The 72089-nt window shown below is 37.8% G+C and overlaps 3 protein-coding genes and 2 long non-coding RNA genes across 8 annotated transcripts; 4 read left to right on the top strand and 1 right to left on the bottom strand.

Moving 5' to 3' along the window:
- Positions 1-24587: 24587 nt before the first annotated feature.
- Positions 24588-35551, top strand: LOC107813371 (protein ROS1-like). Of its 4 annotated transcripts, none has more exons than XM_016638633.2 (21): positions 24588-24722; positions 25182-25232; positions 25383-25831; positions 26520-28142; positions 28222-28614; positions 29304-29394; positions 29505-30858; positions 30980-31059; positions 31145-31229; positions 31318-31409; positions 31475-31543; positions 31832-31868; positions 31952-32034; positions 32479-32943; positions 33096-33132; positions 33231-33288; positions 33562-33701; positions 33789-33854; positions 33941-34055; positions 34140-34178; positions 35142-35530. In XM_016638633.2, exons 3-21 carry the CDS (start codon positions 25384-25386, stop codon positions 35258-35260), a joined length of 5394 nt encoding a protein of 1797 aa, XP_016494119.2. In that variant the 5' UTR covers positions 24588-24722; positions 25182-25232; position 25383; the 3' UTR covers positions 35261-35530.
- LOC142164588 (uncharacterized) lies at positions 34409-36790 on the bottom strand. Its single transcript, XR_012695338.1, has 3 exons — positions 36656-36790; positions 36048-36142; positions 34409-34541 (listed from the first exon to the last, which is right to left on the bottom strand). It is a non-coding gene; the product is annotated as an uncharacterized LOC142164588 (long non-coding RNA).
- A 3944-nt stretch (positions 36791-40734) lies between these two features.
- Positions 40735-43694, top strand: LOC142164587 (uncharacterized). The gene is made up of 2 exons (XR_012695337.1): positions 40735-41449; positions 43034-43694. It is a non-coding gene; the product is annotated as an uncharacterized LOC142164587 (long non-coding RNA).
- A 17226-nt stretch (positions 43695-60920) lies between these two features.
- On the top strand, positions 60921-61475 carry LOC107813370 (uncharacterized). The gene has a single exon (XM_016638630.1). The coding sequence runs from the start codon at positions 60921-60923 to the stop codon at positions 61473-61475; it is 555 nt and encodes a 184-aa protein (XP_016494116.1).
- Positions 61476-61526: 51 nt separating this feature from the next.
- On the top strand, positions 61527-65446 carry LOC142164957 (uncharacterized). Its single transcript, XM_075223624.1, has 7 exons — positions 61527-62285; positions 62391-62446; positions 62555-62609; positions 62690-63074; positions 63535-63899; positions 64019-64850; positions 64938-65446. The coding sequence occupies exons 1-7, from the start codon at positions 61527-61529 to the stop codon at positions 65444-65446; spliced, it is 2961 nt and encodes a 986-aa protein (XP_075079725.1).
- Positions 65447-72089: the final 6643 nt, after the last annotated feature.

Below are 72089 nucleotides of genomic sequence, written 5' to 3'. Positions count from 1 at the left end.
TGATACTGTGCCCGAGGGGAGAACTTCTATGTGTTACTTTAGCATAACTGTCTGTCAATTACCTGTTTAATTGTTGTAGAAGTACTTTATTTTGTTTTTCATTGGTTTACTGCTTACAAATTACCTATTTAATTGCTTCATTATAGAATACCTTGTGTATACGTGTATTCTTACCTTCAGTCATTATTTATCTTTATTACTCACTGGGTCGGATTACTCACATTACTCCATGCACCTTGCGTGCATATCTAGGTGCCCCAGAGGCCAAGTGAGAGCTTTTCGGTTGTTCAGCATTTGCGGGGGATTTCGAGGTAGCTGCATGGCATCCGCAACCCTGATTTCTCCCTTCTATCTTATTACTTTTCCGCATTCCTAGACTATCTATGTAGTAGGTTGTTCAGACTTGTATTAGAGGCTCTAGACTTGTGACACCATATCAATGTGGGATGTGTAGTTTTTATGTCTTGTTGACTTCCGCATATCTAACTTGCTGATTTACATACTTATTATGATAACTAGTAATTTAACTTTGTTAGCAAATGATTTATTAAGAATGAAAATGGTTTGTGGTTTGATAGTTGGTCCGGCTTGCCTAGTAATGTGATAGGCGCCATCACGATCGGTATTTGGGGTCGTGACAAGTTGGTATCAGAGCCTAGGTTACATAGGTCTCGCGAGTCATGAGCCGGTTTAGTAGAGTCTCGCGGATCGGTACAGAGACGTCTGTATTTATCCTCGAGAGGCTGCAGAACCTTTAGGAAAAACTTCATATTCTTGAAATTCCTATCGTGCGAACTTGTTGATCCGAGAACTGAACTTCCGTTATTCTATTCTCTCACAGATGGTGAGGACACAAGCTATCGTACGGGGTGGACGACCACCAGTGCCACCAGAGGCCGTGGATGCAGTCGTGGTCGTGGCAGAGGCAGAGCAGCAAGGGCAGCACCTATAGACCCACCAGCCACCCTAGCTCAGGATCAGGCTCCAGCTATGGATGCTCCAGCAGCACCAGTTCAGACACCAGTTGTGCCCATCGTGATTCTGGGTCTTCAGGAGGCCTTGGCACAGATCTTATCAATTTGCACTGGCCTGGCTCAGGCAGTTTCAGCCACTACAGCAGCAACTACTTCATAGGCTGGGGGAGGCAATCAGACTCCCGCTACTCGCACACCTAAGCAGGTAGTGCAAGGACTTCAGACGCCGGGGGCACCTCCAGCCCAACTGGTTGCATCAGCTCAGGAGTTTGTACTACCAGTTATGTCGGATGATGAGCAGCATCGACTTGAGAAGTTTGGTAGACTCCAGCCTCCGACTTTTAGCGGAGCAGAGGGCGAGGATGCCCAGGGTTTCTTGGATAAGTGCCAGCGGATGCTTCGTACAGCAGGGATTCTTGAGTCTAGTGGTATGGAATTTATCACCTTTCAGTTCTCGGGGGCTGCCTTCACTTGGTGGGAGGCGTATGAGAGGCGTAGGCCTATTAGTGCAGCGCCACTTACTTGGCAGCAGTTCTCCATTATCTTTCTAGAGAAGTATGTACCACAGTCCCGCAGAGAGGAGCTATGTAGACAGTTTGATTGGTGGCGACAGGGGGATATGACTGTGTCACAATATGAGTCGAGGTTTTCTGAGTTGGCTCATCATGCCATCTGGATGGTTCTGACAGATCGAGAGAGGATCGGGAGGTTTGTTGATGGTCTTACTTATCAGCTCCGTATTCTTATGACCAGAGAGAGAGAGTGATGGGTGTTACCTTCGAGGAGGTTGTTGATATTGCCCGGGAGATTGAGACTGTTCGCCATCAGGAGCGAGAGGAGAGGGAGGCCAAGAGGCCTCGAGAATCGGGCAGTTATAGTGGTGCTCCTTCGAGGGGCCAGTTTCAGCATGGTAGAGGTCGTTCATTCAGGCCTGCTCAGTCATCCCGCCTAGGTTATCGTGGGTCATCTTCAGGTCATGGTCATCATGGATCTCAGCAGGGCCAGTCATCACTCAGCGCCCTCCCAACTCAGAGTTCATCTCGTGCCCTATCGGCTCAGGGTTCTTCTATGTCGAACGCATCTGCTAGTCACTCCAGTGCGAGAGGTTCCCTTCAGTCCCCTTCTACAGCACCTGGGAGTTGTTATGAGTGTGGAGAGATAGGCCACATGTGGAGGCAGTGTCCTCGTCGTGTTGCTAGTTCATCCCATCAGAGGGGTCAGTCTTCGGCTTCAGCGCCAGTTTCTTCACCACCACCTGCTCAGCCAGCTAGGGGTGGAGGTCAGTCAGCCAGGGGTTGCCCCAGAGGGGGAGATCGATCAGAGGACGGTCAGCTCCATTTCTATGCACTCCAGGAAGACCTGATACTATTGCTTTAGATGCTGTTATCACAGGTATTGTTTCAGTCTGCCACAGAGATGCCTCTGTATTATTTGATCCCGGTTCCACCTTTTCTTATGTGTCATCATATTTTGCTCGTTATTTGGGCATGCCCCGTGAGTTTCTTGCTTTACCTGTTCATGTATATACCCTGGTGGGCGATACTGTCATTGTAGACCGTGTGTACCGGTTATGTGTGGTGACTATTGGGGGTTTGGAGACCCAAGTGGATCTATATCTATTGAGCATGGTGGATTTTGATGTCATTTTGGGCATAGATTGGCTATCTTCGTGTCATGCTATTCTGGACGGTCATACTAAGACAGTCACTTTGGTTATGCCAGGTGTACCGCGGATCGAGTGGCGTGGTATGACTGATTATGTCCCTAGTAGAGTGATCTCCTTCTTGAGAGCCCAGCATATGGTTGGGAAGGGTTGTCTTTCATACCTAGCATTTGTGAGGGATGTCGGGGTTGAGACTCCCAGTATTGATTTTGTTCCAGTTGTGAGGGATTTTCCCGATATATTTCCTGCAGACCTGTCGGGCATGCCACCGGACAGGAATATTGATTTTGGTATTGACCTGATGTCGGGCACTCAGCCCATTTCTATTTCGTCGTATCGTATGGCACCAGCGGAGTTGAAGGAGCAACTTTAGGAGCTCCTAGATAAGGGGTTCATTCGGCCTAGTGTGTCACCTTGGGGTGCGCCGATTCTGTTTGTGAAGAAGAAGGATGACACAATGAGAATGTGTATTGATTATAGGCAATTGAACAAGGTAACAATTAAGAACAAGTATCCTTTGTCTCGCATTGATGATTTATTTGACCAGCTTCAGGGAGCGAGGGTGTTCTCCAAGATTGATCTCCGTTCAGGTTATAACCAATTGAAGATCATGGACTCGGATATTCGTAAGACAGCTTTCAGGACCCGATATGGTCATTATGAGTTCTTGGTGATGTCTTTTGGGCTGACCACTGCCCCAGCAACGTTCATGCATTTGATGAACAGCGTGTGTAAGCACGTGATTTTTGCTCTATATGAGAAATACTCCCAAAAACTGCAAAATAAAATGATTTTTCTTGGTGTGCAATTTTGTGAGATTTTGTGATATTTTTGGATAATTATTTATATTTGTCCGTGCTTGCTTATTTGTTAAATTAATAAAAAATACAAAAATATGTCGCATTTTGCATGTAGGATTTAATTCTACAATTGTTAGTAATTAAATTAGTTTTACAAAAATTAAAAATTACAAAAATAGGCATCTTTTGCATTTTTAGCATTTAATGTCCAAATGAATAATTTTATGCTTAATTATTACTTAATTGTGCGTTAATTGTTATTGGGAGTTAATTTGCGCTTTTATAACTTAATTTAGTTCTTAATAATAATTTAAGTATTTTTATAATTTAGTTTTAGAAAATAAAAGAAGAAAAAATAACAAAAATACAAAGAAAAATCGGATTGGGCCATTTCTTCAAATTTCAACCTCAGGCCCAAATAGTTGCTCAATCTTCCCCACGACCCAGTCCACTTCAGACCGGGTCGACCCGGTCCGCCCATTAACCCAAATACCCAACACCCTTCTTCATTTTTCAAAACACAAAACAAAAACAAAACAAAACAAAAACCCTAAAAACCTAAAACTAACCCATCCGCCCCTTCCCTATCTTCTTCTTCCCCAAACTCAAAAAACTCCTCCAAAGCTCCAAGCAAGCATCCATGGCTACCTCCCCATACACAACAAAACACGCACACACACAGCAGCCCATCCATGGCTGCTGCTTCTTCGTCTTCCTCGTCGCACAAGTCGCCATGGCCAGTCGACGCTCGTCGAGGCTCGTCGACGCTGCTCTTCCTCCTAGCTCCATAAACCAGTCGTAAAACCAGCTCCAGTTGCACGAAAATGGTGGCTCAAACCCGTCGCGCTTCATCTTCCTCACCATCGTCAAGCAGCAGCTGCTGCGTTATCCAAACAACCCTCCGACGCCGCTGCTTCTCCTCCTTCCTCCGAGTTGCGGCTTCATCGTCCAAACCCCACCGTCGCCGCTGCTTCTCCTCCTTCCTCCGAGCTGATGGCTGCTCGTTTCTGCTTTGAGCTGCTTGCATGACTGCTGCGGTCAGCCATAGATCGACGTCACAGCTGCTGTAACTTCATCGCATTGCTGCCCACGAGCAGCTTAATTCGTTTCAGTTGTTTGCTGCCACCATTTCGTTCGGTTAAGTTTTAGTCGAGGTCGTCGAGCATCGTTTCGAGTTCGTCAAGTTTACAAGGAAGGTGAGTTCGTCGTTGAGTTAGTCGTTGAGTCCGGACAGATTTATTCCCATTTGAGGTTCGTCGAAACAGTCCATACAATCGAATTCATCGTTATTCATCTCCGGTTAGTAATTTTTGAGTTTTATTTTGTCCGTATTTTGTTTTGATATTTTCGAACCTAAAATCGGCAAATGTTTGTTTTGTTCATGTAAAATCGGTAGATATTTGATTTTTGGTTTTGTTCATGTTCATGTGTTCTTGTTAAATTAATTTTTCAGATTTCAAATGAAAGATTAATTAATTGTTTTCATGTTATTTCATGTTTGTATTATTGTTTATGTAAATATTTGCTAGTCTAATGTTTGTTGGATTCAAATTGAAATTTAATTAATTATTTCTTCAATTTGTTTCATGTTGTTATGTATTTTCCAGAAATTAGTAATGTTGTTTGAATCATGTGAATCCGTCATGTTTTGTTGCTTAAAAATAGATTTAATTCATGTTCATCTTTGTTTGAAGTTCATGTTTAAATCCAGTGATTTAATGTGAGATTATGTTTGTTTTTGGTTTTTGATTCGTTGATGAATCATGGATTGTGTCGTTTGTATTGTTGTATCCTTGCTCATACATTCATGGTCTAAATTAACCAGGATTGATTCCCAATATGGTTAATTCATTCCGTTAATTTTGAGTTGTGTTGTTCATCGTGTTCATGTGAGTTGTTGTTGAAGATTGTTGAGAAATTGGTCATCTGGACTATATTTTGGTTAAGTTATGATTAATTGATTGTTTAGAGCTGAGGGGGTAGTTTGGTAAATTGCATTGCATTCAGGGGTAGAATGGTAATTGCAATAAGGTCGGAGGGGTAGTTTGGTAATTGAACATTATTTTGATTCTTTATGTTAAGCATGGGGGACAAATATAATGGGGTGGGGTTTTTGATGTACTTGTTTAATATAATGAGGGACAAGACAAAACATAATGGGGAGGAATCTTGTACTTGTTTAATGTAGGCATGGGGGACATATTGTAATGAGTTGGGAATGTGGTATTTATTTAATGTAGGCATGGGGGACAAAGTTTAAAATAAAGAAGACATTTAATAGTGGGACAAAGCATGCCATTGGGGGAATAATTTGGGGTTAGGAATTGAAGACTTGTCTTGCTATATATATAGGGTCATTTGACACATTTTGGGGAGGATTTTTGGAGAGTTTGAGAACTTGAACATTAAGAGGGAGACTTAGAGATTATTGGGAGAATATTTTTGAGAGTAATACATTCTGGAAAATTTCAAGAGTGTTAGAGAGTAAAAGAGAAATGCAATTTGAACTTTCACTCGAATAAGTTCCGTTTGCTTTTCTCGAGTGTTATTCAAAAATCATTAAACTACTGCATCTTGGTCCATCGCTCTTCTGCTTTGACTGTGATTGCACTTTGGTATTGTTGGGTTTTCAATCTGTTACTGGGATATTCTACTGGTTGTTGCTGGTTTTGCGGTGTTGCTGAATCTGCTGTTGTTGTAGTATTATCGCTGCTGACTCCTACTTCTTTTGTTCATGTACTGCTGTTTCCAGGTACACATTTGTACAATCTCGGCTTGAAGCAAAAATGAAATATTAATCAGGCTTTGTTCCTGTTGAATTCCTCCTGTTTAGATTTGTGGTTGAAAATAATTTTTCTTTCTTCATATAAAGATGTAGTTGAATGATTAATGAATAATGAGGTTGCATATGTATACTTTCTTCATCTAATAATGTTAGTTTAAATTAATCGGAGAATAATTAATCTGTTTTGATATTATGGTCAATCTCATGTTCTAGTATTATTAAATAACAGAATATAAAAATGAAAGCAGTTTTTCTTTGCACAAACTCGATCGCAATTTTCCATTCGCATTAGCCGTAAACTAATAACTAATAAGTTACGTTTTTCAGCATGTAAATAATTAAGAGACTTTCTTTTATTTTAGAGACGAACTTAATAGAAAATATAGTCATTATAGGTTTATCCTTTAAAATAAAAATGAGACGAGTCTCGCCAAATAAAACATATAGATTGCGGGGCCCTCACAAAATGTATGGTTTAATTAGAATTCGGAAGGACCGTTTAGCGAATTTCACGGTCTTCCCAAAATAATAACGCGATAGTCTCTTTAGGCGCGTGTTTAATATTTTACTTTATTAAGCCTGGGTGTGCATTTCATGCGACCCGAATCCAAATCCCAAAACATCACATAAAACGTGTTCCGGATTGTGGGTGCATTTCATGTGACGCAGTCCAAAGACGTGTTTTAAGCGATGTTCACATTTCTTTTAAAAACAATAATAATAAAGCGGTTAAAAGATAAAATTTACACATAAGTTCATATTTGTATAAAATCAGATAATCAAGCCGAATATAACAGTTGAGCGACCGTGCTAGAACCACGGAACTCGGGAATGCCTAACACCTTCTCCCAGGTTAACAGAATTCCTTATCCGGATTTCTGGTACGCAGACTATAATATAGAGTCATTCTTTTCCTCGATTCGGGATTAAAATTGGTGACTTGAGACACCCTAAATCTCCCAAGTGGCGACTCTGAAATAATTAAACAAATCCCGTTTCGATTGTCCTTTAATTGGGAAAACTCCCTTGCATCCTCGCGGGGGCGGAAAAAGGAGGTGTGACAGCGTGTTCCGGCCGTATCTCGTTTCATTCGTCATAGTCTTCATTGATGATATTCTGGTGTATTTGCGTAGTTAGGAGGAGCACGCTGAGCATTTGAGAGTTGTATTACAGAGATTTAGGGAAGAGAAGCTTTATGCAAAATTCTCTAAGTGTGAGTTTTGGCTCAGTTCAGTGGCTTTCTTGGGGCATATGGTGTCCAGCGAGGGTATTCAGGTTGATCCGAACAAGATAGAGGCAGTTAAGAGTTGGCCAAGACCGTCCTCAACCACAGAGATTCGCAGTTTTCTTGGTTTGGCAGGCTATTATCGTCGGTTTGTTCCGGGATTCTCATCTATCACATTGCCCTTGACTAAGTTGACTTAGAAGGGTATTACATTTGTATGGTTGGACGAGTGTGAGGAGAGCTTTCGGAAGCTCAAGACAACTTTGACCACAGCTCCAGTGTTGGTTTTGCCATCAGTTTCAGGTTCATATACCGTGTATTGTGATGCTTCGAGAGTTGGGATTGGTTGTGTGTTGATGCAGGAGGGTAGAGTTATAGCTTATGCTTCTCGTCAGTTGAAGCCCTATGAGAAGAATTACCCCGTTCATGATTTGGAGTTGGCTGCCATAGTTCATGCATTGAAGATTTAGAGGCATTACCTGTATGGCGTATCATGTGAGGTGTTCACTGATCATCGCAGTCTTCAGCATTTGTTCAAGCAAAATGATCTTAATTTGAGGCAGCGGAGATGATTGGAGTTGCTTAAGGATTATGATATCACTATATTGTACCATCCGGGAAAGGCCAATGTGGTGGCCGATGCTTTGAGCCGAAAGGCAGTGAGTATGGGGAGTTTGGCATGTATTCCAGTTGGGGAGAAACCTCTTGCAGTTGATGTTCAGGCCTTGGCCAATCGATTTGTGAGATTAGACATTTCGGAGCCCAGTCGGGTATTGGCGTGTGTGGTTTCTCAGTCTTCATTATATGATCGCATCAGAGAGCGTCAACATGATTATACGCATTTGCTTGTCCTTAAGGACAGATTTCAGCATGATGATGGTAGAGATGTGACCATCGGTGATGATGGGGTGTTAAGGATGCAGGGCCGGATTTGTGTGCCCAATATGGATGGGCTTCGGGAGTTGATTCTGGAGGAGGCCCATAGCTCGCGGTATTCTATTCATCCGGGTGCCGCAAAGATATATCAGGATTTGAAGCAACACTATTGGTGGAGAAGAATGAAGAAAGATATTGTGGGATTTGTAGCTCGGTGTCTCAATTATCAGCAGGTGAAATATGAGCATCAGAGACTGGGTGGCTTGCTACAACAGATGGATATTCCTGAGTGGAAGTGGGAGAGAATCACTATGGACTTTGTTGTTGGACTTCCACGGACTTTGAGGAAATTCAGTGCTATTTGGGTAATTGTGGATCGGCTAACCAAGTTCGTGCACTTCATTCCTGTGTGTACTACCTATTCTTCAGAGCGGTTGGCAGGGATTTATATTCGGGAGATTGTTCGTTTGCATGGTGTTCCGGTTTCCATCATTTCAGATAGAGGTACTCAGTTTACTTCACAGTTTTGGAGAGCCATGCAGAGAGAGTTGGGTACTCAAGTTGAGTTGAGCACAACTTTTCATCCTCAAACGGACAGGCAGTCCGAGCGTACTATTCAGATATTGGAGGACATGTTGCGTGCTTGTGTTATTTATTTTGGAGGGTCATGGGATGAGTTCCTACCGCTTGCAGAGTTTGCTTATAACAACAGCTACCAGTCGAGTATTCAAATGGCTCCATATGAGGCTTTGTATGGGAGGCGGTGCAGATCTCCAGTTGGTTGGTTCGAGCCCGGTGAGGTCAAGCTATTGGGGACTGATTTGGTACAGGATGCTTTAGAGAAGGTGAAGGTGATTCAGGAGAGGCTTCGTACAACGCAGTCAAAGCAAAAAAGTTATGCTGATATGAAGGTTCGAGATGTGTCCTACAAGGTTGGCGAGAAGGTTTTGTTGAAGGTTTCACCCATGAAGGGTGTTATGAGATTTGGGAAGAAAGGGAAATTGAGTCCTCGGTTCATTGGGCCTTTTGAGGTGCTTCAGAGGATTGGGGAGGTGGCTTATGAGCTTCTTTGCCACCCAGCTTGTCGAGTGTGCATCCGGTATTTCATGTTTCTATGCTCCGGAAGTATATCGGGGATCCGTCTCATGTTTGGACTTCAGCACGATTCAGTTGGATGATGATTTGACCTTTGATATGGATCCAGTAGCTATTTTGGGTCGTCAGTTTCGGAAGTTGAGGTCAAAGGATATAGCTTCAGTGAAAATGCAGTGGAGAGGTCGGCCCATGGAGGAGGCTACCTGGGAGACCGAGCGGGAGATGCGGAGCAAATATCCTCACCTGTTTGAGGCTTCAGGTATGTTTCTTGACTCATGCGAGGATGAATGTTTGTTTAAGTTGGGAAGGATGTCACGACCCAGCCAGTCGTCTCATGAGTTACCGCTCTGTTTCATCCATTCAGCTTCTTTATGCTTTGTTATCCGTGTTTTTGTGGTGTTGGGTTGGTCGAATCGAGTCCGGAATGAGTTTGATGAAGTTTGAGACACTTAGTCTCTTTTAAGAAGGCTTAAGTTGGAAAAGTCAACCGGATGTTGACTTATGTGTTAGAAGGCTCGGAAGTGAGTTCTGATGGTTCGGCTAGCTTCGGGAGATGATTCGTGACTTAGGAGCGTGATCAGAATGGGTTTTTGAGTTGTAGAGAAGATTTGGGCTTAAATTGGCGAAGTTGATATTTTGGCGGTTCCGATTGATAGGCGAAATTTTGATATAGGGGTCGGACTAGAATTCCGAGAGTGACAGTAGCTTCGTTGTGTCATTTGGGATGTGTGTGCAAAATTTTAGGTCATTCGGACGAGATTTGATAGACCTTTTGATCGAAAGCATAATTTAAGAGTTCTTGGAGTTCTTAGGCTTGAATCCCATGTTAAATTGGTGATTGATATTGTTGTGAGCATTCCGAAGTTTTGAACAAGTTTGAACGATGTCATGGGATGTGTTGGTACAATTGGTTTGAAGTTCCGAGAGTTCCGGGTAGGTTCCGGGATGTTTTAGGCCGAAAATCATAGCTGTAGCAGGTCCAAAAGGGTTGCAGGCCTCAGAACCCACCCGCGCGGTCCGCACAGAAAGAAGTGCGGTCGCGGTATGTGTTGTGCGGACCGCACAAAATGAAGTGCGGCCGCGGTAGGTGTTGTGCGAACCGCACAAAATGCTGTGCGGCCGCGGTGGGGAAATATTTCACTGGTCCTATGTCGGAAGCTCATATCTTTTGATCTACAAGAAATTGTGAGATGATTCAAAAACGAAAGTTGTAGCTCTTCGTGTCTAGTTTTCAGAAAGGTAAAGATATCCCAATTTGGACTTCTGTAGCGAATGTTATGGCCAAAATACTAAAGCCTATCACTGTAGATGAAAGTTGTGCGGCCGCGGTCGTTTTTGTGCGGACCGCACTGGTTTTGTGTGGACCGCGGTCGATTTTATGCGATCTGCGAAGGTGGAAATCTGTGGGGTACTCTATAAATGCGAGGTTTTGGATTTTTATTTGATATTTTGACCTAGAAAGCTCGGATTTTGGCGATTTTTTGAAGGTTTTTCAAGAAATTCATCGGGGTAAGTAATTCTAACTCAGATTTGGCTAGAGTACATGAATCTATCATTGAATTCATCATTTAATTCGTGATTTAGGATGGAATTTGGGAAGAAAATTGTGAAATTTTTCAAAAATGTAAAATGATGATTTGAAGAACCAAATGGTATCGGAATTGGATAATTTTCATATGGTTAGACTCGTGAGAGTATAAGGATTCTAGTTTTGTGAATTTTGTCAAATTTCGAGATGTGGGACCGGGGGCCGGGTTTGACCAATTCCTAGAATATTGTGGTAATTCAATTGTTTTCGCTTGGGCTCTATTCCCTTAGAATATTGTGACGTATTCATTCTGATTTTGGATAAATTTGACGCGCGTGGAGGCCGATTCGAGGGGCAAAGGTCTCGCGAGTTAGAGATTTAGCCGGTTCGAGGTGAGTAATGATTGTAAATGATGCTCTGAGTGTTTGAAACCCCAGATTGCACATCGTAGTGCTATATTGAGGTGAGACACACGCTTGATGACGAGCGTGGGGTCGTGCACTATTGGAGATTGTGATTTGGTCCGTCCCGATTGATGATTTTACCGCGTATTTGACTGAAACTTATATGTTATCATCATGATTTGGGTTGATTGCCATATTTGAGCTTCGTGCCAACTATTTGAACCCTTTGGGGATTTTTATTACTATTTCCTTACTGTTTTAACTTATTACTTGAACTCAGTTATATTATTTTCCACTGTTTTATTACTCACACATTTTTACTCAATTTTGAGGCTTAAATGATATTTTTAAATGATGTTTTAGGCTGAAAAATACTGTTTTACTATTGCCCGAGAGATTTGTGATGATTTTTGGACTGAGTAAGGCCGAGGGCCTAGTTGTGAGGATACATTGATACTGATATGAGGCTGAGGGCCTAAGATACATAAATATGCCACGAGGTGGCTTGATTGATATGAGGCCGAGGGCCTAGATTTGATGCCACGAGATGGCTTGATATTGCGCTTGGGCCGTAAGGGGCCCCTCCCGTAGTCTGCACACCCCTAGTGAGTGCGGGTACCGATTGTGATGTGAGATTGAGACCGAGGGGCAGAAATTGTTGATACTGTGCCCGAGGGGAGAACTTCTATGTGTTACTTTAGCATAACTGTCTGTCAATTACCTGTTTAATTGTTGTAGAAGTACTTTATTTTGTTTTTCATTGGTTTACTGCTTACAAATTACCTATTTAATTGCTTCATTATAGAATACCTTGTGTATACGTGTGTTCTTACCTTCAGTCATCATTTATCTTTATTACTCACTGGGTCGGAGTACTCACATTACTCCCTGCACCTTGCGTGCATATCCAGGTGCCCTAGAGGCCGAGTGAGAGCTTTTCGGTCGTTCAGCATTTGCCGGGGATTTCGAGGTAGTTCCATGGCGTCCGCAGCCCTGATTTCTCCCCCGCATTCCTAGACTACCTATGTAGTAGGTTGTTCAGACTTGTATTAGAGGCTCTAGACTTGTGACACCAGATCAATGTGGGCTGTGTAGTTTTTATGTCTTGTTGACTTCCGCATATCTAACTTGCTGATTTACACACTTATTATGATAACTAGTAATTTAACTGTGTTAGCAAATGATTTATTAACAATGAAAATGGGTTGTGGTTTGATAGTTGGTCCGGCTCTCCTAGTAATGTGATAGGCGTCATCACGATCGGTATTTGGGGTCGTGACATGGAGCCGTTGCCCAACGGCAGATTTGCACAAATAGCCTATTTTTGGGATTTTTTAAAAAAAAATACTTTTTGTAATTACCTAATTAGCCATTTGAAAAACTAAAAATACACCCCTCCCCCTCTTCTTCATTTCTTCACTTATCTCTCATTTCTCAAACTTATATTCTCAATTATCATTCTCTCATTCTTCACCTAAAGTGCAATTAAGTATTTGGTTCTCATCTTTTTGGAATTTCATTTATCGTATTATTTAATATTTGAAGTTTGAACAATTGACATTTCTCCGTGATAATATTGGAGTTGCGAAATCATCAAGTGTTCAATTTATTGCCGAATTCGGTGCACTCCCTCCAACTCTTTCTCTTATTTACTATTTTATTTGCATATTTAATTTTTGCTAGTAGTTAAATTTTCACAATATGTGTAATGTGGCAAAAATAGTTTGTAATAAGGTTACTATTGCAGAATATCGTGGGTTAACTAGCACACAATCTCACACAAAACAAATAGAGAAGAAAAATCAACACAAGGATTTAACGAGGTTCGGCTAAGACTAATCCTCGGGGCAAAATAAGGGAGAGTTTCCCCCGATGAATGAGAAGAAAAACACCATACAATCTCTAGAATTCCCAACTACAACCCCTATATATAGATCCTAAAAGGTCTCAAACATATATGAGAAAGGTTTTCCAATTTGACAAGGACTATAGGTTTTCATTTCCCAAATCTATTAGGACAATGGGTTTTCCTAAAACTATAGGGACTATGGGTTTCCTAAAAATACAAGGAAATAATTCAAGCCACAAATAACAAATCTTCCCTTTGGCTTGAATTCTCTTCATCAACAGGAACAACGTCTCTCTACCTTGCCCTCAGCCCTCGCAAGGGCTCTATTGAGTACTGCACACACCAATCAAGTCTAGGCAATGCCTAAAATTGTTGGCCGGGACTGCCTTGGTCATCATATCAGCTGGATTATCATGCGTAGACATTTTCTCCACTTTAACAATCCCCTTTGATATAATGTCTCGAATAAAGTGATGTCTGACTTCAATATGCTTCGTTCGCTCACGAAACATCTGATTCTTAGTAAGATGAATGGCATTTTGACTGTCACAAAAAACTTGTGTCTTCTTCTACCAAGCCTTGTATCCAAATAGCCTCTTTAACTGCTTCTGTAATTGCCATATACTCAGCTTCTGTGGTAGACAAAGCAACGATAGACTGCAAAGTCGCCTTCCAACTGATGACACTACCAAAAAGAGTAAAAACACAGCCTGTCAGAGATCTTCTCTTATCCAAGTCCCCTACATAATCTAAATCGACAGAGCCAACTAAGGATTCACTCAACTTGTCTTTGTAAAAAGTCAAGCCTACATCTGCAGTACCCTTCAAGTATCTCAAGATCCACTTCACCGCCTGCCAATGTTCTTTACCAGGACACACCATGTATCTACTCACAACACTAACGGCATGTGAAATGTCAGAGCGAGTGCAAACCATAGCATACATAATGCTACCTACAACACTCGAATATGGAACACTAGACATCTATTCCATCTCCTCGTCTGTTTTTGGTGACACATCTGCAGACAACTTGAAATGGGAAGCAAAAGGAATGGACACAGATTTAGCACCTATCATATTAAATCTCTTGAGGACCTTCTCAATATAGGACCGTTGGGACAACATCAGCTTTCTATCCCTTCTATCTCAAGTAATCTCCATCCCCAATATCTTCTTTGCAGCACCTAAATCCTTCTTCTCAAACTCCTCACCTAGTTGCTTCTTCAATCGGGTAATATGTGACATGCTTTTAGCAGCAATAAGCATGTCATCCACATATAGCAACAAATATGCACTAGAACCGTCTTCAAGTTTTTTGTAATACACACAACTATCATATGCACTTCGAGAAAATGCATTTTGAATCATGAATGTATCAAATCTTTTATACCACTGCCTAGGCGATTGTTTCAGACCATATAAAGATTTCTTAAGTAAACATGATTTTTCTTATCCTGAGTAATGAATTCCTCGGGTTGACTTATATAAATCTGCTCATCCAACTCACCATGCAAAAATGTAGTTTTCACATCTAACTGCTCTAGTTCTAAGTCATGAAGAGCCACCAAAACTAGTAAGACCCTGATAGAGCTATGCTTTGCCACTTAAGAGAACACTTCATTGTAATCTATCCCCTTCCTCTGTGAAAAACCTTTAGCTACTAATCTTGCCTTGTACCTTGATGCTTCAACCCCTGGATTTCCCTCTTTTCTTTTGAAAATCCATTTGCGGCCTAGTACCTTTTGTCCCTTTGGCAATGGAACAAGCTTCCATGTCTGATTCTTATGAAGAGACTTAATCTCTTCACTCATAGCACCAACCCACTGATCTTCTTCTGGACTAGAAATAGCTTCTTTATAGCTATTAGGCTCAAGCACATCAATGGTCTCTGCAACAGACAAAGCGAACTCCACAAAATTAGCATATCCAAGAAAATTACCATCAGCTACGTTTGCAAACCTTTGTGGTGGATTGATCACTCTCTTCTCTCTGCATGTTGCAATGATATAGGGTTGTTGCGCAGGTGCATCAACATTATCGTCTTGATCAATATTTTGCACTTCCTCTATTTTAGAACTACTGGGCTGAGCTAGTGGAGATTCAATTTCTAGCTCTATGCGGTCACTAACACCACGATCTATTTCTGCTATTGCTTTCTCCCTCTGACTGTCCAGTGAGGCAGATTCATTGAATGTTACATCCCTACTGATAATTAGCCATGCAGTCTTTTGATCTGTGCACCACAACTTATAACCTTTCACTCCAGTTGCATACCCTAGAAATATACACTTATTTGTCCTCGGCTCAATTTTTCCATCCCTCACATGAGCATAAGCAGGACAACCAAATATCCTTAAATTTGAATAATCAGCAGGCGAACCGGACCATACCTCAAAAGGAGTTTTGAACTTAATAGCTGTGGATGGAGATCTATTGACCAAATAACAAGCTGTATTGATTGCTTCAGCCCAAAAATCTGTGCTAACACAGGAGTGTGAAAGCATGTTTCGTGCCCTATCACAAAGCGTTCTATTCATACGTTCTGCAACACCATTTTATTGTGGTGTTCCGACACAAGTACGGTGTCTCACTATGCCCTCCATGCTGCAGAAATTATAGAACTCAGAATTGCAAAATTCCAACCCATTGTCAGTTCGAAGACGCTTAACTTTTCTTTCCGTCTGCCTCTCAACCATCGTCTTCCATTTAACAAATGTCGAAAATGCCTCATCTTTTGTTTTCAGAAAATACACCCACACCATCCTTGAGTAATCATCAATCAAAGTCATAAAATACCTGGCACCACTCTTGGAGGGAACTCTGTTTGGACCCCACAAGTCAGAGTGTATATAATCTAACTTGTCTCTGGTCTTGTACTCGGCCTTCTTGATGAACTTTACCCTTGTCTGTTTACCAAACACACAATGCTCACAAAAATTCAAAACTTGATTTTTGTACCTATTCAGCAAATTCTGCTTACTCAACAAAGACAATCCATTATCACTCATATGGCCAAGTCGCAAGTGCCACAACTGAGACTGATTCAGATCACTTTTCCCAGAAGCTACAACAGCTTCCCCTTCAACTACACTGACCTGAAGATGATACAATTTAGAATGTAGTTTACCCTTCATGAGTACCATGGAGCCTTTACACACTTTAAGTATTCCATTCTCGGAGTGAAATTTATACCCTTAATCATCCAAAGTCAAAAGTGAAATCAAATTTCTCTTTATCCGAGGAACATGCCAACACTCAATATTTCTGATAATTCCATCGAACATTCTTAATTTGATGTTACCAACCCCCTCTACTGGTAATGGATTATCATCTCCCATATAGACAGTCCCACTCATTTATTTGTAAGTTTCAAACCAATTCTTGTGTGGACACATATGGAAAGTAGCACCAGAATAAAGAACCCAAGAATTTTTCCTATGACTAGAATTCACAGCACAAACTTCCCCTACATAATCACTATCATCAGAATTATTACCAGTGTCAATAATATTTGCCGAATTATCTATTTTTTGCTTCCCTCTTTTCTCCTTCAGCTTAGGACAATCTCTCTTGTAGTGACCTTGCTCCCCACACTCATAACAGTTTTGCTTCCTTGCTCTAGACTTTGACCTTGCGGTTGACTTTTTCCTGTTAAAGTCCTTTTGTTGTGTTCTTCCTCTAATCACAAGACCCTCGCCCTCAATTCTGTTGTCTGGAAAGCTCTTTTTCAACTCTTTAGATTTTAGTGCATTACTAACATCTTCTAGTGAAATGCTAGCTTTCCCATATAGCAGTGTATCGGCAAAAGTATCATAAGACTGTGGTAAGAACATAACACAATCAAGGCCTGATCCTCACTCTCAATTTTGATATCCACATTCTTTAGGTCCATTATAATTGAATTAAACTCATCAATTTTGAGTTTTAACAGGTGTATCTTCGTTTATACGGAGATTGTATAACATCTTTTTCAAGTAGAGGCGGTTTGTCAGCGATTTCTTAGAATACAGATCTTCCAGCTTCTTCCATGTTGTTGCTGCAGAAGTTTCTTCAGCAATTTCCCGAAGAACGCTATCTGTAATGCTCATAAAGATCGCACTCAAAGCCCTCTCCTTCAGGTCTTCCTTCTTTGTCTTTTTCATATCTTCAGGAAAATCCTCATCAATTGCTTTTCATAATCCTTGTAACACCAGAGACGATTTCATCCTAATCTTTCATAGACTGAAACTAGAACCTCCGTCAAATTTCTCTACTTCGTACTTTGTTGAAGATGATGAAGACATCTTAACCCTAAATTATGTGTAGAAACCCGAACCTTGCTCTGATACCAATTATTGCGGAATATCGTGGGTTAACTAGCACACAATCTCACACAAAGCAAATAGAGAAGAAAAATCAACACAAGGATTTAACGAGGTTCGGCTAAGCCTAATCCTCGGGGCAAAATAAGAGAGAGTTTTCCACTATGAATGAGAAGAAAAACATCATACAATCTCTAGAATCCCCAACTACAACCCCTATATATAGATCCCAAAAGGTCCCAAACATATATGAGAAAGGTTTCCCAATTTGACAAGGACTATAGGTTTTTCTTTCTCAAATCTATTAGGATAATGGGTTTTCCTAAACCTATAGGGACTATGGGTTTCCTAAAAATACAAGGAAATAATTCAAGCCACAAATAAGAGTTACTAATCACGGAAATAAAAAAAGAGGTAGTGCTTCAATAACACATGGTAACCCATATGAATTTAACACTCCAGAAGAAGGTCAATCAGTTCATATTGATTATAAAGAACTTACTAAGGTAATACAAAACCTTTGAATTTACTCTTTTTCGTTAATTTACTTATTGTTAAATGTAAACCTTTCAATTTGTAAGTTTGAATTTTGAAATAAATGTAGCACTTGCAATTTATAAGTATAATTTTTTTCCATCTTCATTGTATTATTTATATTTTTACTTTATATTAATATAACTTACAATAGTTATATAAAATACAAAAAAAAAATTACACTAACCCGGCCCGACCCCATGTACCCGTAATCCGTATGGTTTATTGTTTACCCGGATGAACCCAAACCCGTTAAATCTGATAAGCCCTAACCCGTAACCGGCCCAGTTCCCAACCCGTCCGGTTCCAAAATTTGCCTATCCAACCCGGCCCGGCCCACCTATTAGACACCCTTAGCTTAAAGGTTATTGCTGCACTTCGCCCAATATGATTATAATTTTAATAAACTAAAAATATTCACATCTAATATATATATATACATAACAAAATAATTAATTATATATATATATATATATATATATATATATATATATATATATATATATATATATATATATATAATATAATTTTAATTTTTTGGCAAATGAGGTTCAAATGAACACCCTTTCATCCCATAACCATGTCCCTGGTTGATTATATGTGATGCTTATTTACTAGTGAACCCTCGTCATCTTTAAGGGAGTCTTCGACTTTCATGGAAATGATAGTTGCGGATAGAGTTATTCGATATTTGTATTAATAGAAGATAGTAAGTGTTTGATAAAATAATTAATGTGCACATAAATTGACCTAGACATTATTAATTACTAAAAAGAATTAAATGCTATGTAGTTTGAGAAGAATCTTTCTTAAGCGTGAAAAGTAACTAAGAGCCCGTTTGGCTTAGCTGATTTAGAATATCTGATAAGCATTAGGTGCGGAAAAGCACTTTTAAGTGTTGAAGCTAATTTAAAAAACAAGCAGTTACGTGTTGGGATAAAAGTGCTGAAATTAATAATAAGTAGCTGAAGAACTGGGTATACAAAGAGTTTTGTTTTTAAAAAAAAGTATTTTAGGGATAAAATAGTAAATATTTTGGTTAAATTTAAAGTGCTTATAAGCTGAAATTTGATAAGTTGGGGAAGACCAACTTATGGCTTTTGGCTTATTTTTGGCTTATAAGCACTTTTAATTTTACCAAACGTGTAGATAAGCCAAAAAGTGCTTATAAGTCAGTTTGACCAGCTTATAAGCTTAGCCAAACACCCTCTAAGTCAAATCAAAATATTACTTCATCCAGTCCACAATAAGTGACTAATTTGCTTTGGACACGCCTATTAAGAAAATACTAAAATCTAAACAAAAATAGTTAGTGTGACTAAACTACCCTTAATAAATTATCATTTTTATAATGAACTACAAGATACACTATCAGATGACCGAGAGGACGAAGCAACATTGTTACAAAATAATAAATAATAAGCTCTTTTATAAAATATAAAAGTTTGGGGCAATTTTTTAAAAAAATGTAGAACCCGTTTGGTTATGAGTTTTGCCAAAATAAATTTGGGATTTATTTTCAAAACTCATGTTTGGCCACAGGTTATAGCCAGTTTTCGAATTGGTCATTCAAAAATAGTCAGCGTTTAGGAAGTCAATGAAAAATAGCCACTATTTTGCTGCAATAGAGACCGATCCAGCATAATATACTGGAGTTCGGTGCACCTGTGTATAAACTCCAGCATATTATGCTGGATCGGTATACCTTGCTGACTCCAGTATAATATACTGGAGACTGGAGCACTGGTGCTCCAAACTCCAGTATAGTATACTGGACAATTATAGTTGTTGGAACTCCAGTATATTATGCTAGAGTTCTAGTGTACTTATGCTGGAACTCCATCACATTATACTGGAGTTCCAGCATACTTATCCTAGAACTCCAGTATAATATGCTGGAATTCAAGCATACTTATGTTGGACCTTCAGTATAATATACTGGCATATTTTCCGAGTTTTGAACAGTGTTTTCGCTCAGATTTATCTTTACATGAAAAGTGGCTAAATTTCGATTAATTTTGAAACTGGACTATTTTTGAACGACCAGTTGTAAATGTGGCTTGGCAAAATCACAAATTCTAAAATCACCCCAATTGTTGATTTTGGGCCAAAATCCCAAAACTTGGGAATTATATACATGTTTTTCCAAAATAAGTTGGGAAATATGTTTTTGAAAACATATATCCAAACACATTTTCATTTTCAAATCAAACTTCACCCAAATCAAATTTTTCAAAATAAATTTGGAATCTATGGTCAAACGCTAGCGTAGTAATAGTGATATTTTATCCCAAAACTAGCTATTGAGCTAATTTTGGGATTTTGCCAAAATGTAAGCAAATCTATGGCCAAACATGTGTTTACCAAATAAAATCCAAATTTATTTTGGCAAAATCTATGGCCAAACGGGTTCTTAATCTTTGTTTCCTTAACTTGTACCTTCCATGTCAAGCTCATTTTGAGTGTGTACGCAATTTAGCCTGAGCTGTACGAATTTATGTGTTAATAGAAAATTTTATAGTCTTTTCGGTTCACAATAAGTGATCAATTTACTTTTTTATTTTGGTCCAAAATAAATGTTCATTTATTAATTGAATAAACACTCAAAATGAGCTTGACATGGAAGGTACAAGTTAAGGAAACAAAGATTAAACTTCAGTCTATCATTGGGAATCGTTGGATTCAAGTAATTGTTTTGACCACATATCATTCGAGGAACAAAACACAAATGCTTTTCCAAACCAATTTACTACGGTTTCTAAATCCTCTTTATCCGCCATCTAAGCAAAAAAGATGACTAAATTTTAAGTCAAGATGATTTCATCAACGTCAAATCAGAAATGTATACAAGGAATAAGTCCGTACAATCAATCATTTAAAATAATTAAGTAAAAGTATATTAAATTAATTATATTATATTATATGCATCTCTTTACGTTACTCTAATTCTTATTCATGAATCAAACACATAACATATTTTTTTTTATTTCAGAGTGACAATAAGACTCAAATAAAAAATTTCTTGTTAACTCTAACGTTATAACTAAATTATATGATTATTTTCATCAAAACATTTAAGTTGTTAGAAAAATCATACTTTTAATTACATAATTATAGATTTAAGGTACACTTGTACCCTAAGACTTGATTCTTTTTTATGAGCTAAATAAGTAAAAGCTCATTTTGGATATAAGTGACATTAGTCTCGAACTCAAGACCTTTCTCTACTCTAATACCATATTAAATGAATTTATACATTCGAATCAAAACTTTTTTTTTGGGTCTTACACTTAGTGTCTAGTATCCGCATTGAGGCCCGATTAAGTCTGAATTTGCACTGGAAAACTCCACATTTGAAAGTAAAGCACTTCCTAACAAAGACGACTCATACCCAAGAATTAAATTCAAGACCTCTACTTAAGAAAGAAGGATTACTTATCATTCCACCACATCTTTATTGGTCGGATTCAAAACATAAAATAATAATTAAAGTAGTTCAAAATTATCTATTGAAACCCCTTATACAATCAACGACTGACAAGTGTATCATTCTCGAATACAACCGTGGAAGATCGTCAGTGCCAACAATTCAGGAGTCAACTACTATATAGGTAAAGTTTGAGATGATAAAATTAAAATAATCGTTTGTTAACAAGTCACATGTGCCTATCACTGGCTAAAAAAAACATGTGCGTATTCACTTATCCATTGCTTTTTCCTATTTATAATAGGACAAAGTTCTAGCAATTTTATACCTTTTAGCTCTCAAATCTCAATTGTCAACAACGACAACAACAATAATAATCATAATATCATCATAATATAATCTTCTTTTATAAAATATTTTTATAATAGACTCACAACGTTGTTCATTATAAGTCAACTCACGTAAATAGTTCCAAATCTTTTATAGTATGCTTTCTATAAATAAAAAATAAAATAGAATAGAATAAAAGAATGCTCAAATTGCAAGCCAATAATACAAAAGAGAAACAAAACTAAAATTGTTATGACCCAAAATTTACTATAGGTTGTGACGACATCCAACTTCGCCATTAGGCAAGCCAACAGTGAACTACCGAGCTTGTAATGTCCAAAAATGAGAGAAACTCCAAACCCTTGATTAAATCCTTCTGCCCAGGCATCTCACACATGCGGTTCACTTAACCGCTTCTGCGGCTCCACAGGTGCAACCAAAATTTAGCTTCTGCGATTCCTTTAAGGCCTCCCTCCTTTTGCATCTGCGGATAAGTCTCTGCACCTGCATTCATTCCTCCGCTTCTGCGAAAATTCCTCCCCTTCATCTATTCCTCTTATGCGACCAACAGCGAGCTCAGAGGTGCGGATATTCCCTCGCACCTGCCTACCCATCTCAACTCAGGACCGCTTCTACAACCTTGTGATCGCTTTCGCGACGCCACACCTGCAGCCAATTTCTCGCAGGTGTGGTTGCACCAAAATTGAACTCCACAGAAATTCCATAAGTTAAATTATCAATCCGATTTCAATCTGATTCGCACCCAAATCCCCCAAGACCTGTACTAGCCATACCAACACATCCTAAAACATGATACAAACTTAGTCAAAGCTTCAAATCACGTTAAACAACATCAAATTTACGAATCGACAACCAAAACCTTTCTTCCAACTTTGCCGAACGCATCTGAATTATACTTAAACATCCCATAATGATGCCAAATTTTACGTACAAGTCATAAATTACAATACGAACCTATTCCAAGGCTCGAAATCACAAACGGATATCGATAACACCAAAGTTCACTTCAACTCAAACTTAGGAATTTCTAAAACTTTTAAAATGCCAACTTCCCACAATAAGCGTCGAAATGCTCTTAGGTGACCCGATACTCAACCCGAACATACGCCCAAGTCCGAAATCGTCATACGAATCTATTGGAACCTTCTAATCACGATTCCAAGATCGTTTACTCAAAAGTCAAACCTTAGTCAACTCTTCCAACTTAAAGCTTTCGAGTTGAGAATTTTCCATCCAAATCAACTTCAAACTTCCCGAAATTCAATTCTGACCATATATACAGGTCATAATACATGAAGTGAAGCTACTCAAGGCCTCAAATCACCAAACGACACGCTAGAGCTCAAAACGACCGATCAGGTCGTCACAAAAATTCAAAAAGAAAGAAAAAGGGAAACAGATTTCTCCATAACGTATCAAGACATAAAGGATTTTATAGTCTGCTCCGCCTAGGATTAGAAGTCCCTTTTCAGATTTTCAGAACCAAAATAAAATTTATTTTTAAGAAAAGAGTTATTTTCTGAAAAAGCAAAAATTCTCAAGAAATAATAAGCTCAAAGATACAGTTTTTACAAAAAGTAACCAAATGCTCTCCAAAAATGTTCTTAGGCACTATTCTAATTTTGTTTCCTCTCTAATATATATAATGTGTTAAATTAATAATATAAATTTTGCATTTAATTAAACATCAAAATAAAAGATAAAACTAAATAGTAAAGATTTTCAAAAGAAAAATAAAATATTATTATCACATCGTCTAAACAATATAAATTTATTTAAAATAAAATAAAGAGAGTTGACAAAAAGATAGAAGCAATCGTCAACGCGCAATAACGACAACAACAATAGTAATCGTACTAACGAACTGAATCAACTAATTTTTGAATGGAGGACCCACGAAACCCACCAAAACTATCATCGAATCTTGTACATCATAAAGACCAAAGGAATCGGTTGCCCTTCCACAACAACCCCACTACATTCTGATCATATCCATAAAAACTCAAGCACCGAATGCAGCATGGAAATTACCAACCTAACCTCGATTTAATTAGAAAAGTGTACATTGTACTATTGAAAGGGGACCACTAACGGTGCCATAACGACGAGAACTCATGCAAACTAGGAAATTTTTTTAATACTATAAGGACCGAAAATTCTGTAACTTACCAGAAACCCTAACGGCGTCAAAGGTTCCCAAGTGAATCGAGTCTTCTTTGGCCGCTTCACACGCCGACGTTAGCTGTTTGATTGCAGAATTACTTACACCCCGGCTAATGTTTCTACCTAAATAAAAGTACGTATGTTGCATGCGAAAAAATTTAATTACACCTGTTCTTTAAACAAGAAATATATAATATGTGCTTTTTATGTATATGTTTATCGAAAAAAAGGTATTCCAATACACGAAGTATTTTGTATTTACGCATAATAGAAAAAACACATTTTAAGGGATAATGCAAGCAACTTATCTTAATGCAAACATCAATGACTGACTTCACGACATGAAGGCGTGGAATTGCATCTCTTTCACGTCAATTTACGTACCTTTTTACGTACATTCATGTCACTGAGTCAAATTACATGTGTCTTACACATTTCAATTATGTAAAATAGTATCTATAGTTTGATGTAAATATCACGTCTGAGTAAAAATTTCTTCACACTATATATTGGCTTACACATACAATAAAATACAGAGAATAAAACAATGGATTTTTAATAGTTTACCGGGAAAAGAAGTTACCAGTTTCTCAAAGAGCTTTATCTCAGTCTCGGAATTAAAGCACTGGTATTTCTGTTTTGGCTTCTTTCCTACTTTCTCCCTCCCCTTTATGGAATACTCAGTTTCAGTTTCTCTTTGCCGTCCACTGCCTCTGTGAGATCTCCGGCGGTATTCCATTTCCTCAGGTCAGTAAAAATTTACTAAGCTCCCAAATTTTAACCACTCTTCTTATCCAATTAAATGTGAATTTTCTCTAATTTTTAGATAAGAAAGTTGCAGAAAATAAGCAGCATTTCTTGGTAAAATGATCAAAGATTTTATGCAAATTTTGTTTTTTCAGTCAGATTGCTACAATCTTTCACTGATTACACCTAATTTTTTCATTTATATCTTAAATTAATGAAAATGAAATTTCTGGTGAGTTAAAGAATTTACTTTCTGTTTTTATCCTCCATTCACTGTCTCCATCATGGCAGGATAAGTAGATATATAGGCTCGTCTTTTTGAGATCTGAGCTGAAAACACTTATTCGGTTCAATTAAGGGTGTCTTAAAAATTATGTTTTTGGAAAGTTTCAGATATTCTGTTTCTCTTCCTACAAATTCATTTTTAATTTCTGTGTCTTATACAGTTTTGTTTTGCAGGATGATTTCATAAAACAGTTCCCCGGCTGAAGCAGTTTATTATTATACCTTGTATAAGCCCTGCCTTTTTTTTCCTTATTTTTTTCTTTTCTATGAGACTACTTTGAGGTTATCCCTGCAAAAAAAACTGTCTAACATTTTATCCAAATAAAGTAAAATAAAGGCAGAAAATTTGGATTTTTACCAAGTCTGTCGCTGCAGCATGGAGGGAAGGCAAAGAAGCTCAATTCCACAAACAGAAGATTTTCAGATTTCCAATTCATGGTTTCCAACAACTCCAGCAAAACCAAGTTTGGCACCAATATGTGGGAATAGGCAACAAAATCAGCTAGCTCAAGAAAATGGGCTGGAGTTGAAAAGAATTTCACAAGGGCAAGGTCTAAGCCAAGTGAACCAGCCAGAATTGAGGAGTTTCTTGCAAGAACCTGAAGGTCGACACGTGGTTGCATGTCGTGGTTCGACAAATTCAGTAACAGAGTATTTTGACACTTGGGAAGCAGCACCAGGCACAAAATCCAAAATATATGGAGACAGCAATATGTATAATAACCTCTCTACTGATGATGTAGACAAATGGAGCAATGTGTCCTTCGGACATCTCTTGGCACTAGCACATGCTGCTGGATCCACATCCGCCACTGAAAATGCAGGTAAAGAATTTAAAGTATTCATTCACTCGTAGTTATGACATAATAATAGAAATGCATAATGCCTGGAGAAACTTCCAAATAATGAAAATCACATTCCTTGGATAACTAAGACCTGCAAAAGGATAGAGAATGAAATAGAATAAGATCATTGATCAGTTCTGGTTTAGGTAAATCAAGCTGACATCTATAACTTACAATTTTTTATGAGCAATTTGGTTGCTCATGGACAAGCTATCTAGCATTTAGTTATACATCCTAGTAAATGCCTGATAAAGTTCCAAAACAGACTACAGAAAGGTACCTTCACTAAAATCAGAGGTGAAACAAACAGTGACGTGCTTTCTCTAATAGTGTGCTACTCAATAAGTGATTTCTCATTTGTCCTGATATTCTTAACAGTTAATTTTTTGAGACATGTGGTACCCGCTTCGACATTGTTGTGTTATGTTCTACTGTGTTAAACATTAATTCAGCCAAACATCAAAAGATATTTTCATGGCTTAGCATACTCAACTAGAATCTTTAGAAAGTGTTGTTTCAATTCTGAGATTTCCTCAATAAACTAACATGAAAGAGGTGCCCCTACCCTGGAAGGGCTTAGCATACTCAACAAGAATCTTTAAAAACTGCTGTTCCAATTCTGAGATTTCCTCAATAAACTAATATGAAAGAGGTGCCTATCATGCAGATGGAAGCTCTATTTGCTCGAGATTCCCTTTTAACCTGAATTCACCAGCAGATGAAGTCTTGAGAAGCAACAATGCTGTCCAGTTTGAACCAATAACACCAGACCAGAGCAAGAACAAAGGGGGCCGAGCATCTGATGAGTTAAATCTAGATATTAACAAGACACCGCTACTAAGCCACATGCAGTCATGTGAAGATACATTAAAGAGAGCACAAGCAAATGATCCTCAACAGAAGAAAGAGCAGTCAGGGCTGGTGTTGAACATATCAGAGGTGCAGGGGAGTCACAAGCCTGACAAGGCGGATGAACAGGATGCTGAACAGAATAATACACCACAGCAGAAACGAAGAAGGAAGAAACACCGGCCTAAAGTGGTAATTGAAGGCCAGCCTAAAAGGACTCCTAAACCAGAAAAAAACCAGCAGCATAGTTCAAAGGAAACAACAGGAGAAAAGAGGAAATATATCCGAAGGAACAAGGTTGAGGAACCTCCAGGCACACCCTCAGACAAGGTAGACGGTATGACTTGTCCCCAGAGCCAACTTCCTAGTTCCAGAGAAATCCAAAGAGCAAAGAGGAGGTATGTCAGAAGAAATAAAGTTAACAAGCCCGCACCAAATCCTGCCGAAGATGAAACAATTGATCCACCAAATATTTCTCGTCCAAGAAGATCCTGCAGGAGACCACTGAATTTTGACTCAGAAAGCAGATTAAGTGATGAAAGCTCTTCACACTGGCCCTCTTCAACTGTGGAGGACTTGCATGAGAATCAATCCCGTTCTAGTGTACATCTTGGAAAGGATATTGAAGTCACAACAGGAAAGACAGAATTGGGCACAGTTTATGACATCGCATGTTCCAGAGGAAAGTGTAAAATCATTTTCTCAGATGAAACTCATGATAAACAGGCAAGCATTTCAGAAATGACACCAAAGAATCTGTATGATTCCAACTGTAGCAGCAGCGCATGCTTGATCCAGGAAACACCAGAAAGAGCCTTGAAAAGACAACATTCTTTTAGAACTAATGAAGCAGAACTTTACAGCACAAATGTCAAGGGAGCCTACTTCAACTCCATGCAGGCATATCAAGCAATCCTCCCAGCAAATGAACCTTATGCTCACAGTACACAAGGGATGCATTTTCCTACAATTTACAAGAAAAAGAGAACAGAAAAGGGCCATCCCACAGCAACATCTTATGCTAAGCCGTTTACATGTGAAACTAACTATCTGTCTTTGTCTCAGTGCAACATTGGTCTTTCCCAAGCCAGTACGTCTGCAAATGACAAAGCTAATAATAGAATGTGGAGTCCCGAACGTGTACCAGCATTTGTAGAAGCAGAGGGGTTAAGAAGAAAAAGATCAAAAGGCATAAGTAAAGTACGTGACTTAGCATCACTGCTTGAAATTTGTAAACACTTTCCTACAACTCCTGCCAAAGAAGCATCGATATCTGAATTTGGAGAAAGATATTCAGATCAGCCTAATACATGCATGGAAGCCCTAGTTGCTGACACCCGTGCAATAATGAAAACAAAAAAGCGGTCAAAGAGAAGCATCCTAGTCAGTTCCACAGCATCCTATATGTATGCTCAACAACAATTCACAACAAATGCAAGGGGTAGTTCAAGCTATATTCTTAACTTTTGCATAACCTATCAAATAAGATGTGGACCTTAATTGCTCAAAATTGGATGCAGGTTTCCTACCAGCTATAACATGGAGGTCCCCAGTTGACGAAATTGCCGAACGCTTACAGTATCTTGATTTAAATAGAGAAAGCATCCAAGATCAATATCAATATGGGGAAATCACCTACCAGAATAAGTTTCAAACAGAAAATGCCCTTGTTATTTATCGAAGAGATGGAAGTATTGTCCCTTTTGCAGGATCATTCATTAGAAGACGGAAACCGCGGCCCAAGGTTGACCTTGATGATGAGACCACTAGGGTATGGAAGCTTCTGCTGCAAGATATAAATAGTGAAGGCATTGATGGTACAGATGAAGATAAGGCAAAATGGTGGGAAGAAGAACGCGGAGTGTTTCATGGACGAGTAGACTCATTTGTCGCACGGATGCGTCTTGTTCAAGGTAAGTGTACATAGCTTTCACATCTTTATAGTGGCTATCAAATAAGCATACCCCCAGCTAGATTCGTTTGATTAGAAAAGCAGTCAACAATAAATAAAAAAGAAAAGCAGTCAACAATAAAAAAAAAATTGCTAGTCTAAATAGGATGGTCAGATGGATTGGAAGTAACACAAACTATCACTTGAAACCAACTTGTATTATGAAGATGCACTAGCAATAAGTTAATCCAAGGATTCCAACCTGACAAACACAGATGCACCTGCAAGGTCAAGAAAGAAACCTAAAATCCAGCCTGACACGTTTCTATACACATGTACAGTCCCGTAAAGAGAAAGGGGAATATGATGGAAGAAGCAAGCCTGTCCCTATATCTTCATCTGCAAAAGTATTAGATCGCTACACATTAATCATATAATATCAGCAAACTATTAAGATAATAGATTTAATTTTGATGCAAAACAACCTGCAACTAAACCCGTGTCATACCAATAGAAGCCATGATCAGCTTAACACTAGGATTGCACACCAATCCATCAACCTTAAACGAGATTCCATGTTACCTTGTTGTTTTTCCTTTGTCCTCTAGAAAACTTTATTTCACAAAGGGCCATACCAGGAACAAGCAAGATGTACATGTAACATTGTCATCTTTGGTGTCATTGACCATTTCCTATTTTTCGGTGAGCCAGGAGACAGGCGATTCTCTCCTTGGAAGGGATCTGTTGTAGACTCTGTAGTTGGAGTTTTCCTGACGCAGAATGTCTCAGACCACCTTTCTAGGTAAGCTGGACTTTACACCACAGTTTCTTTTTTAATTTCTCCCTTTTCTGGTATATCCATAAGATATTTAAAATATTGAGTTCCAATAAAGCATTTTATCTGCTTTTTAGCTCGGCATTCATGTCGCTTGCTGCTCAGTTCCCTCTTAAGTCAAAAGCTGGTACTGAAAAGCATGAAGAGAGAACAGGGATCATAATTGAAGAACCTGAAGTGAGTGGCCTGGAGCCTGATGATACAATTGGATGGCACGATGATCAATCAAGTCCACCGACTCTTGGTCAGGATTTCTTGAGAATCTCCAGTGCAGAGTCAAATGGTGAAAAAACAGTTGTTAACAGCATTGAATCAAGTGAAAATAGCACTAACTGCACTAGTCCAACTGAAAATTCCATATCGCAGCAACCTGGTTCTTCTAGAGAAAGTTCATGTGTGCATCATGAACCAGCAATGTATGGATCGGCTACAGCTAATGCAGCAACAAGTTTTTTGGAGGATCAAATAGGACCAGACGATTTGCTCTCTTCTCAGAATTCTGTACTTTCTTCTCAAAATTCTGTGAACTTTCCGGTTGTTCAAACTTTGGAAGGAACTGAATCAAGCAACTTTTCTGGCTCCACATCATTTTTGAAGTTACTACAGATGGCAGGAACTTCGAAATCACATGGAGTCCAGGATCAGAAAAGTGAAAATATCTTACCAGAAACAGATGTACATGGCCAACTACATGTGACATGTTGTTCACACTTCCAGAAGGATGAGGAGAATCACAAAGGCTCACTAGAAAATGTCTGTCCTCGTAGCTATTTGGACTCATGCCTGATGCCTAATGTAGGAGCACAAGGAACCAAGTGCAAAGACAACTTGGAAGAAGCTGCAAAATTTCCAGATCTCTCAAGGAAACTCAGTGCACTTGAACAAAGTAAATTATCAGCAGAATCTACAAATCAAGCACTGTATGAAGAGATGAGTGAGGCTAAAATCTCACGCAATCACCATGAAAACAAGGTGGACATAGCAACAATTGATGATCCAGTAGCCAACTTTGAGCTACAAATTCAAATTGAAGAGAGCAACTACAATATGCAGCGAGTAGCAGAAGCACCAACATTTTCAGAAGCCATTGTAGATGTCAGAGAGGAGGTCAGTGTAGTTGTCGATTCATGCAAGTCTGAGCACATAGCTTTGAAGTCAAATTCAAACAACAAAAAACATCATGCGGATAGCACATTAGACAGAGCAAATGACAATACTAAAGCAAAAAAGGAACGCCCAGGAAAAGAGAAACAGAATGTTGACTGGGACAGTTTAAGGTTACAGGCTCAGAACAATGGTAAGAAAAGAGAAAGGACAGCAAACACAATGGATTCACTGGACTGGGAAGCAGTGAGGTGTGCAGATGTCAATGAGATAGCCCATACCATCAGAGAACGGGGAATGAACAATATGCTAGCAGAGAGAATCAAGGTACACATATGAAAATTGCAATGAATAACCTAATTCTTTTCAAATCCACCTTCATTCATCTATTACAGTAATTCCTGAAATCCTAAGAAATTGCTCAATGAAAAGAAATGAACAATTGCAGGATTTCCTTAATCGGATTTTTAGAGAACATGGAAGTATTGATCTTGAATGGCTGAGAGACGTTCCACCAGACAAAGCAAAGTAAGCTTGCAATTGAGCAAATAATTTCTCAATGTTTATCAAACTATTGTTCACCGACTAAACAAATACACATGCATGGTCTCAGAGAGTATCTATTAAGCATCAGGGGCTTGGGCCTGAAGAGCGTAGAGTGTGTGCGACTATTAACACTTCACCACCTTGCTTTCCCTGTAAGATTTCGCAACCAATTTTTGAAGAGGTAATTAATATGAAAAATAGCCATGTGTTCCCACTAATGCCTTCTTGTCCTTTAACAAGGTCGACACAAACGTTGGCCGTATAGCTGTTAGACTGGGATGGGTGCCCCTGCAGCCACTGCCGGAGTCGCTACAGTTGCATCTACTGGAACTGTGAGTATCTTTCTACGTAAACTTTCCAAAATTGCCTACATAGTCTAACTCTGCCTTTTCTACAGGTACCCGGTGCTGGAGTCAATTCAAAAGTACCTCTGGCCACGTCTCTGCAAGCTCGATCAGAGAACATTGTAAGTAACATTCTTTTCTCGAAAAACAATTTTTCCCAGGCCTGAGCAACAAGCACTAATTTGCTATTAAATGTAAATGATCCAATTATAACAGTATACTGCATAGTGGAAGAAAAGATTTTGATGTAAGAAAGTGCAGAGATGTGTGTGACAGACTTGTAGATTCAGGTAGTTGATTTGTGCAAAGGGAATAATAAATTATATACATGCATAATACTTAAAATAGAAAAATACTTTTTCCTCTAATCAAGTGATGCATTTACTGAGTCAAACCCTACTTGATTACAGATATGAGTTGCATTACCATATGATCACTTTTGGAAAGGTATGCCAATACGTTACTCTCCCCTAAAACTGGTGTATATGTGCAATCACAGTTTAAATCAAATTCATTTGCTACTTTGTCAGGTCTTCTGTACAAAAAGCAAACCCAACTGCAATGCATGTCCATTGAGAGGAGAATGTAGACACTTCGCAAGTGCTTTTGCAAGGTTTGCCTATTAGTCTATATACTTTCTTGCAAGAATTAATTTATCTCATGTATGTCCATCTTTATTAGTTCTTCTCAAGCTTTTCTACACCTAAACCAAAGAATCATAGTTCCAGAATTGTGGCCACTGAAACAAAATTTGACGAATCTACTTAGGCAACACAATTTTGCATTTAAGCTAATCCACCAGCACTTAAACTCAAAAATGAACCATTTGACAAATTGGTCAGTCACTCAGTGATGAAGCAACTTCAATAGAAACTTTAATATTCACTGATTTCTTCTGGTACAAGATAGAACTGCCACATCTCAACTTCCAAACTCAAGCCAATACCCTTATGGTCAGCACATTCAGTAATACCTTACAATTAGATTAGCAATTTACTAGTCTAAAGATTGAATGCATTGTGTTTCACATATGGTATTTGACACATTCCTCATTCAGCGCAAGGCTTGCCCTTCCAGCACCAGAAGAGAAAAGCATTGTGAGTGCAACAGAAAACAAAGCAGCTGGCCAGAATCCATTCCAGAACTTCAGCCAACTGCTGCTGCCCTTACCTCAGGCTGATCAAACACCATTAGAGCATTCCAAATTGATCAACTCCGCACCTATTATTGAAGTGCCGGCAACACCAGAGCCCATTGTAGAAGAGCCTGCCTCACCTGAGCCAGAGCAAAATGCTCCCGAAGTTGACATTGAAGATGCTTACTTTGAAGATCCTAATGAAATTCCTACAATTACATTGAATATGGCAGAGTTCACTCAAAATGTGAAGAAATTTATGGAAAACAATATGGAGCTTCAACAGGTAGAAATGTCAAAAGCCTTGGTCGCTTTAACTCCAGAAGCTGCGTCGATTCCCGTGCCTAAACTTAAGCATATAAGCCGGCTCAGAACTGAACATCAAGTGTAAGTGCATGCTCCTGATATCTACATCATAAAATAAAGTAAAGATGTGCAATAACTTCTGATAGATAACCAATATGGGAGGGTAGCCTATTATTTCATACAGTTCTTCTAAATTTGTTTGCACTTACTATCAATTGTTTCTCCATCCACAGATATGAACTTTCAGATTCTCATCCTCTCCTAGAAGGGGTCAGTGATACTACATCAGTTTAATATTTATATATAAGCAGCACGTAAGCTGATATTGAAATTAATCCTCCCAATAATTGCATCTTTTCATGTTGCAGTTCGACAAAAGAGAACCAGATGATCCATGCTCCTATCTTCTGGCAATATGGACACCTGGTAAGATTAATGTAATGTAATACATAGGAGGAGATGTTTCGAAAGAACTAAAGGCAAAGCATTCGCTTCCGGCTATTTTAACCCTAAAACTGATGAATTAGATGACTCATGTTTGTAAGGAACAATTGCACATAGCTAACTATGCAAGTCCAGGTTCCAATCTCATTAGTAGCTTGTGTTACAGTGGTAGAGGGTAATTTGGTGAAATAGGTTAACTCTTCCTCAGGCTTTCAAAAATAACTTATTCTCCGTCATGTACCAATTCCATCTCAGGTGAAACAGCAGATTCTATTCATCCACCTGCAATAAAGTGCAACTCCCAAGAAGCTGGTAGGCTATGTGATGATGAAACGTGTTTTGCATGCAACAGCCTACGTGAAGCACATTCTCAAACAGTGAGAGGAACAATTCTGGTAAAGAAAGAGCAAACTAACTATAATGCTTGTCATGGGAAAGCGGTCTGAGAATTCTAATCATTTCTATATATACTTTTCTAACAGATACCGTGTCGAACGGCAATGAGAGGAAGCTTTCCGCTCAACGGTACATACTTTCAAGTTAACGAGGTGAATACAGCCGACTTTAAGCTCATCACTCGAACATGTCAAAGATAAGCATTTTACCATTTAATAGCATTTTTCTTATTTCTCAGGTGTTTGCGGACCATGACTCCAGCCTCAACCCAATTGACGTCCCACGAGATTGGCTATGGAATCTGCCACGGCGAACAGTTTACTTTGGAACCTCTATACCAACAATATTTAAAGGTAAACAGACAACTAAACGATGATCATTTATTTTTTAAAATGATTTGGGAGTAAAATAACATTAATATGTTCTTTGTTAATCAGGCCTAACCACAGAAAGTATCCAACATTGCTTTTGGAGAGGTATGTAGTCGAAAACCTTAAATCCACAGAGGTCCAAATGCTTGTCTTACCTTCTTATCCATTTCTACCAAATACATCAACGAAAAGTGTGCATGTTAATACCATATTCAAGTTCAAAAAAAACTCTGTATCAAGTTAAACGGGCATAAACATTCAGCATCAGAACAAAGCTTGAAACTAGGAAAAAAATAATCTGGGAGAACAAGTTTATACAACTTATATAGAAATAATTGTAGAACCTCCCAAGGTTTACCATTTGGTATGAGTGAGTCATCAAGGATATCTGACATGATGGTTCGAGAGAAAGTTGAAACCAGAGTCTTATTTGCAGATATGTTGATAATACTTGCTTCTTCATCCGATCTGTTTATGACCGATTAATGCAATCAGCTTATCTTTTTACGATCATCTATGAACATGTTATCTTGGTTCTAGTCCATCTTTCGAATAGAAAAATCTGTATTCCCTTCAGCCAATCAGCCCTGTCTCCTCTACTTTTGACTATGGAGCAGGGCCAGAACACATGTATACACTTGAAAAAGGAGTGACATACAGTAATAAGAGTAAACACAGACATAGATGTGCATATGAAAATCTGAAAAGTGAACTTTGAACCATTCTCTCAACAATTACACATAATGTGTACCAGTTAGGTTTCCATCAATCAACTTTTTCTTTTTTATTAAGCCCATAATCATCATTCAATCCTTCTTCGGAATGATGACTCCCACATAAGAAACGGCACAATTAGATACCTTTGGCATCCAAAAGAATGTATTACAACTTGCTCAGCATCAAAAAGCATGTTGGCAAGTTTCATGCTTTCCTTCTACACTCTCAGGACAAATAATAAAAACAAAATTTTGAGGAATAGTAATCATTCAGGTCATTAAGAGGAAGAAGTGTTATTCCTTTACTGCAACACCCTTTATTTGCTTTCTGATCAAGTACTTTATTTCACAGGGTTTGTTTGTGTGAGGGGTTTTGACAAGAAGACACGAGCACCAAGACCACTGATGGCACGGTTGCATTTTCCAGCCAGCAGATTGAGTAGGACTAAAGGAAAGCCAGATGAAAACTAGGGAGCAGTGTCCTACTGAATCAGCAGGCAGCCACCTAGGCTGAACAAGCTAGCAACATTCAGTAATCAGTACCATGATGTTTTAAACCTTAGGAAAGAAAGATAGGTATTGTCTAACTTGTAAGTAAATTGTAGCATAAGTAAATGAGATGATAATTGATTACTTGTAGCTGATACTTAGGGTGGTCATTTCTATTAGTGACGATCATCAAATTCTTCAACAGGTTAGTGTATCTTTAGCCAACTGAAATTCAAATTCAGTTGATTTTTATACGTCTCATTTTCTCCTCAAGAATAGAAAAGAGTAATAAAAATTGATTCTCTTCCATGCCAATCAATACACTTGGCTCCTAAATTACAAAATAACTGGTTTGGCACCGCAACACCAACATGAGGCGAATTTGCAAACTAATTCTGATGGTAATTCGTAAAGGGAAACCTTCCCACAAGCTAAACAAAACCCCTTTTTTCATAGGCAGGAGCTGCACCAAAATCTTATCAAGTAGTAAAAGCTTGAACAAGGGAACAACGTTATAATGTACATTGTTTTCGACTAAACATAATTAAGACTAAAAGGTAAATATATAAACCAGGACTTGCAAAGAGCACCAATATATTCATGATACCAGAACCCTCGTAAAGATTAGCTTAAACTAATACCCTATTCAGACTTCATAATTTGTCTAAAACAGCACAGAAATACAGTTGTTGTTTGCAACTGCTGTACTACACTACTAGCCAGCCATATAGTTTCGAAAATCACAATTGAATTGAGATGCATCTCGTACCTTTTTTTGAAGCTGAGAAAATCACATTCGATAAGATTTCTGCAACTCGGAATTACCAAAATGTCATTAGAAGAGAATGCAGAGCAACTTTCAACCTGCACATAAGCATTAGTTATGAGATAAGCATAAACATGTGCAGCAGCAAATTCAAATTCAGAATAATGAAATTAGAGTCAAGAGAGTGGACTCTGAAATATACACTCCATTTAATTTCATATTCGAGCCAAATGCGTTGAGTTCGACATGTCAATAGATCTGCCAATAACATATTTAGCTTTTGACATACAATTACTTTACAGTTTAATTCGCAAGTTTACAAACCTGGTAGTTTAGGAATATCAAGGTATAAAGCAATCATGAATTTGTTATAAGGACATACCTACAAACATGTTTAGTGCACGTAAAAATCGGCTATTGATTGCGGATTCCACTACAAATCGGCATTGATGTTTCTATGACTACGTTAATTACAACTTCAATTTGACTATAATTCACACATCAATCACTTCAAAATGCATCTAGTAATTTTCATGTTTTCAAGTAATTAACAGATATCTCAAATACTGATAAAATCAATGCTGTAGATTCAAAATAACAACATCAATTACCAACAACAACTCTCCGGAAAACTTCTGAACAACGAGAAGCTGAAAGTGCGATTCAGAGAAGCTGCAGGGAATGAGAGAGAGATTTAGTGATTGCAAGCGCCCAACGGTTACTTATGGATTTTCTATAAGTAATATGTGGAGTTCGTGTGTGTATGTGTGTGTGTGTGTGTGTGTGAGAGAGAGAGAGAGAGAGAGAGAGAGAGAGAGCGCGAAGGAGATGCAGAGTTCTATGTTTCAATAAATTTGGTAATTTTGCCGCCTCGCGGATTTTAGAGTTCCCTCGCTTTCCTATTTATGAGTGGGGATTGCACCCGTTTCAACATGGTCGAACCCGAACCTTATAGTTTTTTCCCCTGGCGACCCGAATAATTTTTTCCTTTCGGATAATTTTTTTTTTCCCGGTCAAGAAAGATAACTTATACTCCCTCTGTTCCAGTTTATGTGAACATATTTCCTTTTTGGTCCATTTCAAAAAGAATGACCACTTTCTAAATTTGGTAACAATTTAGTTTAAACTTACAATTCTACCCTTAATGAGACTCTTTTATAACCACACAAATACTGTGGGTCCCCTTTTAACTTGTTTAGGACCACAAATTCCAAAAATCTTCATTTTTTCTTAAACTCCGTGCCCAGTCAAACAGGTTCACATAAATTGAAACGGAGGGAGTATTAGATAATAAACTATTACATGGAGCCAGTGGCTAGAGTTACATAGTAGATAAAAACTAAAGGGGAATCTCTAAGGAGATTCTGACTAGTGGTGTCTGGAGGACTAACAGTTGTCAGTGCGTGTGGTGGTACCATATTTTAGTAGTTACGCCATTTAGTAGTTACGCCATTTAGGTCTGCTTGGTATGCATCTAGTGCAACGGACGGTGGTGATAGCAAAAGCAGCATAGTAGTATCCGTTAGGGTGGTACCATATTTTGCTAGTTGGTCAGCGATCATGTTTTGCTCCCTGTAAATATGCGTAACAGTAGGCTCATTTAGCATGCGTAGGAAGTACCTGCAATCAGTAATAAGGGGAGATAAGTGAGTGAGTTTGTTATAAAGTGAAGTAATGACTACCTTTGCATCCATTTTTACTTCCAAAGGCTGGAAGTTGTATTGAAGAACCAACTGCAAACCGCGCAATAGTGTGAATAATTCCATGTTATTGTTCATATTTCTCTTCATAATAATATCACTTCTGGTTTATGATATTATCTTTAATTTTCTTATTTTGATTTTTTGTAATAGTTATTTTAATTTAGAGAAATTTTCATAAAGCACTATCTTTTTGTGGTAATTAGCTATCTATAGATACCATTTGTTATATTACGGATTGTAGATACATTTTTTGTTGTTATAAGATATATTAGATGTATTTAAGCTATTGTATTCATAAATACAGTAGCAAAAATAGGCGTGAATCATGGAAGTCCAACAATTAGTTGTTGTATTCAACTGTATTCATGACGTAAAATATGGGATTACAGCTAAACCTGTTAATCAGGCCGAGCTGTCCCGTTTTCAACCCGCTTCAACCCAGGTCAGCCCGGTTCATCCCGGTACTGTAGCATATAGGGCGGCTGGGACGGGTTGGTGGGGGACCGGGTTTTGGACGAACACGTTCAGCTTAACGGGGCACCGAACCCGCGTAACCCGTCATCCGTTAACGGATTGTTAACGAGCTGCAGCCCGATTACCGTTGGAATTTTTTTTTTTTAAATTAATTGGACCGTTCCCAACGGTCAAATTGAGAAATGACAGTTGGGGAACGACCAGATTTTGCAAAAATGGCCATTTGCCCCCCCTCCCCCCCCCCCCCAATTAAAAATATAGCCCTCCCGCCTCTAATAATTGAAAAAATATATTTTTAATCTTTTAAAATCTATAAATAGCCCCCCTTCTTCCTCATTTTTCTCATAATTCACTCTCTTACTACTTTAATTCTCTCTCAAGTCTCAAGTCTCTCCTGATATTATAGTTCTTAAATTCTCAAATCTCAAATTCTCAATTATTTATTATTTCAAGTTTCATCAATTATTTAGTTTAGCCATTACAAAATTATTACTATCAAGTATAAAGTATTCAAGTGAAGTGTGGTATCAAGTATTCAAGTATAAAGTATCAACTATCAAGTTTCAGTCTATCAATTGAAGTTTGATTTTTGATATCAAAAATTTAAAATTAATGCGGCATCCGGAATCCCGGTACACTCGTTCCATCTCTTTCTCTTATTTGGCATACACTTATTTTATTATTTAGAATTATTTAATTTAATTTCTTACTTTAATTTACATAATGGATTTACTTAGAGCGGCCAAAAAAGCGTGCACTAGTAGAGGTGGTAGTAAGAAAACTTCCAAAAGAACAAAAGGTGGTGTTGGTCCTTCTAGTAGCTTTACACATATTTCTAAAAGTTCACCTAAAAATTTAAATGTAGATTATGAGCGAATGCAAGAAAATTTTGGTGTAGATGATGATTTAGATGATATTCAATCACCCGATAATCTTGAAACACCATCACCTACACCTGGTAATGCTAGTCGAACTCAAAATGTTAGGGGTGCAACAAGTAGGCCTCCTCTCCCTTTTAAGAAGAATCGACAATTAAGAAGTAAGTGTTGGATGTTTTTTGAAAGACTAGAAGATCAAAAAAATTATGTAAAATGTAAAATTTGTAGTGAACATCATAAACATGAGCCCGATAAAGGAGGGGGAACGGGTCAACTTCGTAGGCATATGGAAAAGAAACACCCTCTTGATTGGGGAGTAGATGAGTCATCTGGGCAACAAAAACTTAACCAGAGTACTGGGGGTTATTTGGGAAATACGATATTAAGAAAGATCGGGAAGAATTATCTAAAATGATTGTTTTATGTTGTTTACCTTTTAGTTTTGTTTCTTCACCGTATCATTTTACTTATATTCAAAGAATTTATAACCCTATATTTAAAGGTATTCCTAGAAGTACTTGTAGAGCTGATATCTTTAGGCTTTTTAGACAATATCAGACATAGATACGTTATTTGTTCGCAAGTCTTCCTTGTAAAGTTTCTCTTACTTCTGATATTGGTCGTGCTATAAATGGAAATGATTATTTGACTGTTACATGTCATTGGATATATGATAATTTTTGTATGCAAAAACGTATTATTGCTTTTAAATATGATGAAGATCAAAGTCATACTAGTGCATTTATAAGTAATACTATACATGAAGTTGCTATATTTTATAATCTTGCAGAAAAAGTTTTGTGTATGTCATTTGATAATGCTTCTTACAACAATGCTGCTATTACAATATTAAAATTGCATCTACACCCACCACTTCCTAAAATATTTCATGTTAGATGTGCATGTCATATTTATAATTTGATTGTGAAGAGTGACCTTGAATTATTTAGAGATGAAATTACTTTAGCTAGGAGATCTGGTGGTAATGTAGACATGTGATTTTTGACCATCCCCAAGATATTTTATATTTTAGCATGTAAATATTTAATGTAGGCCTAATATAGCTATTTCAACTATTTTTGGCTTCTTTACTTTATTTTCGTCATAAAAGCGGAAAATTACAAAAAAAAAATATTTTAGCTTACGCGTCTTTCATAAATTTAAATAAAAATATACAAAAATAGTACTTTATTTTTATTTTTACATAATCTTGAAAATACAAAAAAATATGTTGTATTTGCATTTAGGATTTAATTTTGCATTTTTAAATCAGTTAGTAATCTATCTGCTTTACAAAAAAAAATAGAAAAATCACAAAAAATAGTTTATTTTGCATTATTCAATTTTTAGATTTGAATTTTGTTGGTTTTTCTTTAATTAGTTGTAATAATTATTAGGTTAACTAATTCAATTTTCTAGGATAATTTGGGGTTAAGAATTAATTTAGATTTTATTTTAAAAAAAAACAAAATAAATAAAATAAGAGGTTTATACCTAATTTAGGAAGCTTCCCATAGTGGTAGGGTTTAGAAAAATACACTACTAATTAATTTAAAGAACTAAGTTAAGTGGAGTTAATTAAAAATTATTGAAAGGGCATTTGTGAATCCAAGGGGGCATTTTCTACTGCCTATATAGAGGAGCTGAAAAGAGAGGACAAGAAAAAGAGAAGACGCCTGATATACAAAAAAGGGACTGAAATTAGTGCAGCTTCTCACAAAAAACAGACCCACTCTCCTGAATACTCTTCTTCTCCATTTCCAAGCAACAGACCTAAGCTTCAGCAAAATCCTAAAGAACCCCGAGCCTTGACCCCCTTTCCATATCTTAACAAAAACAAGTTCCATCTCCCGCAAAAAATGGCAGTAAAATCCATTAAAAACAAATCCAAATCCAGCCACAGATGCCAACGAACCAACACCCTTTTGGCAGTAAATTTCAGCTAAAAATCAGGTTTGAAATCACCCAAAACCTACAGCTAAAGTCACTCTAAAAATGCAGCAAAAACAGATCTAAGGCACCTGTTTATCAGCAAAAATCTGCTCTTGGAACCAACCTTTAACGGTCATAGAGACCAGCTGAAATTCCCACAAAAATAGGTGAAAAACAACATTAAAATAGCCCCAAACCCAGCTAAAAAATGCCATAAAAATTTGTTGAAATTTCACTACTAAACTAGCTCCTTTAACACCCGAAATTGCCTTCCAAACCGAGTCGAGGCAGTGAAGTTTTCGTTCGAGGTTGCTGGTGCGATTCGCTATTTATTTGCAAGTTTTGTCGTGGTCTTGAGCAATCTTTGGAGTTTTGTTTCCTCCTCAATAAATTGAAAAGGAGGAGCTGATTTATTAAGGTCCATTTTCTCACTTCTATTTCATTTTTTATTTTTATTTTATTTTTATATGCTTGTTAGTTCAGTGAATGTTTAAACTACTGGATTGTCACTTTCGACTCATATATATTTTATCTGTTTCGTAAATAAATAACGTGAACTTTAATATACTGCTCGAATGCTCATGATTGATATTTGTATGTTCCACTTGAAATGAGCATAGCAGAATAATTTTCTTTTCTTCTTTCTTAGTTTAACTCCTAAGATATGTGTTCGTTGGTTTATCTCATGGAAAAAGTAATATATTAAAAGAAGCGTGGTGCAGTTTACAAACTCTAGTGGAAATTTTGGTTTTGGTTCTAAGCTAAAAGATAGGAGTAATTGACTTTGTCTTTGAAAATTAGGCTTAATACGATGTGTTGAAGAACATCGTAGCTTGCTTTACGCGCGCTATAATAAAATCATCATAGCTATGGGTACGGTTCCCATGACGTAGTTGTGATGCATAACTTTCAAATCCGGGGTACATTTTATGTGACTCGACCACATTTAATCTTGTTTGTAAAATAAACATGTTGTAGATCATGGGTACGGTTCCCGTGACATGATTCGCAATATGTAACACTAATTTATTAAAAGCAGTTCAGAAGGAATAAAATGCACATAGGTTTCAAAGATGTTTTAAAATCAAATAAATAGGCCAATAATAATAGTTAAGCGACCGTGCTAAAACCACGGAACTCGGGAATGCCTAACACCTTCTCCTGAGTTAACAGAATTCCTTACCCGGATTTTTGTGTTCGCAGACTGAAAACAGAGTCAATCTTCCTTGATTCGGGATTAGGACACCATAAATTATTCCAAGTGGCGACTCTGAGTTTTAAATAAAATAATCTCGTTTCGATTGTCACTTAAATTGGAAAAAACTCCCTTATGCCCTTGCGAGTGTGGAGTGAAAAGGAGGTGTGACAGGTGTAATTCAAGGAAATAATAGAAATGCTAGATTAAATGCATTTAAGGAAAAATGTGTACACTATGGACTAAAACCAAGACTCGTGCCTGAAGAAATAGTTACTAGGTGGAATTATACTTATTTGTTCTTAAGATGTTATTATAAATATAGAATGTCTATAACTGAAGTTGCTAATTCTCATTGTACCGATCCTAACCGTTTGTTAACATCTAAAACTTGGGATGTCATTCATGATGTTGTACAATTTTTACAAAAATTTTATGTGGCTACACTTGAGTTTTCTGGAGCTTATTATCCTACCATTTCAAATGGTTTAGTTCATATTGCTGAAATTTCTCTTTTACTACATAATTTGAAGCAGAAAGAAGGATATGCTACTGTTGTTGAATCTATGCTAGATAAGTTTAAAAAGTATTTCTACCCAATTCCCTATATTTACCTAGTTGGTGTTATTTTAAACCCTACTATCAAAATGACAAAGTGTCGCCAATTAATTAGAGCTTTATATAATGATATGGATATTGGACCAACTGAAACTCCTAATATTGACACTTATATTTTTGAGCTACACACACATTTACAAACTTTATATAATTATTATGCTAACATTGCTGATGCTTCTTCGGTTGTAGATGCAAATATTCCTTCAACATCTGGAACAACTATGGATGATGATGATTGTGTTCAAGATTATCTGATTTGGTCTACACTAGGAGAGCATCAACAAACAAGTAGCAGGAATATTAATGAACTACAATTCTACTTGCAAAAGTCATCAGAGCCCCTCACAAAGAATTTTCTACCGCTGGGTTGGTGGAGGAGCGTCTCAAATCAATTTCCTGTTCTTTCGACCATGACTCGAGACGTGCTAAATGTGCCGATTTCAACAGTCACATCAGAGAGCGCATTTATCCAAGCAAGACAGCAGCTAGGAGATACCTGTCATTCATTGGGCAACAACGCTTTGAAAATTCTAGTGTGCATCAGAGATTGGATAAGATCAGAACGGCGAAATCAAGGGCGTGATGAGGTAGACGAAGAGGAGGACCAAGAAATTAGAGATATAATGGTTTATGGTTCCGATTCAACCAATGCCGGAAACCAAGAACCTCATGTTGACATGGAAGAACTTACAAAAATGATGCAAAACAATGTGATGTACTATTTCTTATTTTTTATAATTATTGTAAATTTTTAATTTGCAAGTTCAAAATAAAAAAATAAAAAAAAGAACTTGCAAATTAATTTGAAGTATTAAAATATAAAATGAAAGCCTTCGGAGTTTGTTCCTTACATATTGCCTATTGGTCTTATTAAATAATTTTTTGTAGCCACTTACTTTCTAATTTCAAATTTTCAATTTTAAAATACAAATTTCAAATTTAAAACTTTAAACTTTAAAATTCAAAGTTTAATTCTAACCCTTAAAAGTTTGCAAATACTTAACTATCAATAACATTGAATAAGAAAAATAAAATTTAATTTAAAAAAAACTGTAGCCCGGACTGCCCAAACCCACTTAGCCCAAACACGTACGGGCCCTAAAAACCCCGAAATTTCCCAACCCGCCAGTAGCCCGTTTTCCCAGCCCGCTAACCGAACGAGCTGGGGGTTTTCCCGTTCAGCCCATCCCAGCCCGCCCGATAAACACCTATAATTACAGTTGGACAGATTATTGTATTCGATTGTATTTACAGCATGAAACAGGGGATCACACTGTTTTTAAATGGAAAGTGAATCAATTAACATAATAGACTCCTAATATAACTCAATAAACTCAATTATAACACACAAATTTTGTATTTTCAGTTATAAAAAAGATTCTCAACCGAAAAATACCCCGAAAACATAGCAATCTTCGAAGAAATTATATAATACATCTGAATAAATACATTGATTAAAAAAATATATGAATACATTCATGGCATATAGCGAGACATTGAATACAATGAAATACATAGAATATAGCGGGATACATTGAAATACAATGAAAAAAAAGACAATGAATACAATTGAAATACAGCGAGATACATTGAATTACAATGGAAAAAAGACAATTAATACAATAAAATACATGAAAATACATTGAAATATATTAACATAAATCAAGTAGCTCATCCCCAAACTCTGTCGTCTTTGTTCAAGAACAAACCTTAATTTCCGGCGAATCAGCCGTCGAGCAAAAACCCTGAATCACTAGGGCTGCAACTCTAACAATAACGTTCCTTGTTGGATCGCGAGCTCTATCGAGTGAAGGCATATTTGATGGCGGGCAAAAGCTGGCTTGTTGGGTCGTGAGCTCTATCGAGTGAAGGCAGATCTGATGGCGAGCAAATGCTTTTGCCCATTTCTAGAACACAATGCAGATACACTTGATGGCCCTTCTGGAAAGGAACCATACAACAAATCCATGTTGTGAATGGTCATAATTTTTTGCAATATTATGACATTTCTTCACTCTTTTGGATAAACAAGCTTCAATTGAAATTGAGATTTGTTCCTAAAAAAAATGCTCATTTTCACCTTCTTCTTTTCCCTTTTAGCCTCTTCTTTATCTTCCTCTTCTTGCTTTTCTGGTTTGAAGTATTCCTCATTGATTAAATCAAGTGGGTCGTTGTCTTATTTTCCTGCTCTTGATTTTCCTATTGCAAAATTAGCACCAGCAACACAATTGATTTTAATCGCTCTATTTTTCCCATCACCAGTTTCTACTAGTCTGATTTCTTTTTCTTTTGAATTTTCCACAGCTTTCTTGATCATCAATTCTTTACTACAGATAAGTTGTGAAATTCTTCACTGAATCTCACATGGAATCCAGGCAAAATCATTGTTTGTGACTAATGGTAAGTGATGTGGGTGAGAGGAATTTTGAGATTGAGCATCGTATTTTTAGGGAATGAGGGAAGAGAATGACATGTATCAAAATAGAGAGAGAAAAAAAATAGTGTAATTGAATAACGTATTTAGTGGCTTAAGCGCAGTAGGTGTGATGACCCGAAAGGTCATCACTTGTTTTAGAAATAAATCATGTGTTCCGAGGCCTTAAAACCTCCTTTTTACCTTACCTCAATTTTCGTATGTGGTCCGAACCTATTTCCGGAAAGTCGTTTTATGTGAAAATATGAGAAAATGAATTTCTAGAGTTAAAATTTGATTATGGTTGACTTTGGTCAATATTTTGAGCAAACAGACCCGGGTCCGTGTTCCGACAATCCCGGGAGGTCCGTAGGAAAATATAGGACTTGGGCGTATGCTCAAAATCGAATTTCGAGGTCCCAAGCCCGAGAAATAATTTTTTTTTAAAAAATATTTTCTAGAATATTTATGAGTTTTTGGAAATGAAATGTGTTTGAAATTTGATGGTATCGGGCCCGTATTATGGTTCCGGAGCCCGGTACAGGTCTTATATGTGATTTAAGTTGAGTCTGTGAAATATGGTAAGAAACGAACTTGAAATGACGTGAATCGGACCTTATTTGAGAAAATTGGAAGATTTGATGTTCTTAAGTGATTTCATGATTTTGGTGGTGAATTCATGGTTGTTGATGTTATTTTGAGGATTAGATTGCACGAGCAAGTCCGTATGATGTTTTAGGGTTGGTGTGCATGTTTGGTTTGGAGCCACGAGGGCTCGGGTGCATTTTGGATAGGCCACGGGGTGGAATTTGGACTTAGGATGTTGCAGATTTTAACTGGTATATTGCAGGCCTGCAGGCTTCGCATTTGCAAAGCCTAGCTCGCAATTGTGAACTCGCATTTGTGAAGGTGGTGTCGCATTTGCGACCACTGGCTACTACTGAAGGCATCAGAACTCTAGGTTACATGGGTCTCACAATTCACAGACAAGCTTAGTAGAGTCTAAAGGATCGGTACGTAGACATCTGTATTTATCCCTCAGAGGCTACAGAGTTGGGAAAAATTTCACATCTATTCTTTCCTATCGTGCGGTTTGGTTGCTCAATGTTAATTGAATTTCTACTCTGTTCTTTCGCAGATGGTGAGAACACGCGCTTCTTCATCCATTGACCAGCAGCCCGAGCCCCCGGCAGCAGCTCCCACGAGGGGCAGAGGGCGAGGGCGAGGCCGTGCCAGAGGCCGAGGTAGGGGCAGAGCTCAGCCCAGAGCAGCAGCACTAGCGGTGGAGCCTCAGGTTGAGTTTGATGATGATGTTCCGGCACAGGCAGTTCTGGTGGGCCCATCTCAGGTCCCAGAGGGGTTCATTGCTACCTAGTACTCCAGGATGCTCTGGTCCGTCTAGTGGGCCTCATGGAGAGTGTCACCCAGGCAGGTTTGCTTCGTGTAGCTCCAGCCGTCTCTCAGGCTGGAGGAGGAGCCCAGACTCCTGCTACTCGTACTCCGGAGCAAACGGCTCACCAGTTTCAAACTCCAGCAGCTCAGCCAATTGGAGCAGTTCAGCCGTGTGTGGCAGCTCAAACTAGTGATGGAGCAGCTATGATTGCCAATGCTTTGTGGAGATTGGACAGGTTCACCAAGCTCTTCACTACTACTTTCAGCGGTGCATATTTTGAGGATCCCCAGATTATCTAGACAGCTGTCATGAGGTTCTCAGGAACATAGGGAGAGTGGAAACCAATGGGGTCGACTTTGCTACTTTCCGCTTGTCTAGATCCTCCAAGACTTGGTGGAGAGATTATTGTTTGACTAGACCAGCCAGATTGCCATCTTTGACTTGGGAACAGTTTACTCAGCTATTTCTATAAAAGTTTCTCCCTATCACTCAGAGAGAGATCTATCAGAGGTAGTTTGAGCGTTTCCAGTAGAGTTCTATGACTGTCACTCAGTACGAGACTAGATTCATCGACTTGGCCCGTCATGCTCTTATCATACTTCCCACCGAGAGAGAGAGAGGGTGAGGAGGTTCATTGAGGGATTTATTCAGCCTATTCGACTTCAGATGGCTAAGGAGATGGGGAGTGAGATTTCTTTTCATGAGGCGGCCAATGTGGCCAGGAGAGTTGAGATGGTTCGATTGTAGGGGAGTGGTCAGGGGTCTGATAAGAGGCCTTGTCATTCAGGCAGATTCAGTGGTTCGTCTGGAGGTTGAGATTCGTATGGTAAAGGCCATACTCTTAGGCCTTTCAGTCAGCACTTCAGGTTTCTCACGGCACTTCAGGTGGCCGTGGTTCTCATATGTAGTATTCTGATCAGCATCCCTATAGTGCACCACCAGCTCCTATCAGTGCACCGCCACTCCAGAGTTTTTGGGGTGGTCATTCAGGTCGCCAGGGTCAGTCTCAGTTTCCTCAGCCGCAACACTCATGTGGATGCTTTGAGTGCGGTGAGTATGGTCATATCCGGAGGGCTTGTCCGAGATTGGTAGGTATTCAGTCGCAGCAGCAGGGTTCCCGTGCTATGGTACAGGCGCTAGGTATTCCACCGCCCGCTCCGCCAGCTAGGGATGGGGGTGGAGGTGCTAGAGGTGGAGTTTGAGGTATTAGAGGTAGAGGTCAGGCAGCTAGAGGTGGAGGCCAGCCAGAGTAGGCCGTCTCATAGATGTAGTTCAGGGTGGAGGGGCTCAACCCCGATGTTATGCTCTTCCAGCCAGGCCTGAGGCTGAGGCTTCCGATGCAGTTATCACAGGTATTGTTCTAGTTTGTAGTAGAGATGCTTCAGTTCTATTTAATCCAGGGTCTACATACTCCTATGTGTCATCCTATTTTGCACTGTATTTGGTCATGCCTAGTAATTCTTTGAGTGCCCTTGTATATATGTCTACACCGGTGGGTGATTCTATTGTGGTAGATCTAGTCCATCATTTGTGTATAGTTGTGATTGGGGGCCTTGAGACTCATGCAAATTTGTTACTTCTGGACAAGGTTGATTTTGATGTCATATTGAGGATGGACTGGCTATCACCTTACCATGCTATCTTGGACTGTTATGCCAAGACTGTGACCTTAGCCTTGCCGGGTTTACCTTGTTTAGAGTGGAAAGGGACTCATGGTCATTTTACCCGTAGTGCTATCTCTTATACGAAGGCTCAGCGTATGGTCGAGAAGGGGTGTTTGGCCTATTTGGCATATGTTCGTGATTATGGTGCCGAGGTTCCTTCTATTGATTCTATGCCTGTTGTTCGTGAGTTTCCTGAGGTATTTCCTTCAGACCTGTCGGGTATGTCACCCGTTAGGGATATTGACTTCTGCATTAATTTAGCTCCGGGCACTCAGCCCAGTTCTACCCCCCTGTATCGTATGGGCCCCGCCTGAGTTGAAAGAGTTGAAGGAGCAGTTGCAAGACTTGCTTGAAAAATGCTTTATTAGACCTAGTGTCTCGCCTTAGGGTGCGCCGGTGTTGTTTGTTAAGAAGAAGGACGGATCGATGAGAATGTGCATAGATTACCAGCAGTTGAACAAAGTTACAATCAAGAATAAGTATCCATTGCCTAGGATTGATGATTTGTTTGATCAGCTTCAGGGTGCCAAGGTATTTTCGAAGATTGACTTGAGATCTGGCTATCATCAGTTGAGGATTAGGGAATCTGATATCCCTAAGACAGCTTTCCACACTCGGTACGAGCATTATGAGTTCTTGGTGATGTCATTCGGGTTGACAAATGCCCCAGCAACTTTTATGGATTTGATGAACCGAGTGTTCAGGCCTTACTTGGATTCGTTCGTGATAGTCTTCATTGATGATATTTTTATCCATTCCCCCATCCGGGAGGAGCATGAGCAGCATCTGAGAGTGGTTCTTCAGACATGGAGGGATAGTCAGTTATATGCTAAGTTTTCGAAGTGCGAGTTCTGGTTGAGTTCACTTGCATTCCTTGGTCATGCTGTATTAGCAGAGGGTATTCGGGTTGATCCGAAGAAGATAGAGGCAGTCAAGAACTGGCCTAGACCAGCATCAGCTACAGATATTCGGAGTTTCTTGGGTCTGGCAGGATACTATCATCGGTTTGTAGAGGGGTTTTCATCTATTGCAACCCCGATGACCAGGTTGACCTAGAAGGGTGCCCAGTTCAGGTGGTCGGACGAGTGTGAGGCAAGCTTTCAGAAGCTCAAGACAACTTTGACTACGGCACCGGTGTTGGTTTTGCCCACAGGTAGGGCCTTATACGGTTTATTGTGATGCATCTCGTATTGGACTTGGTGTGGTGTTGATGCAGGATGGCAAGGTCATTGCCTATGCTTCGCCGCAGTTGAAGATTCATGAGAAGAACTATTCGGTTCATGATTTGGAGTTAGCAACCATTTTTCACGCGTTGAATATTTAGAGGCATTACCTGTATGGTGTGGCATATAAGGTGTTCACGGATCACAAGAGTCTGCGGTATTTGTTCAAGCAGAAAGAGCTAAATTTGAGGCAGAGAAGGTGGTTGGAGCTATTAAAGAACTGTGATATCACCATCTTATATCATCCGGGAAAGGCCAATGTGGTGGCCGATGCTTTAAGTATGAAGTCAGCCAGTATGGGCAGTCTTGCTTATATTCCGGTCGGTGAGAGACCGCTTGCTTTGGATGTTCAGGCTTTGGCCAATCAGTTCGTGAGGTTGGATGTTTCTGAGCTCAGTCGTGTGTTAGCTTGCACAATTGCTCGTTCTTCTTTATTGGAGCGTATCCAAGATTGGCAATTTGATGATCCTCATTTGTGTGTCCTTAAGGACACGGTGCAACATGGAGGTGCCAAGCAGGTTATATTGGGAGATGATGGAGTTTTGAGGCTGCAAGGTCGAGTTTGTGTGCCAAATGTGGATAGGCTCCTGGAGTTGATTTTAGAGGAGGCCCATAGTTCCCAATACTCTATTCATCCAGGCGCTGCTAAGATGTATCAGGATTTGCGATAGCATTATTGGTGGAGGAGAATGAATAAGGACATTGTTGCATATGTGGCTCGGTGTTTGAATTGTTAGCAGGTTAAGTACGACCATCAGAGGCCTGGTGGTTTGTTCTAAAAGATTGAGATTCCTGAGTGGAAGTGAGAGCGTATCACTATGGACTTCGTTGTTGGACTCCCATGAACTCAGATGAAGTTCGATGCAGTGTGGGTTATTGTTGATAGGCTGACCAAGTCAGCACATTTCATTCATGTGGCAGTCTCATATTCTTCTGAAAGGTTATCTCAGATCTGTATCTGGGAGATTGTTCGTCTTCATGGTGTGCCCGTATCTATCATTTCGGATTGAGGTACGCAGTTTACCTTACATTTCTAGAGAACATTTCAGCGAGAGTTGGGCACATGGGTTGAGTTGAGCACAGTATTTCATCCTCAGACGAACGGGCAGTCCGAGCGGACCATTTAGATTTTGGAGGATATGCTCCGAGCTCGTGTCATTGACTTTGGAGGCTCGTGGGATCAGTTTTTGCCTTTAGCAGAGTTTGCCTACAACGACAGTTACTAGTCGAGTATCCAAATGGCTCCTTATGAGGCTTTGTATTGTAGGCGGTGTTGGTCGCTGGTTTGATGGTTTGAGCCGGGAGAGGCTCGGTTGTTGGGTACGGATCTAGTACAGGATGCCTTGGATAAGGTCAGGATCATTCAGGATAGGCTTCGTACAGCTTAGTCCAGGCAAAAGAGTTATGCCGACCGTAAGGTTCGTGATTTGGCTTTCATGGTTGGAGAGCGGGTATTGCTTCGAGTGTCGCCTATGAAGTTCGTGATGAGACTTGGAAAGAAGGGCAAGCTTAGCCCTAGGTTCATTGGCCCGTTGGAGATTCTTGATCGAGTGGGAGGGGTGGCTTACAGACTTGCGTTGTCGCCAAGCTTATCAGTCGTGCATCCAGTGTTTCATGTGTCCATGCTTCGGAAGTATCACGACGATCCATCCCACGTGTTAGATTTCAGCACTGTCTAGTTGGACAAGGACTTGTTCTATGAGGAGGAGCCGTTAGCTATTCTAGACCGGCAGGTTCGTCAGTTCATATCGAAGAGTTTTCCTTCTGTTCGTGTTTAGTGGAAAGGTCAGCCTGCTTAGACATCGACCTAGGAGTCCCAGTCCGATATGTGGAACCGTTATCCCTATCTTTTCCCCGACTCAGGTACTTCATTCTTATGTCCATTCGAGGATGAACGATTGTTTTAGAGGTGGAGAATGTGATAACCCGAAAGGTCATCACTTGTTTTAGAAACAAATCCTGTGTTTTGAGGCCTTAAACCTCTTTTTTACCTTACCTTGATTTGTGTGCGTGGTCCGGACCTATATCCGGAAAGTTGTTTATGTGAAAATATGAGAAAATGAATTTCTAGAGTTAAAATTTGAATATGGTTTACTTTGGTCAACATTTTAAGCAAATGGACCCGGATCCGTGTTCCGATGATCTTGGGAGGTCCGTAGGAAAATATGGGACTTGGGCGTATGCCCAGAATCGAATTCCGAGGTCCCAAGCTCGAGAAATGAATTTTTAAAGAAAATTGCTTTTTGGAATATTTATGAGTTTTTGGAAATGAAATGTGTTTGAAATTTGATGGTATCGGGCCTGTATTCTGGTTTCGGAGCTCGATACAGGTCTTATATGTGATTTAAGTCGAGTCTGTGAAATTTGGTAAGAAACAGACTTGAAATTACGTGAATCGAACCTTATTTGAGAAAATTTGATGTTCTTAAGTGATTTCATGATTTTGGTGGTAAATTCATGGTTATTGATGTTATTTTGAGGATTAGATTGCACGAGCAAGTCTGTATGATGTTTTAGGGTTGGTGTGAATGTTTGGTTTGGAGCCCCGGGGGCTCGGATACATTTTGGATAAGCCATGGGGTGCAAATTTGGATTTAGGATGTTGCAGATTTTAACTGGTATATTGCAGGCCTGCAGGCTTCGTTTTTACTGGTTCGCAAATGCGAAAAAGCCCAAGGCCAGCATCACAAATGTGATGCCTCCAGTAGTAGCCAGTGGTCGCAAATGCGAGTTCACAATTGCGAACATATGATCGCAAATGCGAAGGTAACAGGTTCCTTAAGGGTTCGCAATTGCGAACCCTGGTCGCAGTTGCGACATCTGCGACCTGCAACTTCATAACTTAGCCGAAAATCTTCCATTTTTCAAACCCTTTCAAAACCAAAACACCCTTGGGCAATTTTTCAAAGACAACTTCTCTTCCAAATCGATTGTAAGTCATTTCTAACTTGTTTTCTTCAATCTTTAACATCTTTTCACATGACAAAATCAATGATTTTCAGGGAAAAATTGAGTGTTTTGGGTAGAACCTAGGTTTTTCAAAATTTGGAGATTTGGACCTCGATTTGAGGTCCGATTTCAAAACAAATTATATATTTGGGTTCGTGGGGGAATGGGTAATCGGGTTTTCGTTCGAACCTCGGGTTTTGACCATGTGGGCCCACAGACAATTTTTGACTTTTTGGGGAAAACTTTAGAAAACTTATTTTCATGCATTAGAATTGATTCTTTTAGCATTTATTGATGTAATTAAATAACTTGTGGCTAGATACGAGCGAATTGGTGGTGGAATCATGAGGTAAAGCGATAGTTGAGGCTTTAATTGTGTTCATGGCATCGAGATAAGTGTTTGGTCTAACCTTAGTTTGAGGGATTAGGAGTTGAGTCTTATTTGCTATGTGTTATTTATTGAGTACAACGTATAGGCATGGTGACGAGTATCTATACGCTGGTGTCAAGCATGCCCGTGAGTATTAAAGTGAAATCGTTGTGTTCTTAATAAGTACTACGAATGCCTATGTTGTTGATTCTCTGTGTTGGGCAATAATTATGATTATTCTCGTGGAAATTGCTTATGGTTGAGTATTGGTGCTAGTGGAGGTTTCTTTTGTGAAGTTAAATGTTGGAACAAGTTTGGTTATAGCTGACTCCCTTGCGGGACGTATTTACTTATGTTGTCGATTCCCTTGCCGGGATAGTTTTGTTTCCTTATTGTTCCCTTGTCGGGACTCTTTTTGTGATTGGTGTTGATATGTATATTGGGATCTGGTTGCACGCCGCAAAAATATTATATTTGGATCGGGTTGCACGCCGCAACAACATTATAATTGGATCGGGTTGCACGCCGCAGTGGTGATAAATGATATGGATCGGGTTGCATGCCGCAACAGTATTTTTATGATTTGGGTCGGGTTGCACGCCGCAACAATAAAAGATAAAAGTGGTTATTGTTTTGTCACAGTTTCCTTATTATTTCTGCCGCAAATTTTAAATTGTTCTTTATGCTTTTCTCCTGAGATACTATTGGTAAATGATATTTCCCCCGCAATATGTCCCCCTTCCATCCTTAATTGTATATTTCTGTTTTGTTTTCCGCTGTATATGATATAACTGCACAGGTTTATTTGGTAGTCTGGTCCTAGCCTTGTCACTACTTCGTCGGTGTTAGGCTAGACACTTACCAGCACATGAGTCGGTTGTGCTGATACTACACTCTGCACTGTGTGCAGATCCCGGAGCAGCAACATTCAGATCTTAACTTGGGTGGCTGCCTTCAGTCCAGTCGGAGATTCCGAGGTAGTCCTGCAGGCGTCCGCAGGCCCTAGTGTCTCCCTCTATCCCTTCATCCCGTTTCATTTACATATTTCAAAAACAATGTATTATTTATCTTTCAGACTTTGTTTGTAGTACTCCTAGACCATCTGTGAAGCTGTGACTCCAGTTATGAGTAGTCGTTGTTTAAGAAGTTGTAATGGATATATACAGATAGTTTCATTGTTTATTCCACTTGTTTAAATTTGTTTGTTTATAAGTTATTGTTTCATAATTGTTAAAGGATTAAAATGGGAAAAAAAAGTAATTTGTTCAAACAGTTGGCTTGCCTAGCTTTCATTAGTAGGCACCATCACGACTCCCGAGGTTGAAAAATCCTGATCGTGACAGTAGGTAACCAAAATTAGATATTTTGCTATAAATATTAAAAGGTATCTATAGAATACATTTTTTTTTAAATGGTATTTATTTAAAATAAATAAGATGTTAACTTTTGCTATAGGAGGTAAAAATTCCTACAAACGTGAGGCTCAAATACTAAATACAGCTGGACTACCACACATACTAACTAAGTAATACCAAATTACTATTTTCTAAACTATGAATCCTAACAAATAGCAAGACCTGATTAATAAGAAATATTTTAAATACGTTTATAAAAAAATAAGTTTTGTCCACTGTTAATTTTTCTTTTGACAATTAAAGATAAAACAAAAGATGCATGTGCCCCGCATTTTGTAAAATATTCAAGTACTATTCACTCGGAAAAACTAATATTTAACGTATAAAATAATTACCAAGCACAAGTCAATTTCAAATCTAAAATGCCATTTTGCATTAATTTCAAGCGGAACAATCAAACTTCTGACATATCTTAATCAGATTTAAATATATCTCATTTACATAATCAATATAACTAATGAAATATAATGCTTATCTAGTGTACGCTTAATAATTCCCGCATAATATATTTTCAAAAGAAAGAAAAATACACATGACTTCACACCATAATAAAAAATGGCCCGTATTTTTAAGTTTTATCGGACCTAGCTCATATTGTACATATTTTGAAAATAATAGCTCTTGCAAATTTGTTCTTACAACCATTACTTCTAAAAGCTATGGAGTTAAATCTGTGTTTTCACAACCACTGCTTTTAGTCTCTCTTCTTCTCACATCTTTTACATATGCTTCGAGGGACCGTCCACCATTACTGCTTCTCTCTCTATGTCACCTGGTTGCAATGTAAAAAAACTGAAGAGTAGAAGTCCACCATTAAAGGTCATTCAAAGTTTTGCTTTCGAAAATATGACTTTTTGAGTTTGTTAGTTGTTTGGATTGGATGCTGTTCCAATTGATTGAAAATATCAAAAGGAGTTCAAAATTTAAATTTGAAGTGATTTGGAGTAGATTTGAGTTACATTTCAGAAAAGACGTAAGGAAGAAGACGAAGTCAGTTTTTTGTATAACTATGTATAATATTGTATAATTGTGACGACCCGGCCGGTTTTCTTAAGAATTTACGCCCTGATCCCCTGTCAACTGCTTTTCCCATATTTATTTCTGCTATTTTGATTTGCCGGGATGTTCGATTTTGAGTTTCGGAGAGCTTTGGGACACTTAGTCCCTAAATGAGAGCTTTAGTGTTGGAAAGTTGACCGTAGTCGGAACAGTAAGAAGACAACCTCGAAATGGAATTCTGATGGTTTCGTTAGCTCCGTAGGGTGATTTCGGGCTTAGGGGCGTGTTTAGATTATGTTTTGGAGGTCCAAAGCTAATTTAGGCTTGAAATGCCGAAAGGTCGAATTTTGAAGTTTCCGGTTTGATAGTGAAATTTTGATCTGAGGGTCGGAATGGAATTCCGGAAGTTGGAGTAGCTCCGTAGTGTTGAATGTGACGTGTGTGCAAAATTTCAGGTCATTCGGACGAGGTTTGAAGTTTGATAGACTTTTTGATCGAAGCGTATTTTTAGAGTTTTGGAATTTTTAGGCTTGAATTCGTGGTTGATTCGCCGTTTCGATGTTGTTTTAGGTGTTTTAAGAATTTGGTATAAGTTTGCACAGGGGTATTGGACTTGTTTGTGCTTTTGGTTGAGGTCCCGGGGGCCTCGGGATGATTTCGGGTGGTTAACGGGAAGTTAGAAAGTTGGAAATTGCAGCTGAAGTCTTTGGGCTGTTGTCATAACCGCATTTGCGGTTGGTAGGCCGCAGATGCGACTACCACAGATGCGGAGTTGAGCCGCAGAAGCGGCTAAGAGGAATTTGAGCAAGACCGCAGAAACGATAGGATTACCGCACCTGCGGGACCACAGATGCGGCACCTGGGTCGCAGGTGCGGAGATGGAACTTTAAGTGAGAACCGTAGAAGCGGTATCGCAGATGCGATGGGTAGACCGCAAATGCGGTATTGCTGAGCAGAACATATAAATAATTGCCTTCGCGAATTTGAGCTATTCTTTCACCATTTTCATCCGGGAAGTGAGCTTTTGGGGAGGTTTTTGAGAGGGAATTCAAGAGAACTTCGAGGAGGTAAGATTCTTGGAACCTAAACTCGTTATTGAGGTGATTTTTATCATTATAAACATGAAAATTTAAGGAAAATCAGTGGTAATTGGGGGTTAGGGATTGATTAATTGGAGACCTTTGAGTGATGATTTGAGGGACCATTTGAGGTCCGATTTTGGTACTTTTGGTATGATTGAACTCGTGAGAGTGTGAGGATTCTGGAAATGTAAATTTTACCCGATTCCGAGATGTGGGCCCGATAGGCATTTTGGTCATTTTACCTAATTTCGATATTATCTTAGAATTTCTTTGTAGAATCAGTTACTTGAAGTGTTATTTAATTTACATTATGAAATTTAATAGAATACATTTAGGCCATTTGGAGTCAAGTACTCGTGGCAAGAGCGTGGTTTCGGATTGATTTGAGCTGGTTCGAGGTAAGTGGCTTGCCTAACCTTGTGTGGGAGACTTTACCCTTAGGATTTGATATATTTGGTAATTGAGATGCCTTGTACGTGAGGTGACGAGTGTGTACTTGTGCTAATTGTTGGAAATTCAATTTTTCATTAAGTAATTACTAGTACGTTTTCTTTCCTGTTTTTATTACTTGCACTATTAAGCCTGTTGTTAGTTTAGAAAAACATGTCTAAGTGATTTAATTGTTGTATTTGCTCAAACTCTGAATTCTGTGCAGCATGCTAGGCTAGAATTACTTGTTTGCCTTAATATGAAGTTTGACATTTCTGAGTATTTTCCTGTTGCTGCTGTGTATTTACATTTGGGACTACGGATATGGGATTCCGGTAGATCCCCCTGCACAGTTATATATGGAACTACGAGAAATGCACCCAGTAGATTCCCCCAGTATTGGGTATTTACATTTGAGACTACGGAACGGTATTTCCGGTAGATCCCCGCGCACCATGAGTTGGACTACTGGATGGGATCTTGGGAGATCCATTGGATATGTATATTTGGGACTACAGGACGGTATCCTGGGAGATCCCCGATTGTTATTTTGGCGTTGAGCCGTTTTTCTTTCTGTGTTTACTTGCCTCTGTAAAAGTTGTTGTTGTCCTTTATATCTTGTGTTGCTTTACTGCTGTACTTATTTATATTGTTTTGTTCTACACTGTTGAACTGTATATTTTATTTAACCTCAGTAGGGCCCTGACCTTCCTCGTCACTATCCGACCGAGGTTAGGCTTGGCACTTACTGAGTACCGTTGTGGTGTACTCATGCCCTTTCTGCGCATGTTTTTCATGTGCAGATCCAGGTACTTCGACCCAGTCCTATCACCCTTGAGGTGAGGCGACTACCCCAGAGACTTCGAGGTATATCTGCCGCGTCCGCAGACCGAGGAGTCCCTTTCTATTCTCGCTTTTAAGTATTAGCCTTTCTGTATTTCTTTTCCTTGGTAGATATTATGGAGTTAGACACTGCTAGATATTCAAAGGCTTGTGCTTTCATGAGATTCCAGGTTTTGGGAGAGTGTATTAGTTTTTGAGAAGTTGTATTGTATATGCCGAGCGGCATTTTAAATACTGTTTCATTCGGTTATTTTGGCTTTTAATTATTTCTTCCGCAAGTTTTGTTATTTTCCGCAGTTGTTAGGCATACCAAGTCGTAGAGACTAGGTGCTATCACAACAGTTCACGGAGGGCGAATTGGGGTCTTGTATAATAGTGTATATGAGTGTATAAACACATCTTATACACTATTATACACTTTTATACACCTTTATACAAGCATCTGTAGACGAACTTTTTCCATGATTTTTAGTTACAATTCTTGTTCAAAACTAGTCCAAGTCTCCATTAAATGAATTCAAATTTTATATACAATCTTCTAACAAGTCTAAATAACACCTATTCCAAATTTCTCACAAAATCAAATTCGGAATTTAAAACCACATATTTAAGCTTGTTAAAAATCTAATTTTCACCAACCAAATAGATTTGGTTTGTTGAACTAATATTTGAGTCACAGTTACTGATTCAAAAATTAACTTAAAATCTTGAATAATCTTTTTTAAAAATTAAATAGTAATTTTGAGAATCTATTGGAGTGATGTTGAATCTTAGCCTATTATTTTTGGGCTAGTTGGTTGTAAATTGAAATATGGGCTATAAAATTAAAATGTAGGAAGCCCACTAGTTCTAATGTGAAATTTTCCCTTTTCAAAATGACAACAAAGCTTTGATTGCCGATGATAAGTTACAATTGGGCAAAGCAGCGCCAGGTCGCGTCGGTGCAAGTGAGTTTAGATTTTTTATTCTTAATAAAAAATAGAAGTTTTTACCTCCTATATAAAAGGTTAACACCTTATTTATTTTAAATAAATACCATTTAAAAAAATTATATTCTATAGATACCTTTTAGTGTTTATAGCAAAATATCTAATTTTGATTACCTACTGCGCCTAAGCCACTAAATACGCTATTCAGTTACATTATTTTCCTTTTCTCTCTACTTTGATACATGTCATTCTCTTCCCTCATTCCCTGAAAATACGATGCACAATCTCAAAATTTCTCTCACCCACATCATTTACCGTTAGTCACAAATGGTGATTTTGCCTGGATTCCATGTGAGATTCAGTCAAGAATTTCATAATTTATCTGCAGTGAAGAATTGATGATCAAGAATACTGTGAAAAATTCAAAAGAAAAAGAAATCAGAGTAGTAGAAGCTATGAGGGGAAAAATAGAGCGATTAAAATCAATTGGGTTGCTGGTGCTAATTTTGCAATAGGAAAATCAAGAGCAGGAAAAGAAGACTACGACCCACTTGGTTTAATCAATAAGGAATACTTCAAACCAGAAAAGCAAGAAGAGGAAGATAAAGAAGAGGCTAAAAGGGAAAAGAAGAAGGTGAAAATGAACGTTTTTTTAGGAACAAATCTCAATTTCAATTGAAGCTTGTTTATCCAAAAGAGTGAAGAAATATCATAATATTGAAAAAAATTATGGCCATTCACAGCATGGATTTGTTGTATGGTTCCTTTCCAGAAGGTCCATCAAATGTATCTGCATTGTGTTCCAAAAATGGGCAAAAGCTTTTGCTCGCCATCAGATCTGCCTTCACTCGATAGAGCTCACGACCCAACAAGCCAGCTTTTGCCCGCCATCAAATCTGCCTTCACTCGATAGAGCTCGCGACCCAACAAGGAACATTATTGTTAGAGTTGCAGCGCTAGCGATTCAGGGTTTTTGTTCGATGGCTGATTCGCTAGAAATTAGGGTTTGTTCTTGAACAAAAACAACGGAGTTTGGGGCTGAGCTACTTGATTTTATGTTAATATATTTCAATGTATTTTCATGTATTTCATTGTATTTATTGTCTTTTTTTTCTATTGAATTCAATGTATCTCGTTGTATTCCATGTATTTCATTGTATTCACTGTTTTTTTTCATTGTATTTCAATGTATCCCACTGTATTCTATGTATTTCATTGTATTCACTGTCTCGCTATATTCCATGAATGTATTCATATGTCTTTTTAATTAATTTATGTATTCAGATGTATTATATAATTTCTCCGAAGATTGCTATGTTTCTGGGGTATTTTTCGGTTGAGAATCTTTTTTATAACTCGAAATACAAAATTTGTGTGTTATAATTGAGTTTGTTGAGTTATATTAGGAGTCTATTATGTTAATTGATTCACTTTCCATTTAAAAACAGTGTAATCCCCTGTTTCACGCCGTGAATACAGTCGAATACAATAATATATCCAGCTGTAATCCCATGTTTTACGCCATGAATACAGTCGAATACACTCGAATACAACAATTGATTAGCTGGACTTCCCTGATTCACGCTTATTTTTGCTACTGTATTCATGAATACAGTAGCTTAAATACATCTAATACATCTTATAACAACAGAAAACGTATCTACAATCCGTAATATAGTAAATGGTATCTACAGATAGCTAATTACCACAAAAAGATAGTGTTTTATGAAAAAATTTCTTTATTGTATTTGGGCTTTCAAGTCCTAGATGAAAGGCCCATCTTCTGAGAACACAACATATAGGAAAATAGATTCATTTTGTACATTGATTGAATAATATAGAAAATCAGGTATTTCTCTCGCTTCATCTCTTAGAATCCTAATTGGGTGTCTTTTATTTTTCCTTTCGATCTCTGAATCTAACATGGTATCAGAGCTATGGCGTTTAAGATCTGTTCCTCCATCGATGTGCGATGATATTGGTGAAGTTTTCTCTGCTGAATTTCATTCCGATTTTGGTGTTCATCGGAGATCGAAATCTAGGTTTTTGCGAGGAAGAAATTATCGATGAAAATGAGTTTTTCTTTTAAATTACTGCTGTGATTTTTTGATTTGGATTACGTCGACCTTATTTCAACTCATCTTCTCAACAATTTTCGTCTGTCTCTTTATTTTTTGGCAAGGTCGTCCCCTTCCGATAGCGAACGGTGCTTTTGGTAACGTCGTCTCATCTCCCTAGCTCCTTGTTAGCTCGTTGATGTTATTCTTTTTTCTGCACGTACAATTTTTGTTTTAGAAACTTCAATTCCTGAATTCCACTATTCTTAGTAATCTGGTCCAGTTTTTGTTGTTTTGATTGGTCGTCAATATGACAAATAATTCTAAGACTCCAGTCAATGGTGTAGGAACTTCATCCCGTACTGTTTTTCATCTGGATGATTACACTCATCCATGTCACCCACTCTATGTTCATCCCTCTGATGTTTTGGGTGCTTCTCTAGTTTCTATTCCTTTTGATGTGTTTGGTTATTCTAGTTGGTGTGGGACTATCCTAGTAGCTTTGTCTGTTCGTAATAAATTGGATTTCATTAACGGTTTATCTGTCAAGCCACCTGCTGAGTCCCATTTGGCAAGGCAATGGCAGAGATGCAATAATTTAGTCATCTCTTGGTTGACAAACTCCCCTACCAAAGAAATATCTCGTAATGTTGAGTACTATGAGTTACCCAAGGATGATAAAGCTAGGTTGTTTGAACTTAAGAAGGAGTTGGCACATATATCTCAAGGTTCACTAGATATAGTATCTTACTTTAATACCATAAAACAACTTTGGGATGAGATATCTTCCATTTCTGTCAACCATTTATCTGTTTGTACATGTGGGGGTAACAAGAAAGCTAAGGAAGAACAGAGAGTTTATTAGTTCTTGATGGGACTTAATGATACTTATCTTCATGTAAGGAGCAACATAATCATGATGAATCCCTTGCCCTCAATGAACACTGTGTACATCATTCTTTTGGCTGATGAGAAACAGAGCATAGTACTCTCTGCATCTCAATTTAACAACAATTATGCCTCCTTTAATGCTAGGGTTTCCAAACAGAATTTTCCATCCAAGGTCAATTTTGACTCTGTCAAACCACAAAATTCTCATTCAAGGTTTAACTCAGAGTCTCAAAAGTCATCTTTAACCTGCAAGTATTGCAAGAAACCAGGGCATGCTATTGACAAGTGCTACAAATTGCATGGCTTCCTTCCCAATTTCAAGTTCACTAAGGGACTTGGTCCTAGAAAAGTATATTCACATGTTGAGGTTGATCATTTTGGTGATGTTGGGATTCATAACGGCACTGTTGGACAACCTGAGTCTCCCCAAGCTTCTGTAGTCCCTTATTTAACTAAAGATCAGTACTCTCAACTCATAATGTTGCTGCAACAGTCTCATATTTCCATTCCATCTTCTCCTCCTACACTCATGGCATCTGCCAATTTTGGTGGTACGTTTCTTCCTGAGAATGGTTCAATTAGAACTTGCTTGCTTACTAAAATAGACAATGTTATTTGGATTATACATCATGGAGCCTCAAATCACATGGCATCTGATAAATCTCTTCTTTTCAACATTCAAATATTATCTATTCCTTACCTAGTGTCTCTTCCAAATGGTTACAAAGTTAAAGTTCACAATGTAGGTTCTTTCGCTTTGTTTCCTGATCTCATTCTTCACAATGTGCTTTACATACCTAGTTTTAAATACAGTCTTATTTATGTATACAGACTTGTTGCTAAACCTGGTCACATGGTTTAGTTTACCAACACTTGCTGTACTTTTCAGGGTCCTTCTCCAAAGAAGCCAGTGGTACTTGGTAGACATGACAGTGGATTGTACAAGTTATTTTAACTCCCAATGGTTTCAAATTCTTTGTTTTCTGATTCATCTTTACCTTCTGTTTCTCCTTGCAATGTTTCAACTGTTGTTCTTTCTAATAATTGTTCTAGTGTTCCTGGTAGTAGTACAAATTTGTCTCTTAGTTCTGCTGAGGTGTCTGATGATGTACATATGAATAAAGTTAATAAAAATAATGTTGTTTGGCACCATAGACTACGACATCTACCTTTTTTTCTAAAATGAAGCATGTATCTGATCTTGGAACCAAATTGTCATCTAAACAATCTTTCATTTGTCCCATTTGTCTCTTGGCTAGAAAAAGCAGGTTACCTTTCCCTGATAGTTCTATACAGTCAACCACATCATTCAAATTACTTCACATTGGCACCTGGGGACCTTATCACACCACTACATATTTTGGTTCAAAATATTTTTTAACCATTGTTGATGATCATAGTGGAGCTACTTGGACTCACTTTTTAGGAGCCAAGAGCAATGCTTTTGATATTCTAAAGGCTTTTATTGCCATGGTAGAAACTCAATTCCACACTAAAGTCCAAACTGTTAGGAGTGACAATGCTCTAGAATTAGGGTCCAGCTTGTCTGGATGTCAATTTTTTGCTGAAAAAGGTATTGTACATCAAACTTTTTGCCCTCATACCCCTTAAAAGAATGGGGCGGTGAAAAGGAAACATAGACATTTACTTGAGACTGGCAGGGCACTACTATTCCAATTTCACCTTCCCCTTAAATTCTGGGGAGATTGTATTCTCACTGCTATCTATTTGCTAAATAGATTTTCATCCCCTTTACTAAATCACAAAAGCCCCTATGAGTTACTCTATGGCAAATTGCCTGTTTGTACTCATCTTAGAGCTTTTGATTGTCTTTGCTATTCCACTGTTCCCAAGCATCTTAAAGACAAATTTCAACATAGATTTGTGCCTTGTGTGTTTGGGGGATATCCTTTTGCTAAGAAAGGATACATGTTATATATAATCTGGAGACTCGCTCCTGTTTTGTGTCTAGAAATGTTGTCTTTTTATGAAAATATTTTTCCATTTCCTAAATCACTCATAAATTCTTTCAGCTTATGTCCCTTTCCCTTTTCTGTATGTTTTGATGATTCCTTTTTCGATTGCTACTTCTTCTCCTTATGTTTCTCCTACTCCCACTTTTTCTACTCCTACTCCAACTACTCCTGCCTCTTCTCCTCCTGCCCCATCATCTAATTCTCCTCATCCATTCTCACAGCCTTCTGCATCCATTTCTCCTCCTCTTGTTCCTCTTTTCCCTTCCAATTCTTCTTCTCCTCTTGCTCTTAGGAGGTATTCTAATGTTCACAAGCAACCTAAATATCTTAAGAGTTATGTCTGTCAGTCTATTAGCTCCACTTCTGAATCCTCCTCTAGTCTAGTTAAGCAACATGTTTCTGAACCTTCCAGCTATTCTCAGGTAGCAGTTGTCCCTGAATGGCAGGCTGCTATAAGATAGGAATTTGAAGCTTGGAGACTAATAAAACCTGGGATATAGTTGAGTTGCCTTTTGGCTAGAAACCAATTGGATGTAAATAGGTTTATAAGGTTAAATACAAAGCTGATGGTTCAATTGAAAGATATAAAGCAAGGTTAGTGGTTAGGGGTGATACCCAACTTGAAGGAATTAATTTTCATGAGACACGTTCCCCTGTTGTAAAGATATCCACCATTAAAACTCTTATTGCTGTGGTAGTTAAGAAAAATTGGCCCCTTTTCCAACTTGATATTAATAATGATTTCTTGAATGGTGATTTGGATGAGGGAGTTTACATGAAAGTACCTCCTGGATTGTCTATTCCATCTACATCCTCCTCTACCCCACTTATTTTTAAGCTGAAAAAATCTCTATATGGGCTGAGACATGCCTCCAAGCAGTGGTATGCTAAGTTGTCACAAGCCTTACAATCAAGAGGGTATACTCATGCCCTCAATGATTATTCTCTATTTACCAAAGGTTCTGGGGACTCCCTTATCATCTTGGTTGTGTATGTAGATGATATTGTATTTATTGAGACTGATTTGGGAGAAGTTTCTGCCTTAAAAGCTTTTTTTCATGATCAGTTTAAAATCAAATATTTGGGTCTTTTTAACTACTTCATTGGTATTGAGGTGTTATATTCTTCTTTTGAGGTTCTATTGCATCAAAGGAAGTTTATTCATGATCTTTTAAAGGAGTTTCATTGTAATGTATGCTCTCCTGTTATTTCTCCTCTTGAGTTGCATGAGAAACTTAAAGCTAAAGTAGGGGATCCTTTCCCTAATCCTGAGGTTTACAGAAGCCTTGTTGGGAAGCTGAATTTTTTAACCCATTCTAGGCCTGATTTGTCTTTTGCTGTCCAGCATTTAAGCCAGTTTATGCAGCACCCTTGTGCTCCTCATATGAAGGCTGCCCTTCACCTATTGAGATAAATTAATGGTACTTCAGATTATGGTATTTTCTTCAACAATTACTCAGACATTTCTCTTCAAGTGTTTTGTGACAGTGATTGGGCTCTTGCCCTGATAATAGAATATCAGCCACAAGTTTTTGCATTTTTGTTGGGTGGTAGTTTGGTGTGCTGGAAATCTAAGAAACAACATGTGGTATCTCTTTCTTCAGCTGAGGCTGAATATCGTTCATTGAGCAAAGCAGTTGCTGAAGTCACATGGCTGTCCAGACTGTTGGTTAATTTTGGTCTTCCCGTCTATTCTTCCATTCCCGTTTTCTTTGGTAACCAGGCTGCATTGCACATAGCCAAAAATCCAGTATTCCATGAACGGACCAAGCATATTGAGTTAGACTGTCATTTTTTCCGGAGTAAGCTCGCAGATAGGTTGATCAGATTGCTTGATACCTCAAGTGCATCTCAAGTGGCTGACATTTTCACCAAATCCCTGCCTGGCAATGTTCATCACTTTCATCTTGGCAAGTTGGGTATTGTCCCACCCTCCAACTTGAAGGGGGTGTTGGGATTCATAGTTTAGAAAATAGCTTAAAATTTGGTATTAGTTAGTATATGTGGTAGTCCAACTGTATTTAGTATTTGAGCTTCAGGTTTAATTTTTGTATTTATTGTATTTGGGCTTCCGGGTCCTCGATAAAAGGCCCAACTTCTGAGAACACAACATATAGGAAAACAGATTCATTTTGTACATTGATTGAATAATATAGAAAATCATATATTTCTATCTCTTCGTCTCTTAGAACCCTAATTGGGTGTCTTTCATTTTTCCTTTCGGTCTCTGAATCTAACACTATTTTCTAAAAATGTCACTATTTGAGAAAACTATTGAATTGGAGAATATCTGATTAAGTTGCATCAGAATCTTAATAGCTTCACTTTCAAATATAAATAACATTTGGGTTTTTAAATTAACTTGTGCTTATTAATTGTTCTCTTATCCATTGCTTCTAAGGCCTCCATATTGAATTGGAATGGAATAATTTTTAAAATTCAATATTTTTGAGTGAATTGGAATGAAATAATTAATAGGATTAAGGTCACGTGCATCTTTTAATTCACTCAAAAAATCCAAATGCAAAGTTGACTTTAAAAATATTATTCATTTACGAGTGCAATGGAGACGTTTTCGGATAATATTTTAGAATTCATCGGCTTGAAAATTGTTGGATATTGTGTGAGTTCTTGTATAAGGTTGGTCATTCTCTCTTTGGATGCTTATATATATTTTTCTTTTTTAATTCAATGTACCAGCACCATTCATAATGTTGTAGGGTAATTTCTATCAAATGCCATGAGATGAACACAGGAGAACGAGATCGTATGTCTATTTACCCTAAAAAATAGATAAGAATTGAATTTATATACGATTTTAAGGATATATGGGCTAATTTAATACAAGTAATTAATGACGTTAGGTTAAGCAAATAAAAAACGTAATAATTTACCAAACCAATGATAAGAGGGAGTCCGAGCTCGGTCATGGGCTTAATAGGGGATCTGCTTTCGGTTCTAAGCTTGCATTATGAAGAATTTTATGAACAATAGCAAGAAATGTGAATAATCAGAAAGAACATAAGTATATTGCCTTGATAAGCATGTTAAAATGCGTGTAATGAATAGTTAGTTTCCCCTTTATATAGTAGGAGAGTTTTACTCTAAGTACAATTCTAAAAAAGATATCTTTCTTTTTGCTAATTAATGATCCATCGCTAATACGGGCCGAAATTTACGTCGTGACATCCGGTTGGGCACGGATATCATGGACCTCTATTAGTCGTGGGCGGTTGTTTGGTAATGCTCTCCAAAATCTTGGGAATCGACCCAGACCCAGAGGACGTGGTCCCAGTGTCTCCGAGGGCAGATGTTTTGCTCGAGCCCTTATACGAGAGGCTCATCGCCCTGATTCCGATTCTTTATGGTCACGTCCCTGCTCCGTCTGCCTCACCGGGAGATCGGGATGTTCAACGGGCTTGGTTCTCCTATTCGGTCAGGGCCAGTGTCGGTGATTGCGATTTGGTTCCTTCTTTCCTAACCGACTTCGGGTTCTTTATCGTCGAAAGAGCCAAAATCAGGATCACCTCATCGACCGCAAATATTTCTTTTGCGGCCGGCTGCTTCCCGTAAACTGTCTTGGTCCCCCCCGGTGCGGGGAACTTCAGTGCCTGATGTAGTGTCGAGGGATTGCCCTCATGTTGTGAATCCATGGCCTTCTAAATAGAGCATTGTATCTCATATCCCCTTTAATCACATAGAACTTTGTTTCCTGAATGGTCCCAAGGGTGTTCGTCGGTAGGTTATTTCCCTTTTAGTGGTCTCGCATGTCATGTTGAATCCGTTTAAAACCTGGACTGCATGTACTATTTGGTCTCGTGGAACCAACTGCTTAACAACCCAAGAGATTTGATCCTTGGAAAGAGATTGATTCTTTCCAAGAATAAGATAGCTAGTCGTTGCTTTTCCCTTGATTTCCTTCTATCAGCAGATGTATGTAATGAGGGCTTGCTCCTTGATTGTTGGTTCTTCCGAGATTAGTCGCGTATCAACCTTTACTGGATCTTCGATCTTCTGGGATGCTTGCCTTGATTCGTGCCTTAAGTTTAGGCTTGCTTGATTTTCTCCATCGCAACTGGCCGTTACTCTTTACTGATTGATTTGCTAATTGAGTTCTTTCCTTAGTTATCCAGATTTGCGAGATGCTGATTGGATTGTAATCTTTGCTGATTAATTTTTTTCCTTAGGCATCAAGATTGACTCCAGCAGCCTTGTAGTATCTTCTTGATTCATTGCAATTGATTTCCTGCATATGTATATTATTTGCATCATTAAAACTGAATATAACAGCTCTGTCAATCCTATTATGGATGTGTCTGTTAGTCCATGTGTAATATCTTCCCACACTCCTCATTTTAGAGAATCCAGTATCTAATAAAAACTCCTTAAAATCTCCGACTTCCCAATCCTGCAGCTGGGTTGCCACACATCCTATCATCTACTTCCACAAATCTCCGATTTGTGGACTCTCATTCCACAAATCTTTCCTTGCTTCAACCGTGTGAAATCTATCATATGAGAACTTAGCTTTAGACAAAACTTATTTATTTACGGATGCATTAGAAATATTTCTTGTTAATCGGATCTAGCATTTTTTGGAATTGTCATAGTTTAAGAAAACTAGTTGAGTTGGAGAGTATATAATTAAGTTACATCAGAAGTCATAGCTTTGCTTTCAATTAATAGAAATAGAACTAGTGAAATTTTTTGCGCTTAGCGCGATTATAATAAATATCACTAAATTTAAAAAAAGAAAAATAACGACATATAGTGGATGAGAGAGATAATTTTTAAAAAATAATATGAATATAAAAGATAATTCTAAAATTGATAAATCATATACTTATTATTTTAATTAGAATTAGATTTTAGGTAACTGATGTTTTCCTGATTTTCTTTTTAAAAGGAAATAAAAGAGAAAAGATTTTTAAGAAAAAAATTTCATTTACATATATTATAATTAATGAGGAGGAAGCGAGAGGTTAATACATGACTCTTTAAGTATAATTATATGTTAAAGGCATTTAAATAGATAATTTTTCCATTAAATAGTAAAATATCGGCTTTGCTAAAATTTCTCCTATTCAAATCAAAGAAATATGAAATAAATAAAAAAAAACTAATAACAAAAAGAAAACAAAAGAAATATGTGGAAACTGCCGCGTATTCTTTTTTATATTCCTTCTCGTTATGCCCTTCTTAGCCTTCGTCTTTATCTTTTCTTTTCTATTTATTAGCTTCCCTCTCATATTCTCCATTCCAAGGAGAATAGAGTACTTCATTTCATAATACTTGCTCAGTTATTTGTATTCTCAGCAAAATAAAAATGTTTTTGTCTTACAAATAATAGGCAATTCAAAGAGAAAATCAAAACATAACTTTCAAAAAAAAAGAAGATAATTATCATAATACTTCAAAAAGAATCAAAAGTTACAAAGTAAACCAAATACTTTATTTTATTTTGTCGTACATATATTACATGATCCAATCATATGAACAAAATGAAAGACAATTTACTACTTAACTTTATAAAAATCACAAGTAGAAATGAAGTAGAAAATAATTTCTATTTTACAGAAACAAACATGCCGATGGCTAAAGAAGAACATGTGCCTACTCTGTGACTTTTTGCCCTAACACTTTTTACTGACTAAAAGAAATAAGAAGTGTTGCCAAAATATCCAATGAAGGGCGTATTTGAATGTTTAAAATTTATCAATTTTACACAATGAGTTGTTATTGGTTAGTAGTTAGCAGATTTCCAACAAAGTTTAACTCATAAGTAATTAATTTGAGTCTAAATGAAAATACACACTTGCGACAAACAAGAGTTCATAGAAAATAAAGCGAAAGAGAACACACGAGAAAGTAAATGGAGAAGAAAAGATACAACTTGAGACCTTAATCTTAAGAAAATAGAAGGAAATAGAAATGCAAAATCAGTGTATAATTTTTCGAGTTCTTGTCGGCACCCCCTTCCGCAATATCGATCATTATTCAAGAGCCTTCTTCCTCAAAAGAAACTAAAACATGAATCAAATATTGCAGTAAATATGACAGCATTACTATTTCAGGTAGAGAATAGAAAGGGTAGTCTTGGGTAGGGGTCTCATGAAACAAACTTAAGAATTTATATAGGAAAAAATAGATGAATACCATAAGGTATTTTAATTATTAAATTAAATATGTGGGGGTTATGAATATGAAAAGCACGGGAGTTATGGATATTATTAAGAGTAGAAGTCAAGGTAGTATAAATTATGAAAATAAAAGTTTAAATTTTAAAGTAAATAAAGGACAACAAAGATAAATAAAGAAAATGATATTCAATTGCTAAAGCTATGTGAGCTTTGTTCTAGAAAACTACTATATGGGTTCTTTATTACTCATTTACTCTAGATTAAATGAGAGAAATGAAGGGGAAGATTAAAAAAAATGAGATAAATTATCATAAACTTACACATTAAACATTTGGAGGTTATGAATATGAAAGTGATTGGAGTTATTGAGACTACTAAAAGTATAAGTTATGAAGATAAATAGTTGTGAGTTATGAAAATAATTTTTTTTTATTTTTATTATAAAATAAATTGAAAGAATGATGAAAAATCCCCCAAAAGGAGAAAAAAGATAAATATGTTTCTTGGCCTAAGAGAGGTGCCACCTCACTTTCTTATTGTCCACTTATATATATATATATATATAGATTTAATTTTTGAATATGACTTGTGCTTATCAATTGTTCTCCCAATTGATGCATCTGCGACTTCCATATTAAATATTAATTTTTGAGTTAATTGAAATGGAATAATAATCTATAGAATAGGAGTCGCGTGCATATTAATTTTACCTTTATTTTTGTAGATGAAAAGTTAACTTTGGAAAATTATTCTCATAAATGCATATTAATTCTTAGTAAAAATTTTACCATTGATTTTGAGTTTCTTTTTTACTTTTCTTTCAGTGTTCATTACCCACTTAGAGGCCCGATTAATTTGGATTCACGTTTGATCCATCTATCTATATAAATATATAAAGAAGGGATTTCACAAGATGATGTGGCATCTCTTATATTGTACGAATCCTATTTATTTATTTTTCTCATTTTTTGACTTTTTCCTTTCAATTTAACCATTTATCTAAATTTTAAAAATTTATATCCATAACTCACACCTTTTCATTTATTGTGACTTTTCAAGTTCATAACCCCCCCTCCCCCCCAATTATTTAATTTGTTATAAATTGCATCTTGGGTTGTGACTTTTGGAATATGTAACCCCTATTTGTTTATTGTGTTATAAATTGCATTTTTTCTTTCTTTTTTTACTCACTCAACATCTTTGCATCACACTTCAGTTTTATATTTGTTGATGAAGAAATAAGTTCTCCTCCTCTGTTATTAATTTTTGGGTATTTTTTACTCTCCTATCGGATTTTCATTTTCTTGTGCTTGGGTTTTCTTTACTGAGTTGCTCTGTGCGTATGAAAAACATTCGAGTACTAAATAGAAATTTACATAAAATAATAGCGGAATCAAAAGTTATGTGTGTGAAAAAAAGGAAACTTGTCCTACGAGGCCAATATGCCAGCAACAGATTTATTGCCTCGGCATCAACCTCTAAATAAAAATTTACATAAAAGAGTAGCGGAATCAAAAGTTATGTGTGTGAAAAAAGGAAACTTGTCCTACGAGGCCAATATGCCAACAACAGATTTATTGCCTCGGCATCAACCTCTAACACTCTATCAATGTGGCTGACTTTATATTTCAAGTCTTTTATTTTGTTAACGGAGAGGTAGTTCTCGCTTTGTGATTACTTGGTTTATTGTTATTTTGAATTTTTAACATTTTGCTTATGTTTTTTTTTCATCTCTTTTTCTTTTGTGCCAATAGATCCACTCAAAAATAGATCTGAGACTAACAAATATGCGATTTATTCTTATTACCCATTCCTCTGTATTTCTTTCCTCTTTTTTTTTTCCAATTAAATGTTAGTTTTACTTTTTAGATATTCATATTGTCAATGTCATTCCCTATTTAGGAAACAAACATTTATAACTAAGTTTATAATCTAATGTTAATGCCTTTATTTTACATGTATAAAAAGTTTTTTTCTTTTATATTTTTCTTCTTTAAATATACAAATTTATACTTGTATATTGTCTCACTTTTTTCCTTTTTCCTTTAAATTGTTACATTAAGGTATTTTTGGTGGAAAGTACTAATTATATGTCAATGATATGGATAATCATTAATGAATTGCCTCACAAAATGTACGAGCACTGGTAAATACATAAAAAAAAAAGGCAATAATGTGCTTATGTGTGTTGTTGTGTCATATGAATGATTAGAAAGCTAAATACTTTCTTACCTATGATTTTGTCGATTTACAAGATCGGTTCTTCCTTTTAAAGGCACAATTATCTTACCATTGATTTTAATGATTGTTTGATATTTGGTAGCTTTTACTTTGATAATTTTTCGCAAAAGAAAAAGGTGAATATTTCTATTATGCAGGAGAAATAAATAAATGAATATAGGAATAGTATATGTAAGAGAATAAGATAGTGTTAGAAAATGATTCATTTTTTTATTGCAATTTTAGAAAACT

This window comes from Nicotiana tabacum, chromosome 10 (genome assembly GCF_000715075.1).
Source record: "Nicotiana tabacum cultivar K326 chromosome 10, ASM71507v2, whole genome shotgun sequence".
NCBI lineage: Eukaryota > Viridiplantae > Streptophyta > Magnoliopsida > Solanales > Solanaceae > Nicotiana > Nicotiana tabacum.
Note: the sequence above shows the minus strand (reverse complement) of the source record. Positions and strands in the feature narration are given on the sequence as shown.

Coding starts and splice junctions, on each gene's coding strand:
- LOC107813371 (XM_016638633.2), top strand. CDS start 25,384: ATGGAGGGAAGGCAAAGAAGCTCAATTCCACAAACAGAAGATTTTCAG. Junction 31,869..31,951: donor ATATGATCACTTTTGGAAAG/GTATGCCAATAC, acceptor CTACTTTGTCAG/GTCTTCTGTACAAAAAGCAA. Junction 33,133..33,230: donor CTCATCCTCTCCTAGAAGGG/GTCAGTGATACT, acceptor TTCATGTTGCAG/TTCGACAAAAGAGAACCAGA.
- LOC107813370 (XM_016638630.1), top strand. CDS start 60,921: ATGACAAATAATTCTAAGACTCCAGTCAATGGTGTAGGAACTTCATCC.
- LOC142164957 (XM_075223624.1), top strand. CDS start 61,527: ATGATGAATCCCTTGCCCTCAATGAACACTGTGTACATCATTCTTTTG. Junction 62,447..62,554: donor CATGACAGTGGATTGTACAA/GTTATTTTAACT, acceptor TAATTGTTCTAG/TGTTCCTGGTAGTAGTACAA. Junction 62,610..62,689: donor CTGCTGAGGTGTCTGATGAT/GTACATATGAAT, acceptor TCTAAAATGAAG/CATGTATCTGATCTTGGAAC.